This window comes from Hyperolius riggenbachi, chromosome 2 (genome assembly GCF_040937935.1).
Source record: "Hyperolius riggenbachi isolate aHypRig1 chromosome 2, aHypRig1.pri, whole genome shotgun sequence".
Taxonomy (NCBI): Eukaryota; Metazoa; Chordata; class Amphibia; order Anura; family Hyperoliidae; genus Hyperolius; species Hyperolius riggenbachi.
In genome coordinates, this window is record NC_090647.1 from 72,207,783 (window position 1) to 72,279,871 (window position 72,089).

A 72,089-nucleotide genomic window follows, 5' to 3' on the forward strand; every position below is an offset into this window, starting at 1 on the left:
ACTCCAGAGGGTCATCAGCTCAGCGGAGAGGATTATTGGGAAACCTCTTCCCCCTCTAGATCTCATCTATAACACTAGACTGCGAAATAGAGCAATGAAAATTGTGGGCGACCCCTCTCACACTGGCCACAGTTTTTTCACTCGACTCAAACTGGGCTGGAGGTTTCGGTCCATCCCTGCTAAGACTACTAGGCGTATGAACACTTTTTTCCCCACGGCCGTCAGAGTCTTGAACTCTGCCCATTCCGCTGACCGCCCCTATAGCCATCTACCGGACTAATATTTGACTTCGGCTGCGGCCGCTCTGTTTACTGCCTTGCCTAGGTCGTACTAGAATTATCTTCTGCTGCACGCTGCTGTCCCTGCTAGACCCGCAACTGACCTACTGCAATGTTATATTACTCCTGTATCTGTTGTATTGTTCTGCTGCACTCTTGTTATGTTGGTTTTATTCCTGTCTGTTTGTACAACTCTTTCTTGCCAATCAATGTGCCAAACCTAATTCCGGGCACGGTGCAACCGTACTTGGCAAAATAAACGAATTCTGATTCTGATTGATATGTCAACCTGCGTATATGCCGAGATACATACCGTTCCCTCAGAAACCAGGAAAAAGTGATTGACTCGCATATAAGCCCCTCCCCAGTATAGCCCCCTCCACAGTAGCCAGATGTGCCCCCAGTATAAGTCATCCCCCTTCCCTATAGCCAGATGTGCTCCAAGGTTGATACAGCTGTGTCTCAAGATGCCACAAGATGGCGTCATAGATATGAGATACTGATATACAGCGATTGCCACACAGGAATATTCCCAGATCATTCCACCACTGACACGTTGCTTGTAAGCTTCGTTCCACATGTCAGGGGACACAAGTAGTCTTGAGCAGCACACTCTGCTGGCAAGAGCAGGATCACTAGTGCACGATCCTTATGCTCCTCTGCTAGTAACAAAACCTGTTCCACCATCCGTTCTTCTCCGCTAACTCGCATATAAGCTGAGGGGGTAACTTTTCAGCACATTATTTTAGGCTTATACGCGAGTATATAAGGTAACTATAAACCTGTAGAGCCAGAGCTTTCTGTCATGCTGTCCCTACCCTTTGGAATGCTTTGCCACACTCAATAAAGACAGCTCCAACCCTAGAGTGTTATTTTTCGGCAAGCACACATTTCCACCAGCATCAGGCACTGGGGATCTTGCTGTATATTTCAAACTGTTGTTGAAGAGCAATTGCTGTGGCTGCACTCCTATTCAAATTAGAACTGGTTGCTCTGATGTCTTGCCCCACTGCAGACGAAACCCTGGAAGGCAGCTTAGTACGTGCCTTCATTAACTATCCTGGCGGTAACCCCGAACCTAGTACGGGGTAAGTCACGCATGAGGTTTTCTCAGGCCCTGCTGGGGCGATTTGCGCAATTTTTTTTTTTTGCTGCACGCAGCTAGCACTTTGCTAGTTGTGTGAGCACACCAATCACCACCGCCCCGCGCCGATTCGCCGCTATCCGCGTCGCTGCAGAGCCCCCCCCCCCCTAGACCCCTGCGCTGCCTGGCCTATCAGCGCCAGGCAGCGCTGAGGGGTGGATCGGGACTCCCTTAGACGTCACGACGTCCATGACGTCGGTGACGTCATCCCGCCCCGTCACCATGGCGACGGGGGAAGCCCTCCAGGAAATCCCGTTCTTTGAACGTGATTTCCTGATCGCCGATAGGCGATCGAAGAGGGTAGGGGGATGCCGCTGCACAGCGGCTATCATGTAGCGCGCCCTAGGCTCGCTACATGATTTAAAAAAAAAATTAAAAAAACGGCTGCGCTGCCCCCTGGCGGTTTTTAATAGACCGCCAGGAGGGTTAAAGAGACTCTGTAACAACAAAAACCTCCCCTGGGGGGTACTCACCTCGGGTGGGGGAAGCCTCCGGATCCTAATGAGGCTTCCCACGCCGTCCTCTGTCCCACGGGGGTCTCGCCGCAGCCCTCCGAACAGCCGGCGACTGTGCCGACTGTCAGTTCAATATTTACCTTTGCTGGCTCCAGCGGGGGCGCTGTGGCGACTTTCGGCACGGAAATAGACGGAAATACCCGATCTCCGTCGGGTCCGCTCTACTGCGCAGGCGCCGGAAACTTGCGCCTGCGCAGTAGAGCAGACCCGACGGCGATCGGGTATTTCCGCCTACTTCGGCGCCGAGAGGCATCAGAGCGCCTGCGCAGGAGCCAGGAAGGTAAATAATGACGTCACCGCTGCCCGGCCTGCACGGAGGGCTACAGCGAGACCCCCGAGGGACGCAGGACGGCGTGGGAAGCCTCATTAGGATCCTGAGGCTTCCCCCACCCGAGGTGAGTACCCCCCAGGGGCCGTTTTGGCGTTACAGTTCCTCTTTAAGGTCTGAGTCTCTGAGTTTCTCATTACTGCTTTATATAGGTAGAAAAAAACAACGTTTTGTAAAAAAAATAATACCTTTTAAAGGCTAACTGATAGAGTTAAATGATGCAAGCTTTCTGGGATCTAGTCCCCTTCTTCAGGCATATTTCCAGATGTTAGCTGAAGTAAAACACTGATGCAGATAAATGGTAAACACGAAAATGACAGTTGTGCTGGTTACTGTTTATCTGTTTACTGTTTACCATTTATCTGCATCAGTGTTTTACTTCAGCTAACATCTGGAAATATCCCTGAAGAAGGGGACTAGATCCCAGAAAGCTTGCATCATTTAACTCTATTAGTTAGCCATTAAAAGGTATTATTTTTTTTACAAAACGTTGTTTTTTTCTACCTATATAATTTGTTTGGCTAACACAGTACAGAAACTTTTTTGCTACTATCATCATTACTGCTTTGAAATGCATATATTTCATTCATCAGGTATTAGGAGTCTAAAATCCAAAATCCCAACTGTTGAATTATTTGGAAAGTAGAGAGTATTTAGCATTATGTATGAGTGGAAGATGCTAAATTACATTTATATAAAAGCAGCCTCATGTGCCTTTCTCGAAAGTTTCAAGTGAACCCGAGGTGAGAGGGATATGGAGGCTGCTGTATTTATTTCCTTTTTAACAATGCCAGTTGCCTGGCTGGTCTATTAGGCTGCAGTAGTGTCTGAATCCCACCAGAAACAAGCATGCAGCTAATCTTGTCAGATGGGACAATATTGTCAGAAACACCTGATCTGCTGCATGCTTGTTCAGGGTGTATGGCTATAAGTATTAGAGGTAGAGGATCAGTAGGACAGCCAGGCAACTGGTATTGCTTAAAAGAAAAAAATATGGCAGCCTTCATATCACTCTTACCTGGTGTTCACTTACGAGTGAATAATGTACATCTACAAATACAGATATTCATTTGATTTGTACAATTTTTTAGACCTTACAAGATTCCAATGTTTAGAATAATAATAATTCCAGTATTTATATAGCACTTTTCTCCTGGTGGACTCAAAGCACCAGAACTGCATCCACTAGACCCCACTCTATAGGCAGTAGCAATGTTAGGAAGTCTTGCCCCAGGTCTCCTTACTGAATAGGTGATGGCTCACTGAACAGGAAGAGACGATTCAAACTTAGGTCTCCTGTGTCAGAGGCAAAGCCCTTAAGGGATACCCGAAGTGACATGTGGCATGATGAGATAGACATGTGTATGTACAGTGCCTAGCACACAAATAACTATGCTGTGTTCCTTTTTTTCTTCCACTGCCTGAAAGAGTTAAATATCAGGTATGTAAGTGGCTGACTCAGTCCTGGCTCAGGCAGGAAGTGACTACGGTGTGACCCTCACTGATAAGAAATTACCCTTTTTATCTCTTTCTTGCTCTCAGAAGCCATTTTCTGCTAGGAAAGTGTTTTATAGTTGGAATTTCTTATCCGTGAGGGTCACATTGTAGTCACTTCCTGTCTGAGTCAGGACTGAGTCAGTCACTTACATACCTGATATTCAACTCTTTCAGTGTAACGATCGGTGTCAGCCAGAACAGATTTTCTGATTATTGGTGATCTGCAGTATCACCAATAATACAGATGTTATACCTGATTATGTGGTGATCTGCAGAATCACCAATAATACAAGTATAGCAAGACACACAGGATACAAAGATGTAAGATGGTGTTTGGTGCAACAGTAAATATAGATGGAGATACCCTCTGTCCAGGGGAGCTGGTGAAGGGGGTATCTCTATCAACACAGTAAACAGTATTCCAGCAAGCTGGAGACTCCGAGGAGTAATGATAGGTTCACCCGAGGAGCGGGTGATGCACAGTTAGACAATGTAGCGAGATCACTCGAGGAGCGAGTGATTCAGACTGTACTGCAACAGGTGATCCCCTGAGGGGCAGGAGACACAGACAGCATATAATGATAGCTAGTCACCTGAGGAGCAGGTGATTAAGACTGTACTGCAGCTATCAACCTGAGGAGCAGGAGATTCAGACTACACTGCAGCTATCAACCTGAGGAGCAGGTGATTCAGACTACACTGCAGCTATCTACCTGAGGAGTAGGTGATTCAGACTATACTGCAGGTATCAACCTGAGGAGCAGGTAATTCAGACTATACTACAGCTATCAACCTGAGGAGCAGGTGATACTAAACTGAGAGTCCCTCACCAGGACTAAGCTCACTGGTGAGGGCAGAAGAGTCAGACAAGCAGGTTCAGCAACACACGGACAGATACGGTACAAAGGTAGAAGACAGAATCAGAGTGAGGGATAAGCTAAGTCGGCAACTGGATCAGATAGGCAAAGGCACAGAATCACAAGACAGAAGAGTAGTCAAGGCTAGCGGAGGGTCATAACAAATAATACAATTCAATTAGTACTTTAAGCTATCAACAGAATCCAGTGCTGGTCGTAATGAAAGAATCTACGCTTACGGGCCATTACGCATAATTTTACGCTATTACGCGTTACGCAATTACGGTTACGGCGAAAGAAAGTACCCACGGAGCAGACCCGTAATTACGCCTTGTTGTTACGCAGTTACGCGTAAGGTTACCGTAATACAGTTGCTTACGTTACGGTATTACGCTTGCTGCCGTAACATTCACGCGTACGTTATGACGCATGCTTAGCATATGTACGCAATAGCTGTCACTCACTAGGGCGCCGCCTACTGCGCGTACGTTTTGACGCATGCAACGCTGATATGTACGCAGTAGGCGGCGTCTTCCGAGTGACAGCTATTGCGTACATGCGTCAAAACGTACGCGTTGGCACGCATTCCGGGCACGCTCAGCCTCAAAGCCTGTGATTGGCTAATGCGTACAGAACAACAGGAAGTTCAAAAAAAAAGGCCATACGCGTGGAAAAGACCTGGAGAGAGACACAGAGTCACAGACTTCCTCTGCAGGACTCCACAGCCAGCCAGCCTGCCAGAATGCCTCCAAAAAATTGTCCTGAATTGAAAAGGATGGTGATTGAGGTAAGTGATCTATTGAACAAAATGCATATATGTTTGGTACTGTTTCTGTGCATTTATTGATATTTGACATTAAAAAATGTATCAGGTGTTTGTGAGAGTTTTTTATTTTATTTGTCATTGTAACTTTGCTTGTACCACTACTGTTAAAGGCACTCCGAGCTACGCGTCATGACGGTGGTCGGCGTGACAGTCCTGCGCATATGCGGGTTTACTGCGCATGCGCAGGACTGTCACGCCGGCCGCCGTCATGACGCGTATCGGCCGTCATAATGACGTGCCTCTTCCTATACCAGCAAGTGTCGAGCCGACACTCGTCTGAGTGTCGCGGCTGTGTGCTCGGAGTCCCCTTATTAGTAGAGACACATTCACACTGTATTTTGCTAAATGGTAGCAATTTTTTTTTTGAGCAGTTTTCAAGCGGTTCTTTAGCGGTTTGTGTTTACCTCTTTTTGCGCGGTTTGCATTTTTTGTATGGGAGTTCCTAGCGTCTACAGCATTTTGCGATTAGTGATTAGTGTTCTGATTGGGTTGTGTTTTTTTTTTTCTGGACCAAAAATGCAATAGCATAGGGGGCGATATTGTGGCTGGGAACGCGAAAAATCACTTGCGTTCCCAGCCTGACGGACGGTGACGGCGAAACCGGAAGTAAACGCCGGCGGGGACGGGAGGATCGGAGGGACACGGCGAGGGCACCGATCAGCTGTAGGGGGCTGAGGGAAGCCCCAGGTTAGTAAAACTTTTTTTTTTCCGGCTTAACCCCTTGAGGACCACAGTCTTTATACCCCTTAAGGACCAGACCCTTTTTTTCCATTCAGACCACTGCAGCTTTCACGGTTTATTGCTCGGTCATACAACCTACCATCTAAATGAATTTTACCTCCTTTTCTTGTCACTAATACAGCTTTCTTTTGGTGCAATTTGATTTCTGCTGTGATTTTTAGTTTTTATTATATTCATCAAAAAAGACATTAAAGAGACTCTGTAACATGAAAAACATCCCCTGGGGGGTACTCACCTCGGGTGGGGGAAGCCTCCGGATCCTAATGAGGCTTCCCACGCCGTCCTCTGTCCCACGGGGGTCTCGCCGCAGCCCTCCGAACAGCCGGCGACTGTGCCGACTGTCAGTTCAATATTTACCTTTGCTGGCTCCAGCGGGGGCGCTGTGGCGGCTTTCCGGCCCGAACTACACGGAAATACCCGATCTCATTCGGGTCCGCTCTACTGCGCAGGCGCAGGAAACTTGCGCCTGCGCAGTAGAGCAGATCCGACGGCGATCGGGTATTTCCGTGTAGTTCGTAGCCGACAGCCGTCAGAGCGCCTGCGCAGGAGCCAGGAAGGTAAATATTCCGTCACCGCTGTACGGAGGGCTACAGCGAGACCCCCGAGGGACGCAGGACGGCGTGGGAAGCCTCATTAGGATCCTGAGGCTTCCCCCACCCGAGGTGAGTACCCCCCAGGGGCCGTTTTGTCGTTACAGTTCCTCTTTAATTTTGTCAAAAGAATGAATTTTTTAACTTTCTGTGCTGACATTTTTCAAATAAAATAAAATTTCAATATACATTTTTGTCCAGATTTATTATGCTACATGTCTTTGATAAAAAAAAACAACAATAAGTGTATATTTACTGGTTTGGTTAATAGTTATAGCGTTTACAAAGTATGTTGCCAAAATTGTATTTTCCCATTTTGAAGCATCGCTGACTTTACGGAGCACCTGTCAGGTTTTATGAGGTGCCAAAATTCCATGATTAAATACCCCCAAATGACCCTATTGTGGAAAGAAGACATCCCAAAGTATTCACTAGGGCCCGTTCAGATCACAAATGTGGATGGGCATGCGTGCGGAACGCGTGTGGACCACAACGCGTACGAACGCATGGCCATCCGCGTTTGTGTGCGTTGCGTGGCTGATCCCATCACTGAAAAGTGAATGGGACAGCCACGCGTTTTGTCAAAATCTGCATGCAGCATGCGTTCCCGGACCGCACAGGTCCGGAACGCATGCAGTGTGAACATCAGACAGTGCACTCTATGCACTGTCTGATGTCATGCGTGTCGGCCTCCATTCCAAAACGCGGCTGGAAACGCGTGCAGTGTGAACGGGCCCTAAGAGGCATGGTAAGTTCATAGAATTTTTTTTTGTCACAAGTTAGCGGAAATTGACACTTTGAAACAAAAATAAAACAAAAAAAAAGTTTCCATTTCTGCTAACTTGTTAAAAAAAAATAAAAAAATCTGCCACGGACTCACCATGCCCCTCTCTGAATACCTTGGGGTGTCTACTTTCCAAAATGGGGTCATTTGTGGGGTGTGTTTACTGTCCTGGCATTTTGGGGGGTGCTAAATTGTAAGCACCCCTGTAAAGCCTAAAGGTGCTCATAGGACGTTGGGCCCCTTAGCGCACCTAGGCTGCAAAAAGGGGTCACACATGTGGTATTGCCGACCGTACTCAGGAGAAGTAGAATAATGTGTTTTGGGGTTTATTTTTAAACATACCCATGCTGGGTGGGTTAAATATCTTTCTAAATGAGATTTTTTAGTTGTTTTTTTTTTTTTACACATAATTGTCCATTTACATAGAGATTTCTCCCACCCAGCATGGGCATGTGTAAAAATACACCCCAAAACACATTATACTACTTCTCCTGAGTACGGCGATACCACATGTGTAACACTTTTTTCTAGCCTAGGTGCGCTAAGGGGCCCAACGTCCTTTGAGTACCTTTATGATTTCAAAGATCATTTTCATGAATTTAGTTTCTAGACTACTCCTCATGCTTTAGGGCCCCTAAAATGCCAGGGCAGTATAGAAACCCCACAAATGACCCCATTTTAGAAAGAATACACCCCAAGGTATTCTGTTAGGAATATGGTGAGTTCATAGAAGATTTTATTTTTTGTCACAAGTTAGCGGAAATATATATATTTTTCCCCCCCAAAGTGTCATTTTCCGCTAACGTGACAAAAAATAAAATCTTCTATGAGCTCACCATACTCCTAACAGAATACCTTGGGGTGTATTCTTTCTAAAATGGGGTCATTTGTGGGGTTTCTATACTGCCCTGGCATTTTAGGGGCCCTAAAGCAAGAGGAGTAGTCTAGAAACTAGTAGTCTAGAAAAATGGATGGGTGGCAGTGAAAGGTGGTGACAGGGGATGATTGACGGGTGATTGACAGGTGATTTACAGGGGAGACTAGATGTATACAAGGGGGGTGGGGCTGAGTATGTGGGCGGGTAATTGGCTGCCCAAGGGGCACATTATGGTCTGATCTGATAGGTAGCAGTGACAGGTGGTGACAGGGGGTGATTGATGGGTGATCAGTGGGTGATTTAGAGGGGAGAACAGATGTAAACAATGCACTTTGGTGGTGATCTGACGGTGGGTCTGAGGGCAATCTGAGGGTGTTTGGGTGCCCGCAGGGGCCAGTTTAGGTTCTGATCTGATGGGTGGCAGTGAGAGGTGTGTACAGGGGGTTATTGATGGGTGATTGACAGGTGATTGATAGGTGACCATTGGGTGCTTATAGGGGAGGATAGATTTGGGGAGCAGATGGTTTTCATAGGCAGTCATATGTTGATTCCAGTGTCTCAAAATATCAGTCAGAAGTATTCATAGCTGGCTAACAATATCTGTGATAGTCATCATAGGTGGCTCCCAATATCTGGCACTAGCCATAGTTGGGCCACAACATCTTTCACTTTATGTAATTATAGATGGCAAGCAATATCTGTCAGAAGTTATAGGTGGCCACTTATATCTTCTTGTAGTCATAATTATTCCATAAGTATCTGCCCGCAGTCATAGTTGGTTGAACTTGTTTCCAAAAAATTTTTGACACTGTCATATAATTTTTATAATGTTGAAACATGATTAAAGTAAAGTTAATCCTAATTAATAAATAATTAATCCATACAATGGTCATGAATACTGTAAAATTGTTTTGCAGGAATTTACTAAAGGCCGATATGACCTGTCGGTGGGCGAGGCCAAGAAGCGGGTGGTCCGGAAGGTCCAGTTCCTGTTGAGGAATGACTTCAACAGGAACTTGAAGGTGAAGCAGGTCCAGATGATTTGGAGCGACCTGAAAAGGAGGGACAAAGAGCTCGTCAAGAGCATCCAGGAAGCCCTGTCATGTAAGTCAGCCAACTACTAGTTTATGTATGTGTATCTTGGGGTCTTTATACTGTATCTAATTATCCTATAAAAATACCATGTGCAGTGAATATTATAATAGAGTTGTGTAGTATATACAGTAAAAGTATCCGTTCAATATTCACAGCTCATCACTTTTTCCACCTTTTTTTTTTTTTCTTTTTTTTTTGGACGGATTTATTCCAAAATGGGTTACCTAAACTATTTTTTGTGCTCCTGTGTGGGCATAGTGATGATATTTGTGCAGTATTTGCTGAGTGTTAGTTTTTGATAACCACTGATGATCACCTGGTACTCTCCATGCCCTTGGCAACTGCCAAGGTTTGCCTTGTGGATGATCCGGCTCTGGTGCACAGCCATTTTAAGATCTCTCCAGAGTTATTAAATTTGATTGATGCCTATGTTCATGTTTGGCCTCTCAAGAGCATACGCAGACTTGTCTCAAAGCCACTCCTTTGATATATTTGCTGTGTGTGTAGGGTTTTATTCCTAATAAAGATGAACCATTGCCCCAGGGCCCAGTCTACGTTCAAGAGCGCTCTTTATAGCCTATCCTATTTATATTTTACTATATTTAAGAGTAATATTCTTTCATGTCCAATAAAGAAATAAAAGGTATTAGAATATAACTTTAAAGAAAAAAAAATTACTTTCAGTAAAAACGTAATACTTTTTACCAATTTCATGACATATTTTGTTCTCATTATATTATTTATTATTGTTTATTACAGCTGGATCTGCTTCTCGTCCACCGGCACCACCTGCACAGCAACGCCCAGCCCGCCGACAGGACAGGAGGACCCCCCCGTCTGCGCAGCCCCAGGACCTGCAGGAAGGAGATGCCCCAGGACCCAGCACCTCCCGGTCTTCCTCCCCAGGCCCCTCCTTTCACAGCCAGCGAGTGGCCAGGCGATCTGCCGGATGCCTCCAGACAGGTAAAAATCTTTCAGTCTATAATTAAGAGGTTTTGGATCAGGATCAGGGGTCGAGTCCTGCGTGAACGCGGATGGACGACGTCCACTTACTTTTATTGGAGACTGGACGTCGTCCATCCTTGCACCCTGGAGGGGAGCAGCGCAGTGGAGAGGAGCATTGGGCAGAGCAGTGGGGAAGGGCGGACGTTTCCCACCCCCTTCCCTCACCTTGGCTGTTAGTGGCAGCGGGCCTCAGTGTGCGGGATTTACCTCCTCCTGTTCCGGAGAGTTGACGTTGTGCGTGCAGCTAGTCTGGTCTAGTCAAGACCAGAGCAGCGACACAGCTTCAACTCGCCGGAATGAGGAGGAGGTAAGTCCCGCCCACTGATGCCCGCTGCCACTACCAGCCACCACCGCAATCGTTCTGGAGGGGAGAGCCAGAAATAGTAGCCCAAGGTGAGGGAAGGGGGGGGGGGAAACGTCCGCCCTTCCCCGCTGCTCTGCCCAATGCTCCTCTCCACTGCGCTGCTTCCCTCCAGCTGTGGGGACACCTGGCTACATATGCTGGGGCCACTATACACCTGGCTACATATACTGGGGCCACTATACACCTGCCTACATATACTGGGGCCACTATACACCTGGCTACATATACTGGGGCCACTATACACCTGGCTACATATGCTGGGGCCACTATACACCTGGCTACATATACTGGGGCCACTATACACCTGGCTACATATACTGGGGACAACTACATACATGGCTATACTGGGGCCACTATACAACTGGCTACATATACTGTGGACACCTATACACCTGGCTATACTGTGGACACCTATAGACCTGGCTACCTGTTCTGGGGACATCTATACACCTGGCCACCTATTCTGGGAATATCTATACACCTGGCCACCTATTCTGGGAATATCTATACACCTGGCCACCTATTCTGAGGACATCTATACACCTGGCTACCTATTCTGGTTACATCTCTACATCTGGCCACCTATTCTGGGGACAACTATACACATGACTACTTATACTGGGGACACCTATAGACCTGGCTAGCTATACTGGGGGTACCTATTTTGGGGGAACTGCTGTCAGCTCTGTATTTATGGGGAACCGATGATGCCAGATTACCAGGGCCGGCCCGCCCATGAGGCGGGGTGAAACTTTTGCCTCAGGCGGCACTTCTGGGGGGGGCGGCACCCACCCGTCCATGTGTGTGGGGGGCCGCCCGAGCTGGAGGGGATAGCGGGCAGGAAGGGGGTATTGGGCCTAGCGGCGGGGAGGGGGGTCGGACCCCCCCTCCCTCGCCTGGGTCCCCCGTCCTCCGCTCCCCTCCAGCTTTAAAAAGGTCCGTGCTGTGGCTGCAGCTCTTCGTAAGAGGCAACGGGCGGGGATTACTCACCTCTTTCTCGTTCCAGGCCAGCGTGCGCTCCACTGACGTCGCTTCCTGCTACGCCTCAGGAAGTGACGTCAGTGGAGCGCACGCTGGCCTGGAACGAGGAAGAGGTGAGTAATTCCCGCCCGTTGCCTCTTACGAATAGCTGCAGCCACAGCACGGACCTTTTTAAAGCTAGAGGGGAGCGGAGGACGGGGGACCCAGGCGAGGGAGGGGGGGGGGGTCCGACCCCCCTCCCCGCCGCTAGGCCCAATACCCCCTTCCTGCCCGCTATCCCCTCCAGCTCGGGCGGCCCCCAACAACAACGGCTTGGGGGGGGGGGAGGGCGGCGGCGATTTCTTTGAAAATTGCCTCAGGCGGCAAAAAGTCTAGGGCCGGGCCTGCAGATTACGTGTATTTTGGGGAACCTCTGCCAGATTTTGTATGTTCGTGAACCACTGCTGACAGATTACATGTATTTTGGGTGTTACGTGTATTTTGGGTGATCCACTGACAGGTTTTGCGTATTTTGGTGAACTGCTTCCAGATTATGTGTATGTTGGGGGAACTGCTGCTGCCAGATTGTCTATTTTGGGGTAACCACTGCCATAGTATCTGTATTTTGGAGGAACCTCTGCCAGATTATGTGTATTTTTGGTGAAATGCTGTCAGACTACATCTACTTTTTGGGGATACACTACGACAGAGCTCAAACTTCTCCTGGCAGACCTTTTATACCACTGCTAAGGACATGTATATTTGGCCCCACCCATGACCATGCCCACGCTATGCTTAACCAAACCCATTTTTTGGCGCGGCGCAGAGATTTTTAGGGTGAGTCCACTCCCCTCTTTTTCAAGGACTACACCCCTGATCAGGATGATACCATTTATTGGCTAACTTAAACGAATAGAAGCCTGCAAGCTTTACACTGTAGAGACTTCGTCGAGGTACATTTCCATTACATGCGTTACGATGCGGCACACCACGGGTGTCCTGAAACCATTGCACGGCAGTGGTATAGTTTGTATTGCGTTCAGGTTATGCGGAGCGGTGTACACTGATCCAATAATCTGCAGCATGCTTCATATTCTCGCAGGGCTGCATCTGCGTCCCATCTCCTCTAATCACTTCTGCATTGGGAGATGCGGAACTGATGCGGCGAGGTGGCCGCCTTAGCATCACTTCTATGGTGGAACAGGGCCCTAAATGTTGTTGTATAAGCTTTACATTAATTTTTTTTTTTCCTTGATACAATGATTATACATTTTACAATCAGGGTAACCGATTTTCCCTATTCTTTCCACAGTTCCACTGTCTACTCACCTAAAATTGAGGAGGGACCATAGGAGGCTGAAGGCAATGGTGAGGCGGCATCAGAGAGGAGTGCCGGTCCGGGACTTCCGTATCCTGAAGCAGCAGGTCCTGGAGCTGCGCGAAAAATCGGCCAAGCAGGACGAGCTTATTGCCAATTTAATAGGCACCGGGGGCAGGCGTGATGCCTAACTATTATTTTTTTTGTGGTTTTTTTTGTGGGGGTGGGGGGGGGGGGTATTTTTGTTGGACCATTGTAGCCCCTGACACACTCTAATGAGTTGTGGTTCACCATGAGCTTGCTGGTTAATTTGTACCTACGGTAGCTGTACTGCAGCAACTACCTACCTACCTGCCTAATCTATACTGCAGCACCTACCAACCTACCTACCTAATCTATACTGCAGTGCCTACCTACCTACCTAATCTATACTGCAGCACCTACCTATCTACCTAATCTATACTGCAGCACCTACCTATCTACCTTATCTATACTGCAGCACCTACCTACGGTAGCTGTACTGCAGCAACTACCTACCTACCTGCCTAATCTATACTGCAGCACCTACCTACCTAATCTTTACTGCAGAACCTACCTACCTAATCTACAGTAGTGTGAAAAACTATTTGCCCCCTTCCTGATTTCTTATTCTTTTGCATGTTTGTCACACTTAAATGTTTCTGCTAATTGAAAACCGTTAACTATTAGTCAAAGATAACATAATTGAACACAAAATGCAGTTTAAAATGATGGTTTTTATGATTTATTGAGAAAAAAAACTCAAAACCTACATGGCCCTGTGTGAAAAAGAAATTGCCCCCTGAACCTAATAGCTGGTTGTGCCACCCTTAGCAGCAATAACTGCAATCAAGCGTTTGCGATAACTTGCAACGAGTCTTTTACAGCGCTCTGGAGGAATTTTGGCCCACTCATCTTTGCAGAATTGTTGTAATTCAGCTTTATTTGAGGGTTTACTAGCATGAACCGCCTTTTTAGGGTCATGCCACAACATCTCAATAGGATTCAGGTCAGGACTTTGACTAGGCAACTCCAAAGTCTTCATTATGTTTTTCTTCAGCCATTCAGAGGTGGATTTGATGGTGTGTTTTGGGTCATGTCCTGCTGCAGCACCCAAGATCGCTTCAGCTTGAGTTGACAAACAGATGGCCGGACATTCTCCTTCATGATTTTTTGGTAGACAGTAGAATTCATGGTTCCATCTAGAACAGCAAGCCTTCCAGGTCCTGAAGCAGCAAAACAACCCCAGACCATCACACTACTACCACCATATTTCACTGTTGGTATGATGTTATTTTACTTAAATGCTGTGTTACTTCTACGCCAGATGTAAAGGGACACCCAGCTTCCAAAAAGTTCAACTTTTGTCTCGTCGGTCCACAAGGTATTTTCCCAAAAGTCTTGACAATCATTGAGATGTTTTTTTAGCAAAATTGAGACGAGCCCTAATGTTCTTTTTGCTTAACAGTGGTTTGCTCCTTGGATATCTGCCATGCAGGCCATTTTTGCCCAGTCTCTTTCTTATGGTGGACTCATGAACACTGACCTAATAGTTAACGGTTTTTGATGAGCAGAACCATTTAAATGTGACAAACATGCAAAATAATAAGAAATCAGGAAGGGGGCAAATAGTTTTTCACACCACTGTATACTGCAGCACCTACCTATGGTAGCTGTACTGCAGCACCTACCTACCTAATGTATACTGCTGCACCTACCTACCTAATCTATACTGCAGCTCCTACCTACCATACCCTACTCCATAGAGCCAAATTAATCCATGCCATGCACTGAGGATCAAACAATCTGAAACAGTATGTATGCATGTTGGATTATTCTGGCTCTGTACAAATTAACATGCTGACACATCATTGCATTCCAGCGGTTCTAGAGGTGTGTTTATCTCCTAAGGGTGACAATGAATAATTTGCATATATTCAGCAGTGATGCACTGGGAGACATCTCAAGCTCACTCCAACCTGAATCATCGCAAATTATTTCTGTTTTAAGAAAGCAAACTGTTGTTTTTTGTTATATAATGTTTATATACACAGCACATGTAGCTGCAAACAGCTATTTACCTTAAAAAATGTTTTTATTTTTTGAAAAAAGAAAAAAAATTTGCACCTTGCAAAACAAAAAAATAAATATTTTTTTTGATTTAAAACAGTATACGTTTCTGTTTTTTGGTTATATTATCTCTCATACTGACACAATGCGTTGGAGTGGACTAAATAATTGCAACAGAAATGCAGTGACATTGTTAGAACAATGCATTTCTGAAACATATTTTATCGCTTATTTAGGGCCCGTTCAGATTGCACGCGTTTCCAGCCGCGTTTTGGAAACACGTGCGGGAGGCCAACACGCACGACATCATACAGTGCATAGAGTTCACTGTCTGATGTTCACACTGCATGCGTTCCGGACCTGTGCGGTCCGGGAACGCATGCTGCATGCAGATTTTGTGAAAACGCGCGGCTGTCCCATTTGCTTTTCAGTGATGGGATCAGCCACGCAACGCACACAAACACGTATGGCGTGCGTTCGTACGCGTTTTGTTCCGCACGCATGGCCATCCGCATTTGTGTTCTGAACGGGCCCTTAGTTGTAGGTGTTACATTGCTTGTGATGCAATCCCAACATTTTTTTAAATCAACAATGTCCGAGACAAAGCACCAGTGTAAAAAAAATTAAAAAAAAAAACATGTATGAACAATATATGTAGCAATAATTTATTGCTCCCCCCAGTAGTTCATAGGTAGCCAGACCTCTCCCCTTCCCCCCAGAAATTCATAGGTAACCAGACCTGAACCCCTTCCACCCTCCCCCCTGAAAATCATAGGTAACCAGACCTGAACCCCTTCCACCCTCCCCCCAGAAATTCATAGGTAACCAGACCTGAACCCCTTCCACCCTCCCCCCAGAAATTCATAGGTAACCAGACCTGAACCCCTTCCACCCTCCCCCCAGAAATTCATAGGTAACCAGACCTGAACCCCTTCCACCCTCCCCCCTGTAAATCATAGGTAACCAGACCTGAACCCCTTCCACCCTCCCCCCAGAAATTCATAGGTAACCAGACCTGAACCCCTTCCACCCTCCCCCCTGTAAATCATAGGTAACCAGACCTGAACCCCTTCCACCCTCCCCCCAGAAATTCATAGGTAACCAGACCTGAACCCCTTCCACCCTCCCCCCTGTAAATCATAGTTAACCAGACCTGAACCCCTTCCACCCTCCCCCCAGAAATTCATAGGTAACCAGACCTGAACCCCTTCCACCCTCCCCCCTGTAAATCATAGGTAACCAGACCTGAACCCCTTCCACCCTCCCCCCAGAAATTCATAGGTAACCAGACCTGAACCCCTTCCACCCTCCCCCCAGAAATTCATAGGTAACCAGACCTGAACCCCTTCCACCCTCCCCCCTGAAAATCATAGGTAACCAGACCTGAACCCCTTCCACCCTCCCCCCAGAAATTCATAGGTAACCAGACCTGAACCCCTTCCACCCTCCCCCCTGTAAATCATAGGTAACCAGACCAGAACCCCTTCCACCCTCCCCCCAGAAATTCATAGGTAACTAGACCTGAACCCCTTCCACCCTCCCCCCAGAAATTCATAGGTAACCAGACCTGAACCCCTTCCACCCTCCCCCCAGTAAATCATAGGTAACCAGACCTGAACCCCTTCCACCCTCCCCCCTGTAAATCATAGGTAACCAGACCTGAACCCCTTCCACCCTCCCCCCAGAAATTCATAGGTAACCAGACCTGAACCCCTTCCACCCTCCCCCCAGAAATTCATAGGTAACCAGACCTGAACCCCTTCCACCCTCCCCCCTGTAAATCATAGGTAACCAGACCTGAACCCCTTTCACCCTCCCCCCAGAAATTCTGTTTCAGTTTATTTTATTTTTTTTGGGAGTGCTCCCTGACAGTGGGAACACTGCTATCTATAATCTAAAGAAGGTGGTAAATTCTAATAAAAAGTGTGGAGTACCCTAACGGTGGGGACACCCAAACATATTAAACAGGAACAGGTGAGTATTTTTTTTTTTTTTTTTTTGAGGAGTGCTCCCTGACAGTGGGAACACTGCTATCTATAATCAAAAGAAGGTGGTAAATTCTAATAAAAAGTGTGGAGTACCCTAACGGTGGGGACACCCAAACAAATTGAACAGGAACCGGTGATTTTTTTTTTTTTTTTTTTTTTGAGGAGTGCTCCCTGACAGTGGGAACACAGCTATCTATAATTAAAAGAAGGTGGTAAATTATTTTAAAAAGTGCGATGCACCCTAACGTTGGGGACACCAAGAAACTGAACAAGAAAAGGTGATTTTTTTTTTACATCAGCAGAAGCCATTTTGGTGGCAGGTAGTAGGCAAAGTCCTAGCTTGTGGCCCTGAGAGGAGCAGCGGCTCAGTCATATAGTAAGTTGACCATCACCCTCAGTAAGCCCAAGCCATTTTGGTGGCAGGTAGTAGGCAAAGTCCTAGCTTGTGGCCCTGAGAGGAGCAGAGGCTCAGTCATATAGTAAGTTGACCATCACCCTCAGTAAGCCCAAGCCCTTTTGGTGGCAGGTAGTAGGCAAAGTCCTAGCTTGTGGCCCTGAGAGGAGCAGTGGCTCAGTCATATAGTAAGTTGACCATCACCCTCAGTAAGCCCAAGCCCTTTTGGTGGCAGGTAGTAGGCAAAGTCCTAGCTTGTGGCCCTGAGAGGAGCAGTGGCTCAGTCATATAGTAAGTTGACCATCACCCTCAGTAAGCCCAAGACATTTTGGTGGCAGGTAGTAGGCAAAGTCCTAGCTTGTGGCCCTGAGAGGAGCAGCGGCTCAGTCATATAGTAAGTTGACCATCACCCTCAGTAAGCCCAAGACATTTTGGTGCAGGTAGTAGGCAAAGTCCTAGCTTGTGGCCCTGAGAGGAGCAGCGGCTCAGTCATATAGTAAGTTGACCATCACCCTCAGTAAGCCCAAGCCATTTTGGTGGCAGGTAGTAGGCAAAGTCCTAGCTTGTGGCCCTGAGAGGAGCAGCGGCTCAGTCATATAGTAAGTTGACCATCACCCTCAGTAAGCCCAAGCCATTTTGGTGGCAGGTAGTAGGTAAAGTCCTAGCTTGTGGCCCTGAGAGGAGCAGCGGCTCAGTCATATAGTAAGTTGACCATCACCCTCAGTAAGCCCAAGCCATTTTGGTGGCAGGTAGTAGGCAAAGTCCTAGCTTGTGGCCCTGAGAGGAGCAGCGGCTCAGTCATATAGTAAGTTGACCATCACCCTCAGTAAGCCCAAGCCATTTTGGTGGCAGGTAGTAGGCAAAGTCCTAGCTTGTGGCCCTGAGAGGAGCAGCGGCTCAGTCATATAGTAAGTTGACCATCACCCTCAGTCAGCCCAAGACATTTTGGTGGCAGGTAGTAGGCAAAGTCACCGGAAAGGTGGAAGACCAATAAACAAAACAGCAGCAACATCAGGGACAACAGTAAACATAGCAGGACATAGCAGTGCTCCATGAGGGTAGGAACACTGAAATACTTTTGCAGCAGGAGCAGAAAAAAATGAAATTGTGCAGTGCACTGTAACGGTGTGAGCAACGATATCAATAAAAGGTTTTTTTTTTTTTGGGGGGGGGGGGGGGGGGTTTTAACCATAGAGCTCCATAAAAGTGGGAAGACTGCTGTACCTTTGAATCAAATTGTGCAGTGCACAATAATGTTGGGAACACAACTGAACATTAAATATTTAATGTTATCTTATAGACACATAGGTATATCAGAGGGAGTTGAAAGCGATCTCATTCAGTTTCTGTCTCTGAGGGCAGGGGCTGAGTATTCACCATCAATCCAGGACTGATTCATTTTTAAGAAGGTCAGTCTGTTCACTGAATCTGTAGACAAACAGGATCGCTTTTCAGTAACCACCCCACCTGCCGCACTGAATGCACGCTCAGAAATGACGCTGGAAGCCGGGCATGCCAGAAGTTGAAGCGCATACTGCGCCAGCTCGGGACAGGTTTCCAGTCTGGCGGACCAAAATTCCATAGGGTCCTCTGTGCGCATACTGTCAGATGCACCAAGTGACCTCATGTAATCACTGACCATGCGGCTCACCCGCTGGTGAAAACTTCCTTCTACTGTTCTTGTTGTTATTGTTGGACGCTCAGAGAAGTAAAAGTTTCTCATTGCTCCAAAAAGGTCTCCAGGAAGAATGGGTCTGCTAGGCTCAGCTACTTGCTGGGTGCGATGAGTGGGGATAGCTGTGATCTCAGACTGTGGAAAGGCCTCCTGCACATGACGTATTAGGGCCTGCTGCAGCTCACGCATCCTCTCCTCCTGCCGGCTTGCTGGAATGAACTGACCCAGTTTCCCCTTGCATCGAGGGTCTAAAAGGGCGGCCAACCAGTAGTCATCCCTCTCCTTAATGTTTTGGATCCGGGGATCTCTGCGTAAGCATTTCAACATATGAACAGCCATAAGGAAGAGATGAGCCTGCGCCTCCAAATCATCCGGTCTGCTCAACACATCAAAATCCTCTGACTGCTGCTGCTGCTCGTCCTGCCTTCCAATGTCTACCCACCCATGAACCACAGATGCCGCACTGGCCTGCTCTCCCTCCTCACAATGGTCAGGCACCTCAAGTAAGTCCCGCGTGAAAGTAAGCTCCTCCTCCTCCTCCTCCTCCTCATGTGCCTGAGTCTGGGTGGCTTGGAGCAAGCTTTGATGTTCAAGCTCATCAAGCGCATCCTCCCCAGCTGCCATCAGGCTACTCAGACTCTCGTCCAGCATGTACACGAGAGGGATCACTTCGCTGATACAGACTTGTGCCCCACTTACGAATGTTGTAGCCTGATCGAATGGGGACAAGACACGGCAGACTTGATACATCAGCCGCCACTCTTCCTGGGTGAATCGGGCAGGTGCGCCCTGGGTGCCATGTCCTCCTCGGAGGTACTCTGCAACCGCCTTTTTCTGCTCGCACAACCTATTCAGCATGCGAAGTGTGGAGTTCCACCGTGTTGCACTGTCTGCAATGAGCCTATGGGGGGGCAGGCCATGTTTCTCCTGCAATTTAGACAGCGAATCTTTGGCATTTGAAGAATAACGTAACTTCGATACAACTCTTCTTGCATGCTGCACCACATCACTCAAACCTGGGTAGGTGCGTAAAAAGCGCTGCACCACCAGGTTGAGTATGTGGGCAAAACATGGCACATGGGGGATGTTGCCCTGATTCAGGGCGGCAATCAGATTTGCTGCGTTGTCACATACAACATGACCAGCCTGGAGTCTTCTTGGGGTCAGCCACTTCTGCACCTGTCCGTTGATAATGGCCAGGACATTTGGTGCAGTAAGTCTCTGCTGCTCAACGCTGACTAAACCCAGAACCGCCTGACAGCGTCGATGTACCACTCTGCTGTGGCCAGTCCCACGGGCACGCTTACTGGGGGCCTCAGCTGTAGCGGTTGCGACATGACTAGAGGCAAGTGTGGAACTGTTCCCCTTGACACCACGGGGCGGCGCAACCAGCTCATTGGCCGCCCCAGGACTGGAACCCTCCTGTTGACATTGGAGGGTGACCCAATGTGCCGTAAAGGACATATAACGTCCCTGGCCATGACTGCTGGTCCAGCAATCCGTCGTGAGATGTACCCTGTTGCCTACAGAATAGTCAAGGGACAGGGTCACATTATCCACAGTGTGGCGATACAGATCAGGTATTGCTGTCCTAGCAAAATAATGGCGGCTGGGGATCCGCCATTCTGGTATGCCAAACCTCAGCAGCTCGCGAATGGCTGTACCCTCCTCTACAAGACTGTAGGGCAATAACTGCTGGACCATAGCCTGTGACAGCAGCCCATTCAACCTCCGGATCCTGCTGTGATGGGAAGGCAGTGGCTTTGTCGACCTTATCGACTCAGTAATTAAGGGCTGGGTGCTGTGAGCCACTGACGAGAAACGTGCAATTGAGGTAGCTGACATGTGGCCTCTACTGCCAGACTGTGTTGCGGAGTGAAGGCAGGGGGAAGGGGTGCCGATGTCAGAACCTGAATGGGAAGAAGGATGGGGCACTGTGCGGGGTATTTTACCCATTGCTTCCTGAACAAGCTGATTTTCTCTCTTATGCTTTTTTATGTGGGAGAGTGGACCACCTGTGCCCGCTCTTGACAAGTCCTTCCCTAAACGCACTTTATGACCACAAATGTTGCATATGACAATGTGGGGATCAGATTCATCAACGGTAAAGTACTTCCAAACTGGGGCTTTCTTAGATGATTTTTTAACTGTTTTTTCAGTCTCAGGCACAACAATTTGGGAGAGGGTGCTTTCAGATGCAGGCTCAGCCTGTGGCTGCTGCCTCGTTTGAAAAAGCCTACCAGAGGAGCCACTGCTTCCACTAGGTCTCACGGTATGCTGATGCAGCCTCTGCGGCTCTGATTCATCTGAGCTGGCATCATCATGATGTTCAGGCGGGTCATAGTCCCTATCCAGATCATCGTCACTACATCCCTTATAAGAACCCAGCTCATCATCATCAGGATAATTGGGAGAAAGAAGGTTGGAAGAGCCCTCATCCTGGATGTTATGTTCTCCCATTGAGGACTGAGACTGATCGCGGGCATGGTACAAGTTGTCATCATGATCATCACCCGCCAATCCCTCATCGATAACATTCTGAGGTTCATTAAAAAAATTCTGGGCATCAGACTCTAGGTTTATGTCGGACTGCGAAAGAGCTTTGTCCACAAGGTCTGCAATATGTGCAGTATATGGAAGTGAAGGCTCATTTTGGATGTTGGTGGCAGATCTTTGAGCAGGCATGGGTGTGCTGCTGGTACTCAGGGGAGGACTGGGACCTTTTGGCCTGGGGGGACAACACAAACTAGAGGCCCGTTTCACGGCATCCCCAGCCCAAAGCCATATCTTTCTTGTGTGCAAATCTTCAAATTGTGATGACTAACAGCCCCAGCCACACACACACACACACACACACACACTATGTACCTGATGCCTAACCCCATTTCTCCGCACAATCTACCTGTCTGTGTCTGATGCCTAACCTTAAAGGAGTTATCAGGCTTTTTTTTTTTTTAATGAAAATAAGTGCTACTTACCCAGGGCTCGTCCAGCCCCAAGCTCCCAGCATGTCCCTTGCCGCAGCTCTGCAGTCAGCTGTTCACTGCCGCTGCCTCCCAGCCCCCGGCGATGACGTCAGGCCAACTGCGCCTGTGCAAGCGGCGCTGTCAATCACCGCCACATGGACCAGAGCGTACTTTGCAGACGCAGAACTACTGCGCCTGCGCAGTACACTCCGGTCCAAGTGGCGGTGATTGACAGTGCTGCTCGCACAGGCGCAGTACAGGCCGACATCCAGGTCGGACTGGTGCTATCGCCAAGGACTGGGAGGCAGCGGCAGCGAATGGCTGACTGCAGAGCTGCGGCGAGGGACATGCTGGGAGCGTGGGGCTGGAGGAAGCCCCGGGTAAGTAGCATTTATTTCATTAAAAATGCCTGATAACTCCTTTAAACAACCCCCCCCCCCCCACACACACACACACACACACACACAAACCTACCTACCTGGTGATGCCTAACCCCACTCCTGCCCACCCACCATACAAACTACTTGTCTGACACCTACTCCCCCCCCCTCCAACTACCTGTTTGACAGTGCCTAACTGCCTGCCTCCCCCCTCCCCTGCCGCCAATCACACCACAAGAAGAAAAAACATTTCCCCTCAGGCCAGGGTCAGAATGGGGATGATTATCACACAAAAAAAAACTCAGAGGGCACTGGCCTGGGCAGAGAATTGAATTTGACAGCAGTAGCAGGCAGGCAGCAAAGTGTGAGTAACTCAGTGACAAGAAGGAAGAAGAAGTACAGAAACAAAATTTATAAAAAACACCTTCTCCTCTGGCAACCTGGACCCGACCTCCTCTATCCTCCTGTCTCCTCAGTCCTACACCTCCTCCTCCTCCACAGCAGCAAGCAGCTATAGGTGGCATCTCCAACTCCCAGCCCCAAGAGTGTCCGACTCCTCCAGCCAGGACAGCCAGCCAGCCACTCGTAGCCGCAGCTCCAGGCCCCCAGCCCCCCCAGCACAGAAAGCTGAAGAGTGAGACAGCTCACTCCGACGACACCTCAGGCACAGCAGCACAGGGGAGGACTGTGTCCGACTCCTCCAGCCAGCCAGCCACTCGTAGCCACAGCTCCAGGCCCCCAGCCCCCCCAGCACAGAAAGCTGAAGAGTGAGACAGCTCACTCCGACGACACCTCAGGCACAGCAGCACAGGGAAGGACTGTGTCCGACTCCTCCAGCCAGCCACTCGTAGCCACAGCTCCAGGCCCCCAGCCCCCCCAGCCCAGAAAGCTGAAGAGTGAGACAGCTCACTCCGACGACACCTCAGGCACAGCAGCACAGGGGAGGACTGTGTCCGACTCCTCCAGCCAGCCACTCGTAGCCACAGCTCCAGGCCCCCAGCCCCCCCCAGCACAGAAAGCTGAAGAGTGAGACAGCTCACTCCGATGACAGCAGCACGTTGCGGGCGGCAATGGCTCCAGGGGGGGTGCGGAGTCAAGCAGTTTCAACCCACCTGGCCGGAGAGGACCTAAGCTATTTGTGTCCTTGTGCCGCTCACATCCACCGCAGGCGCAGCCACGCACAAGGGCACACCACGGCCGGCCGCCTCAGCCCCTTCTTTGATTGGATACTTCAACTTGCCGGGAAATATCGCGCGAGGTTGCGATCCCCACTGCGAACCTGTCACCTGTGGTATGTCTGCGGCCGCTGCGTATAGCAGCGGCCAGCCCTAATTACTTAAGATTCGGGCAGCCCGGGGGGCAATTGCCCCCCGTCCCCCTGGGCCAGTCCTCCCCTGCTGGTACTGCTGCTACTCTCCAGGGCCTGAAGATTGGGGGACTGAGAACCGCTATCTCTCGTCACAAACTCCACAATATCAGCAGCCTGGCTCTCCCTAATGGGGCGTCGTGGGCCCTTCATCATCATAGAATCGCGCGTAAGGTTGTAGACTTTTTTTGGAGTTACATCTTCACTCCTCACTGTGCCTGTTGAGGATTGGCCACTACCTCGCACTGATTGTCCACTACCAACTGACTGTCCCCTGCCAGTTTTGGACTGACCCCTGCCGGGTACAGTGCATCCCCTGCTTGGTGCAGAGCGTCCCCTTCCTGCTGTGAAATAGGGATGTACTTTTTGGGTTGCTGGTTCTTGATCACTGCCTGTCAAGGTGTCAAACAAACATCTTTTTGCAGTGGGTTCAATTCCTCGGCCACGGGCACGGCCTGCTCCACCTCTGCCAGACATTGTAGGGAATATGTTCAGCAAGTGCCAAACGTTATTGTTTTATTGAAATGTAGGGGAAAGTGACAAATGATAAACGTATAAAATAAAATAAAAATAAATCAAATTAAAATTTCAATGTAATGAGGGAGGAGAGGACTGGAGAGCTAGTCCAAATTATATATCAATTGCTTTTGGACAACGCACTTGAAATAAATCCCCCCACAAAAAAAATGAAAATAAAATTCAATCAAATCAAATAATTAAAATGATAAAAAAAAACAAAAAAAACAAATACAATTCACTCTCAGCACACGATCCCTGAATCTAACTGATTTCACTCTATTACATATCACAGGCCCTCTCTTGTCTCTACAATCTACACGCTTTCACTGTAAAATCACAAGCCCTATAATCAGTTTTCCCTGCCTCTAACACTAAACAACAGAATTCTAACCCTAAACAAAGCCCTAACTACAATAATCAACTTCCTAACACAGGCTTACAATCACACAGATCAAAGATCTAAGAAAATGCAATAGAATTGCACTTAATATGGATGTGTAAAACTGTATCACTCTCTGTCTCACTCCTTCTCCTCAGAAAGTGAAAGCAACCCACAAAGAACACAGATCATGGCTGACAGCTTATATACTGAAGGGCGGGAGAAGATACTATTGGTTGCTTAGGATGTAGCTCCCAAACAAACTTGATAACTGATTGGCTACTCTTAGAGAAGGGGAGTTGTGCCTACGAAATTACGCGTAAAATTACGCGTAATTCGCCGTAAAATTACGCATACCTACGCTATTACGGTAGGCGGCGTAATTACAATACCGCTTTACGGCTTACGCGTACATACTTACGCGTAAGACGTAAATTACGCGTAGCACTTACGCGTAAAATAACGGTAAATTACGGTGCGTAATTACGCGCACTGACAGAATCTGGCTAAGTGTGGATCCCCAGCTCCTGCTGGTTCTAGCACACTGTCGGATCTGACTATGGGTCTGAGTGCTAACACGTAGCATATGCAACAGCAGACGAGGAACAACTGACAGGCCTGTTCTATATATACTGGGAGCGCTCCTAAGCACCGCCCCAGTCACTCAGCCAATCAGGATCAGTGCTGGAGTCAGCTGACCGGCTGATCAGCTGACTCCCCTTCTGCTTGCATAAAGATCCTGTCTGTGCGCGCGCGTAGACCTCAGTCTATGTGCGACTGAAGGAGCAGGCAAAGTTCCACCATGCAACCATGCGACAAAAGCCGCTGGCTGAGACGTGGAGACAGCCGCCATGCCACTCGGCGCTGCGGCGGCTTCCTCCTCATTCCCACAATCTCAAGCATAATTCCATCATGTATCCGCGCGGCGGAAACCGCCGGCTGAGACGCGGAGATAGCCGCCATGCCACTCTCTGATGCAGCGGCATCTCCGCAATCCCTTACATTCAGACAGCGAAAGGAAAAAAGGAACACAGCATAGTTATTTGTGTGCTAGGCACTGTACATCCACATGTCTATCTCACCATGTCACATGTCACCTCGGGTATCCTTTAAAAAGGAACTTTAACCAAGAATTGAAGTTCATTCCAATCAGTAGGCTATACCCCCTTTCCCACAAGAAATATTTACCTTTTCTCGAAAATATATCATCAGGGGGGTCTGTATGGTTAATATTTTCGTGAAACCCCTTCCACAACCCCTCCCACCAAGGTCCTGAAAGTTTGCTATCTGTGAACCTTGTTGCATTGTGGGAAATAACAGCTTTTTACAGCTGCTAACCAAGCAGTATCTCCCTCCGTGCATAGAACTCTAAGTAATGAACATTTCTTACAGATCACCTGGCAGATGTCACCAGCACCAACATTTCAGAAGGTAAATCAGGGAGAGGAAAGATTTTACAATGAGCAAACACTGACTTAATAATCTATAAATAAATATTTTGAAAAAAAAAATAAGCAATTTTATTTATTATGTTATTTTCACTACAGTTCCTCTTAATCCTTTAGGGCTCATTTACACTAAGGGTGTTTTTGCCCTTTTTTCAAGCGCAGGCGATTTTCAAAATTGCTTGTGCAATGATTCCCTATGAGAGAGTTCACAGCTGAGCAATTTGTTTCCGATCCGCTCAGCAAAACGGTGCCTGTACCATTTGTGAGGCTATTTTGCCTCAATGGAAGGTATAGGAAAAACGCAAATGCTCACAAAATCGCTTTGTGCATCAATTGTGTGAGCGTTTTTAAGAATAAATACAATGGCCCTAATTCTGGTAGGGTTATCAAACAAATTACCTCATGTGAGGTAATTTACCTCATGAGGTAATGACATTTAGCAATTCTGGTAGGTTTTAGTCATGTTTTACCTCATGAGGTAAATTAGCAGGTATTTCATGAGGTAATTTACAGAAAATAGCTATTCTCATGGAAATTTGGGGGCATATTAGCACATAATTTACCGATCAGTTTAAGACCTGCCTGTACCTGAAGGTAAAGTCAATTTGTATGCATTTTTCAGTTTTTAGAGGAGTTCCTATTGCTGTTTTAGTTTCATTCCTATTCAGGCTGTGTAATAGAAAAGAATAGTAGAAATAAAACTCCAAATATTTACAGGATTTTTGTTATAAGGTATGCCTATAAATATACCTTTCATAGGTTGCTGCATAATCAAATACACCTTCCCTCAAAAAAAAAAAAAAAAAACTATCTTCCAAAGACTACCCTAACTTATGGAAGACAATTAAAGACTACTATCATTTATTTACTGCATGCTTACTGCTGAAATACCTCATGTTTTACCTCACTTTATGCAGAATTGCTAGAAAAAGAGGAAAATACCTCATGAGGTATGTTACCTACAAAAAATATTTACCTCACAGAGCTACCAGAATTGAGGCCATTGTATTTATTATTTTCCAGGTCAAAGAGCTCACTTTTTCAGGAAGTGAATTACAAAGCCGCTCTGGAAGAAAAGCGCTTTTACCAGAAATGCAGCGCGCAGTGGAGCGCCGATAGGGGAAAAAACCCATCAAAACGTTTGCATTTTCGATTTTAGGTGTGAATGAGGCCTTACACTATCCAGTTTAGCCAAATCCAGAGCTCATTTATAGTAAGTTTATAATAAAGGACATTTTAATATAAAATGCTACTATTTTTTATTTATTTATTTATTTACTTTTTTTGTAAGGAAATAAGTCTGTCATCAATGAACATTTAATGCATATAGCTTCTCTAGGGGAAATACATCACAAGCCATGCAATTATTTTGGTCTGAAAAAAAATTATTTTTACATTTATGTGATTTTCTTGTTTTCCTTTCTTTTATTTTAGCTAAACATATTTATTATGACATTTTATAAACAGGCATGTAACCACTAGAGGGCACCTCTTTGTATATATTTGTATGTACTGTAGTAGCAACCATAGTCATTGACTATGTATGGAGCGATGCCATTTGACTTTGGCTTTAGACCCCCCAAATCCCGGGGGGCAATCTGGCCGGCGCTTCCTGAAAGAGGCAGAGCTTTCAGCTGCAGCTCTGCCTCTACTGATGTCAATCGTAGCGGATCGCCGCTTCTCCCGCCCCTCTCACTTTTCCCCTCACAGAGAGGGGCGGGGGAGAGGCGGAGATCCACACGGAGGAGAGGCAGAGCTACAGCAGAAAGCTCTGCCTCTCAGGGCAGCACAATCCATGACCAAGTTGGTTGTGGATGTTTGCCCCGGGTTTTGGGGGGTCTGAAGCGCTTGTTTTGCGGCGGGAATGCGATGCCATTTGACTTTGGTGGTTATTTTTGAAGTGATATTTTGCCATCAGTTAAAGAGAGACTGAAGCAAACAAAAATTGCTACTTTTACCTGCTAGTTCGCTTCAGTACTCTCATTAGATGTAAACCGCTGCATCCTCGCCACAAAACGAGGGCTTTAGACCCCCCAAATCCCGGGGGGCAATCTGGACGGCGCTTCCTGAAAGAGGCAGAGCTTTCAGCTGCAGCTCTGCCTCTACTGATGTCAATCGCCGCGGTTTGCCGCTTCTCCCGCCCCTCTCACTTTTCCCCTCACAGAGAGGGGCGGGGGAGAGGCGGAGATCCACACGGATGAGAGGCAGAGCTACAGCAGAAAGCTCTGCCTCTCAGGGCAGCACAATCCATGACCAAGTTGGTTGTGGATGTTTGCCCCGGGATTTGGGGGGTCTGAAGCACTTGTTTTGCGGCGGGGATGCGGCGGTTTACATCTAATGAGACTTGTGAAGCAAACTAGCAGGTGAAAGTAGCAATTTTTGTTCGCTTCAGAGTCTCTTTAAAAACTTATTTGTGCCAAATAAATGTTTTGGTTCTTTTTTTTTTTTTTGCAATTGAATGTACTTAAAAAAGTACACTTTCTTTACAATCTGTAGCCAACCATACATTCAAAACACTGACTGTAAGCTGAAACTGCTTCTTTCTGTCTTCTAGACTGGAGTCTGTATCCTGTGTACAGACAGCCCAGGAATTATCTCTACCTCCATGGGTAATCACCTGAAAATAGCTGGAGGATATGGTAATTATTTTACACCTGCACTAATCAAGTGACTGATAGCAGCATGGACCCTTTCAAGTTAGCAGGCTTTGTCGGGATGGCAGTACAGCAGAGATGAATTCAGATGTAATGTGGCCCTAGGCAAGGTAGTAGATTTGGGGCCCCCTTGTGCTCTTTTTGGTAAGCTGAAGTGGAGACGTCAGACTAGAGAAGGTGGCTGCTGGGCCCCTTGTCACCCACTAGGCACAGCGCCGTTTCTTTGGCAGTGCAGGCTTGGCAACCGCCCTGGCCAAGACCAGCAAATAGAAGAAGGGGGGGCACAGGCAGAAGGACATAATCGCTAGGGAGCTAGTAACACGCGGTGCAGCCGAAAGGAAGAAGATTACCAGCACAATCACCTTCCTTCACTCCTCCTAGGTAGTGTTGGGCGAACACCTAGATGTTCGGGTTCGGGCCGAACAGGCCGAACATGGCCGCGATGTTCGGGTGTTCGAGCCGAACTCCGAACATAATGGAAGTCAATGGGGACCCGAACTTTTGTGCTTTGTAAAGCCTCCTTACATGCTACATACCCCAAATTTACAGGGTATGTGCACCTTGGGAGTGGGTACAAGAGGAAAAAATTTTTTAGCAAAAAGAGCTTATAGTTTTTGAGAAAATCGATTTTAAAGTTTCAAAGGGAAAACTGTCTTTTAAATGCGTGAAATGTCTGTTTTCTTTGCACAGGTAACATGCTTTTTGTCGGCATGCAGTCATAAATGTAATACATATAAGAGGTTCCAGGAAAAGGGACCGGTAACGCTAACCCAGCAGCAGCACACGTGATGGAACAGGAGGAGGGTGGCGCAGGAGGAGAAGGCCACGCTTTGAGACACAACAACCCAGGCCTTGCATGAGGACAAGAAGCGTGCAGATAGCAATTTGCGTTTTGTCGCCATGCAGTCATAAATGTAATACAGATGAGAGGTTCAATAAACAGGGACCGGAAACGCTAACCCATCACAGATGTTCATTGTTCATGTTACTTGGTTGGGGTCCGGGAGTGTTGCGTAGTCGTTTCCAATCCAGGATTGATTCATTTTAATTTGAGTCAGACGGTCTGCATTTTCTGTGGAGAGGCGGATACGCCGATCTGTGACGATGCCTCCGGCAGCACTAAAACAGCGTTCCGACATAACGCTGGCTGCCGGGCAAGCCAGCACCTCTATTGCGTACATTGCTAGTTTGTGCCAGGTGTCTAGCTTCGATACCCAATAGTTGAAGGGTGCAGATGGATTGTTCAACACAGCTATGCCATCTGACATGTAGTCCTTGACCATCTTCTCCAGGCGATCGGTGTTGGAGGTGGATCTGCACGCTTGCTGTTCTGTGTGCTGCTGCATGGGTGTCAGAAAATTTTCCCACTCCAAGGACACTGCCGATACCATTCCCTTTTGGGCACTAGCTGCGGCTTGTGTTGTTTGCTGCCCTCCTGGTCGTCCTGGGTTTGCGGAAGTCAGTCTGTCGGCGTACAACTGGCTAGAGGAGGGGGAGGATGTCAATCTCCTCTTTAAAGTCTCCACAAGGGCCTGCTGGTATTCTTCCATTTTGACCTGTCGGACTCTTTCTTCAAGCAGTTTTGGAACATTGTGTTTGTACCGTGGATCCAGAAGGGTATAAACCCAGTAATTGGTGTTGTCCAGAATGCGCACAATGCCTGGGTCGCGTTCAATGCAGTCCTAGGCCGAAGAGGTCATAGCCTAGGGTCACAAAAACCTGTTTATTTGGGCTATTTCAATGGTAGTGATGGTGACGTACATAAATCTCAGCCATGGCCGTTAGCAACGTCTGAATTTCACGAAATGTCTCATGCAGGTAGAAGACATATTGTTAGACTTGGATTCCAAAGATGGGGTCCCTACATCTTTGCAAACCAGAGTTACAGGGGTCCAAAATTGGTAAAATCCCCTATAGACTTTCATTGCCTCCCTATTTCACTTTCCAAAATCTCACATCTTTTCAAAGGGCAATGGCTCAGCAGTACCAAATTTTCTAGCATTGTAGGGACCCTTAGGGGGAACATGACTGGTGAGTTTCGGGCCCCTAGGCCAAAGAGGTCATAGCCTAGGGTCACAAAAACCTGTTTATTTGGGCTATTTCAATGGTAGTGATGGTGACGTACATAAATCTCAGCTATGGCCGTTAGCAACGTCTGAATTTCACGAAATGTCTCATGCAGGTAGAAGACATATTGTTAGACTTGGATTCCAAAGATGGGGTCCCTACATCTCTGCAAACTAGAGTTACAGGGGTCCAAAATTGGTAAAATCCCCTATAGACTTTCATTGCCTCCCTATTTCACTTTCCAAAATCTCACATCTTTTCAAAGGGCAATGGCTCAGCAGTACCAAATTTTCTAGCATTGTAGGGACCCTTAGGGGGAACATGACTGGTGAGTTTCGGGCCCCTAGGCCAAAGAGGTCATAGCCTAGGGTCACAAAAACCTGTTTATTTGGGCTATTTCAATGGTAGTGATGGTGACGTACATAAATCTCAGCTATGGCCGTTAGCAACGTCTGAATTTCACGAAATGTCTCATGCAGGTAGAAGACATATTGTTAGACTTGGATTCCAAAGATGGGGTCCCTACATCTCTGCAAACCAGAGTTACAGGGGTCCAAAATTGGTAAAATCCCCCATAGGCTTTCATTGGGCCTACTATTTACCGTTCCAAAATCTCACACCATTTCAAAGGGCAATGGGTCAGCAGTGGCAAAACTCACCAGTCATGATCCCCCTAAGGGTCCCTACAATGCTAGAAAATTTGGTACTGCTGAGCCATTGCCCTTTGAAAAGATGTGAGATTTTGGAAAGTGAAATAGGGAGGCAATGAAAGTCTATGGGGGATTTTACCAATTTTGGACCCCTATAACTCTGGTTTGCAGAGATGTAGGGACCCCATCTTTGGAATCCAAGTCTAACAATATGTCTTCTACCTGCATGAGACATTTCGTGAAATTCAGACGTTGCTAACGGCCATAGCTGAGATTTATGTACGTCACCATCACTACCATTGAAATAGCCCAAATAAACAGGTTTTTGTGACCCTAGGCTATGACCTCTTTGGCCTAGGGGCCCGAAACTCACCAGTCATGTTCCCCCTAAGGGTCCCTACAATGCTAGAAAATTTGGTACTGCTGAGCCATTGCCCTTTGAAAAGATGTGAGATTTTGGAAAGTGAAATAGGGAGGCAATGAAAGTCTATGGGGGATTTTACCAATGTTGGACCCCTGTAACTCTGGTTTGCAGAGATGTAGGGACCCCATCTTTGGAATCCAAGTCTAACAATATGTCTTCTACCTGCATGAGACATTTCGTGAAATTCAGACGTTGCTAACGGCCATAGCTGAGATTTATGTACGTCACCATCACTACCATTGAAATAGCCCAAATAAACAGGTTTTTGTGACCCTAGGCTATGACCTCTTTGGCCTAGGGGCCCGAAACTCACCAGTCATGTTCCCCCTAAGGGTCCCTACAATGCTAGAAAATTTGGTACTGCTGAGCCATTGCCCTTTGAAAAGATGTGAGATTTTGGAAAGTGAAATAGGGAGGCAATGAAAGTCTATGGGGGATTTTACCAATTTTGGACCCCTGTAACTCTGGTTTGCAGAGATGTAGGGACCCCATCTTTGGAATCCAAGTCTAACAATATGTCTTCTACCTGCATGAGACATTTCGTGAAATTCAGACGTTGCTAACGGCCATAGCTGAGATTTATGTACGTCACCATCACTACCATTGAAATAGCCCAAATAAACAGGTTTTTGTGACCCTAGGCTATGACCTCTTTGGCCTAGGGGCCCGAAACTCACCAGTCATGTTCCCCCTAAGGGTCCCTACAATGCTAGAAAATTTGGTACTGCTGAGCCATTGCCCTTTGAAAAGATGTGAGATTTTGGAAAGTGAAATAGGGAGGCAATGAAAGTCTATGGGGGATTTTACCAATTTTGGACCCCTGTAACTCTGGTTTGCAGAGATGTAGGGACCCCATCTTTGGAATCCAAGTCTAACAATATGTCTTCTACCTGCATGAGACATTTCGTGAAATTCAGATGTTGCTAACGGCCATAGCTGAGATTTATGTACGTCACCATCACTACCATTGAAATAGCCCAAATAAACAGGTTTTTGTGACCCTAGGCTATGACCTCTTTGGCCTAGGGGCCCGAAACTCACCAGTCATGTTCCCCCTAAGGGTCCCTACAATGCTAGAAAATTTGGTACTGCTGAGCCATTGCCCTTTGAAAAGATGTGAGATTTTGGAAAGTGAAATAGGGAGGCAATGAAAGTCTATGGGGGATTTTACCAATTTTGGACCCCTGTAACTCTGGTTTGCAGAGATGTAGGGACCCCATCTTTGGAATCCAAGTCTAACAATATGTCTTCTACCTGCATGAGACATTTCGTGAAATTCAGACGTTGCTAACGGCCATAGCTGAGATTTATGTACGTCACCATCACTACCATTGAAATAGCCCAAATAAACAGGTTTTTGTGACCCTAGGCTATGACCTCTTTGGCCTAGGGGCCCGAAACTCACCAGTCATGTTCCCCCTAAGGGTCCCTACAATGCTAGAAAATTTGGTACTGCTGAGCCATTGCCCTTTGAAAAGATGTGAGATTTTGGAAAGTGAAATAGGGAGGCAATGAAAGTCTATGGGGGATTTTACCAATTTTGGACCCCTGTAACTCTAATTTGCAGAGATGTAGTGACCCCATCTTTGGAATCCAAGTCTAACAATATGTCTTCTACCTGCATGAGACATTTCGTGAAATTCAGACGTTGCTAACGGCCATGGCTGAGATTTATGTACGTCACCATCACTACCATTGAAATAACCCAAATAAACAGGTTTTTGTGACCCTAGGCTATGACCTCTTTAGCCTAGGGGCCCGAAACTCACCAGTCATGTTCCCCCTTAAGGGTCCCTACAATGCTAGAAAATTTGCCACTGTTGATCAATTGCCCTTTGAAAAGATGTGAGATTTTGGAACTGTAAATAGGAGGCCCAATGAAAGCCTATGGGGGATTTTACCAATTTTGGACCCCTGTAACTCTGGTTTGCAGAGATGTAGGGACCCCATCTTTGGAATCCAAGTCTAACAATATGTCTTCTACCTGCATGAGACATTTCGTGAAATTCAGACGTTGCTAACGGCCATGGCTGAGATTTATGTACGTCACCATCACTACCATTGAAATAGCCCAAATAAACAGGTTTTTGTGACCCTAGGCTATGACCTCTTCGGCCTAGGACTGCATTGAACGCGACCCACGCATTGTGCGCATTCTGGACAACACCAATTACTGGGTTTATACCCTTCTGGATCCACGGTACAAACACAATGTTCCAAAACTGCTTGAAGAAAGAGTCCGACAGGTCAAAATGGAAGAATACCAGCAGGCCCTTGTGGAGACTTTAAAGAGGAGATTGACATCCTCCCCCTCCTCTAGCCAGTTGTACGCCGACAGACTGACTTCCGCAAACCCAGGACGACCAGGAGGGCAGCAAACAACACAAGCCGCAGCTAGTGCCCAAAAGGGAATGGTATCGGCAGTGTCCTTGGAGTGGGAAAATTTTCTGACACCCATGCAGCAGCACACAGAACAGCAAGCGTGCAGATCCACCTCCAACACCGATCGCCTGGAGAAGATGGTCAAGGACTACATGTCAGATGGCATAGCTGTGTTGAACAATCCATCTGCATCCTTCAACTATTGGGTATCGAAGCTAGACACCTGGCACAAACTGGCAATGTACGCAATAGAGGTGCTGGCTTGCCCGGCAGCCAGCGTTATGTCGGAACGCTGTTACAGTGCTGCCGGAGGCATTGTCACAGATCGGCGTATCCGCCTCTCCACAGAAAATGCAGACCGTCTGACTCAAATTAAAATGAATCAATCCTGGATTGGAAACGACTACGCAACACTCCCGGACCCCAACCAAGTAACATGAACAATGAACATCTGTGATGGGTTAGCGTTTCCGGTCCCTGTTTATTGAACCTCTCATCTGTATTACATTTATGACTGCATGGCGACAAAACGCAAATTGCTATCCGCACGCTTCTTGTCCTCATGCAAGGCCTGGGTTGTTGTGTCTCAAAGCGTGGCCTTCTCCTCCTGCGCCACCCTCCTCCTGTTCCATCACGTGTGCTGCTGCTGGGTTAGCGTTACCGGTCCCTTTTCCTGGAACCTCTTATATGTATTACATTTATGACTGCATGCCGACAAAAAGCATGTTACCTGTGCAAAGAAAACAGACATTTCCCGCATTTAAAAGACAGTTTTCCCTTTGAGACTTTAAAATCGATTTTCTCAAAAACTATAAGCTCTTTTTGCTAAATTTTTTTTCCTCTTGTACCCACTCCCAAGGTGCATATACCCTGTAAATTTGGGGTATGTAGCATATAAGGAGGCTTTACAAAGCACGAAAGTTCGGGTCCCCATTGACTTCCATTATGTTCGGAGTTCGGCTCGAACACCCGAACATCGCGGCCATGTTCGGCCCGAACCCGAACATCTAGATGTTCGCCCAACACTACACGTGACCCGTTCGGCCAATCACAGCGCTAGCCGAACGTTCGGGTAACGTTCGGCCATGCGCTCTTAGTTCGGCCATATGGCCGAACAGTTTGGCCGAACACCATAAGGTGTTCGGCCGAACCCGAACATCACCCGAACAGGGTGATGTTCTGCAGAACCCGAACAGTGGCGAACACTGTTCGCCCAACACTACTCCTAGGGTGCCTGCGTCAGACGTCAAGTCATCATCACGTCACCACCGTGTGATGACACCTGATGTCCTGTAGCGGTACTGCAGGCTGTCAGTGCGCCGCCCATGGAGGAGTCGACTTTCCGGGCTCTCTTTGCCTGTGTTTTCTCCTTTTCCCTGCTTCCTCCTGGATGAGCGGCTGCTAGTAAGTATGCAGATCTACTTGGGACCTATGGCTGAGTGACTGTCCCTAAAGAGTAAGGGTCCCCGAGTGCACGGGGGTGGGGGGAAGGGGTGCAATTTTTACACCCTCACCCCGGGTGCAATTTAGCCTAGGAGGGATACCCATGAAATAGCCGTTGGAGATTTGGGGGCAGGATAAAGCCGATATATGGCTCACCTTGTTCTGCACAAGTCCCGGCGGTGTTGATTACTATTCCCCCTCCAGGCCGCCATGGATAGTGGGGGAATTATACAATTCGGCTTCCAGCTATTGCTGGCGCCAAATGACAGTATTTTAAAAGTAATTTGAGCTCCGTCTTTTGACGGCGCTCAAATTACTCACTAAGCGCAGCTATAGCCGCAATTCCTATTATGACTTATGGTGGCGCCGGCTCCAAATCTTTTACTCTGTTCTAACAGCGGTCGCCCACTAGGCACCAGCCTAGGTTGCCTGGTGAATGATCAGAGGGGCTAAATGTTTGTGTGATCCGAACCAAGATATGAAATTACAAATATTGTGATATTAATCCTAGCCATTAAGTAGTTGACTGTTTATTTGAAAACAAAATGTGGAGATTTCTTTTAAAGGACAACTGTAGTGAGAGGAATATGGAGGCTGCCATGTTTATTTTCATTTAAACAATACCAGTTGCCTGACAGCCCTGGTGATCTATTTGGCTGCAGTGGTGTCTGAATCACACCAGAAACAAGCATCGGCTAATATTGTCAGATCTGACAATAATGTCAATAACACCTGATCTGCATATGCTTGCTCAGGGTCTATGACAGAGGATCAGCAGAATAGCCAGGCATCTGGTTTTGCTGAAAGCAGACCTAACTCAGAACTTCATTTCAGCTCTGAAAGATAAGCAACAGCATAATAACCTGTAAAGAAAAACATTTCTTTGCTACAGCTGATACAAATCCTGCAATAAATCTGCAGCGTGTGTACTTCTTGCTTTCATGGAAGCAGACATATTGTAAACCTGTGTTTACAAATGAGCTCTCTGCCGTGGCAGTCAGCTGACACAACGGAGTGATCAAATTACAACTTGTGCTTAGGCACAGATGAGGGGCATTAGACCGGCTAAACTCTCTAAGTACATACAGGGGGCATTTCTATATGTTTTCTTTCTGTCCTGTGCAAGAGTTCAGGTCCACTTTAAAAGGAAAGAAATATGTCAGCCTCTCTATCCCTTTCGTTACAGTTGTCCTTTAAATCCATTTATTATTATTTTGATGAAATCCCCTGATTACCGTCCTTGGGACCACCAGGGTCCATCTTATATAGCATTTAGGTCAAAAGGACAAAAAGAAAAACTGACCCAATCCAAGATGCGGACCACAGAAACAGCCAGATAAAACTGATATGCTTTTTTTTCTATATAAACTAACGAACCGGTTGGCCTAAAATGGGGCTTTAATTTGAGTGCAGTGATTTTAATTGTCTGTGTCTAACGTAACTATGCCAACATGAGATTATGAATACGGATCAAACTGTTGATGTCCACATCAAAGCTCTGGAGTTCCGTCAATGGCTTCTTTGTATGGTGCAGTGCTCTTAATTTTCGTCCCAATGTGATCTCACGGTCTCAGGGCTTCTTTTGGTCAGTTTTGTTTTTCACGTGATAGCAGAAGTTGCAGGAATAGCAGAATGATATCCCTGAAGATCAGCTTAAATTAAGCACACACATACGATAATTGTCACCAAACAGCAGACTAGTCTGCAAATGCAGCATGGGAGAAGGCAAGCCAATTGGGATACAATGTGTAGTGAGTGAAGGTACGTATTAGGAACAATGTACAAGAGATGGGTCCGCACACAGAGTTCAGGGCACAATATGTTATTTATTGTCCCAATGCACACATATACAGTATATTATCGTCCAACGACGATCATTTCAGGGCCTATAATAGGTCCCCTTTGTCAAGGCATACACAGACAAAATATATGATGCTTTGACAAAGCGGACCTATTATAGGCCCCCGAAACGACCGTCGGTTGGACGATAATATACTGTATACGTCTGCATTGGGATAATAAATAACATATTGTGTCCTGAAGTCTGTGCGTTTCATGGGACCTGCCTTGGGTCAATATAAGACAGGGTCTGAGCTATGTATCTCAATTTCAGAGCGCTCTGACAAGGAGATAGACAGCTCAGACACGGCCTGTATTGACCTGATGAAGCAGGCAAGTTCTGTGAAACGCAATGTCTTTTTATTGATGTCTAACAATAAAACTCTTACCTCTCATCATGAGGTAAGACTGTTCCTATTACGTACCTTTACTCACTACACATTGTTTCACAATCGGGGTGCCTCCTCCCATCTTGCATTGTCTCCTCCCATATTGAGTAAAATGTATCAGATAAATCCAAACTAGCTGAAAACATTTTCTCTATAAGCAGGATGACATCTAGTGTTGGGCGAACAGTGTTCGCCACTGTTCGGGTTCTGCAGAACATCACCCTGTTCGGGTGATGTTCGAGTTCGGCCGAGCACCTGATGGTGTTCGGCCAAACTGTTCGGCCACATGGCCGAACTAAGAGCGCATGGCCGAACGTTCCCCGAACGTTCGGCTAGCGCTGTGATTGGCCGAACGGGTCACGTGGTTCGGACCCGAACGCGCTCTGATTGGCCGAACTGTCACGTGGTTCGGGTAAATAAATACCCGAACCACGTCATATCTCCGCCATTTGTCTGTGGGTTTAGCTTTGGGTAGGCAGGCAGGGTAGTTCGCGCTCCAGCCACGCTAGCCAGGGTCCCCCAGTCATTGTGTGTCGCTGCTGGGAACAGTAGTACACCGCTCGCTCAGCCACACTATATAGCATTGTGTTTACTGCCACTCTGTGTACCTCGCTCAGCCACACTATATAGCATTGTGTTTACTGCCACTCTGTGGGCTCGATTCACCAACCGGCGCTAACTGTTAGCGCCGCAGCGCTAAGCGGCCGTGCACGCGAAGTTTTGCGCGCAAACTTTTGCGCGCACAAAGTTCATCGCTGATCGCGATAACTAAAGAAATCTGGTCTTCGCGCGAACTGAACACACATGACGCGGAAACTGGTCGCGGACCACATAGCGCGCGTAATACTTTATGTGCGTTAAGCATGTTCCCCTGCGCGCGATGTGCATAACGCGGTGCGCGCGCTGTGGCGCACTTGCTATACACAACTTCCAGGAAGTTACAGGAAGTTACCTATTTGCAGAGGGAACCTCATGCAAGGTGCAGCATGCAGAGATTCAGCCCTCGGGAGAGAGTCTATTTGGCCACTGTAAGTATATATCGTTTATGAGTGTATATTATATATGTGTGTGTTGTCCTGTGTGTACATGTGTTTGATTTCATACTGTATTTCAGGGTGTGTTTACAACCTGTCTGTAGCACAGAGAGTTGTTTGTTAAGATGCTGTAATGTGTTCATATTCCCTTTACTGTATAGGCCATATGATTGTCACTGTGTACATTGCAAATCTTCTTGACAGTGTGCATCCCAGCAGCATCTGCAGTTTGTATACAATACAGATGATGTTGTTCTTTAGGCTGTGATGTTGTAAATAAGTTTTTTTCCAAGCTCCTACTTATGACTACAGACATGTTATGGTCCTTTTTAAAAGAGCCAATGCAATGTAAACACTGTTTGAATTTTTTTAAGCACTTCCCCACTGAGGGGATTTTCCCTTGAAACACCAGGCATTTTTCACCTTGCAGCGCTCCTTCCATTCATTCATCTGTAACTTTATTATTACTTATCGGAATGGAATAAACTATATCTTGTTTTTTTCACCACCAATTAGGCTTTCTTTAGGTGGAACATTATGGCATTTTTTTTATATTTTACATGTTTTTTAAAGGGAACAGCGTGGAAAAAGTGGTTGACAAATCTTTTAATAGCACTTTTGCTACATTTTAGTTGTTAAATAATGCATGCTACTGTAATTGAAACCCCTGAAATGGATTTGGCCATTTGTCCTGGTTATAAAACCATGGAAATTATGTCCCTAGCAGTGGCCCGAGTGGCCGGCGGCGCGCATGAGCGTGGCCATGACCAACCAGGAGAGCCGTCAGCGGCGTGAGGTGCGGATATCGCTGTCCCTGGTGTTAACATGGTGGCAAAAAGGGATGGAGATATCCACACCTATGGGTGTAAAGTGGTTAAGCAGACTGAAGTAGCAATGTTGTAGTCCTGGTTTGGCCACTGTGAATGTGTGATTGGCACGTAATCTCATTCTGACATTCATGACATGATGACATGTGTGATGGTGGAAGGTCAGGTAGCAGGGTTGTTTTTGGCTCACAGGTGTAAGGAAGTGTAAACAGTTATTTCTGAGAATGCAACACCGTTCACAGACTAACAGAGTGGACCATGGTCTGCAGAGTTGGTGCTGAGAAGGGCTTTGACAAAAGAAAAGCCATACAGAACCCACTGCTGCTCACTTATAGCAAGCTATTTGTATGTGTAAGGTAGTGAGGGCATGAGGCCTTGTAGATGCCACTGGACCTCTATCAAAATGCTGACAATGGATTATCAAGTAAAAATTCATCTTTGTGAGTTTCGGGTTGACATGTATTAGTGATTATGATGGGCTAATTGTCACACATTTCATACTGTTTGAGCGTGATGACAGGGTTATTGTTTGTAGCTGTACATGGAAACTGAAGTATGTTTTGTTAACAAGTTGACATTTCTTGTTACAGACAATGCTGGCCTCAAATTATGATGGTCTACATGACCTTTTTGAGAAGCGGCGGGTCGTGGAGACCTTGAGGGAGGAGTTGTGGCAGCAGTTCCGGGCACGCCACTCCATCACCCAAATACAGCGGAGGTGGTCTGATATGAAGCGGAGGGACCGGAGATTTCTCCGACAAGTGAGGGATGAGCATGTGCCTAGTAAGTAATGTCCAGATCGTAAAATGTATTTAGAAATGTGTTTTTGTGGTGTGGGAGGGGGGGGGTGTGGGTGGAGGGTTTTGAAAGCTCAGTTTAATCATGATGTGTGTCACTCCTTGTGTAATTATTTAGTTCTGTATGCTTGTTCTGGGATTGTGTAGCAAATATTTGTCAAGGTAAGCAGGCACAGAGCCAGGCAGAATATTGTATTGGCAACAAATTGTTCACGTATACGTGTAAAAACACATGTATTCATTTTTCAATAGGTGGCCAACCTCTTGTACCTTACAATGTCACAAACCCCTATTGCAGGGCTGAGTTGTATTGTTTTGTCAAGATTGATACCTACAATCCCCAAGCAAGCATGCATATCTGCTTATAAAAGTGTTTGGTAAACTGATGTGCCTCTTTTTACTTTATGTTGTGTTATGTCAGTAATGCAGTATAGTCAATAGGACTGATACCTTCAGGCCTAGGACACACCATCAAGTGTGATTTAGAATTGACGGACAGATAATTGTGTTCTGTTGTTCTGTGCTGTCCCATACCCAATTTCAACAGTGCTGTTTTCATAAGCATAATTGTCACAATGTTTGTTTGGCATTAAAAAGATCTAAACAACTTCACATTACAAAATGGCCATTGTTATGCAAAAGACACAGTAATAACAACTCATGCCAACTGTTGCAGTGAGATCTTCATAATTTTATTTAAGTTGTAATATCTTTTTTAATGTAGTAAAGTACTTTCACAGTTGTGCTGTGTAAAATACCACTGTTGAGTGTGTATGTGCCTTCAAGGGGCAGGTAAGTCTGTTGCATTTCTTCACTTTTACTCACCTGGGCCTTCCAGCAGCCTCCTGCAGCTGTATTGTGGCCACATACACTAGCTCCCATGTTCCTGGCCCTGGTGGCAGGCACTTCAGCTTTTGTCAGGAAGGGAATGCAAGTGAGTATTCACATTGCCGCCCACAATAGCGCACTCTATGGTGCTATATGCCATAGCAGCATAGAGGGCGCTATTGTGGGTGTGAAAGCAAATATTTAAGTTCCCTGTATGTCGCCTCCTGTAGCCAAAACCGCAAGTGGATGCCAGCGGGGCCAGGAGTGGCCATGACCACAATAAACGGTGATGGAGTCGCCACAAGACAGCTGCGGGGGGCTGCTGGAAGGGCTAGGTGAGTTAAATGTTTATGGGGAAATAGAGTTAAGTGCCCCTTTAACATCATGTTTGAATTTCTCCATAGATGCCAATATGCCACCCCAGCGACACCGGGGTGGACCAAGGCAGGAGCCATCCCAGTCGGAGGAGTCTCCGGATCAACCACCTCCATTGGATTTGGGTGATCAGGCAAACCAGGCTCAGGAGGAGGGTGCCGGACCACCAGACTTGGTCCCTGAGGCCCCAGATGCTCAACAGCAGCAGGTCCCCCAGCCAGCACAAGCTGCTGCACCTCCTCGACCAAGACCCAACAGTAAGTGGGGACATTATTTCTACTTCAATACACACTTGCATGCTTAGCATTTTTGGAACATCAGTGGCTTCATTTTTTGTTTGTGTTTTACAGGACGTGCGGAAGTGCAGGGCTTGCTGCGCCAGCTCGGCCAAATTGTGGGGTCTCTTCAAGAGGCACTACAACATCCTGATGCGTTGGCATAATTTTTGTGTGTGTCTGTTGACGCTTTTTCTTTGTTGGCCAGTGGCCATATGTTTCATATTTTTGTTTTAAAAAAACCAAAAAAAAAAAAAAATACAAATGTTATAACTTTTTATTTGTCTCATGATTGTGTATTTTCTTTGAAGTTATAGTTTTACAAATGTGTGGTGGATTGAGTAAAGTTAATTGTGTTGTGTTGGTCATGTTACTGCCACTATTGACTTTATTCAATCCACTAAAGTTAGCATAAGAAACATATAATGCTGCAAGTACAGCTTAGGAAATTTCTTTGAGGCCTAGCAAGTGACCATGCAGACCATTTGATTAGTAAAACTGGGTATGTCACCAGGAACATAGTTACAGTCTACACATATGCTTGCATGTGAGCCTTCTTTATACACAGAAGTGCTTAATTTTCTTGTCAGCATGCATCACTTTGTTGGTTATATTGATGTAAAACTTTACACTATGGAAAGGACTCGTAATGCATAGGAGATACCATCCAACAGTAATGTACTGTTTGGTGTATATTTGAAAATTAGCTCAATTATGAACACTATTAATAAGGCTCAGTAAAGAAAGCAATATGAAGTCTATAAGGATGTGAAACAAAATTATTTATTAAGTAATTGCTGAAGTAAATCGTTTTGCAATTCTGCAGCATCGGCCAATCTGCCGTTAATTAAATTGTTGCGCTCTTGCGCATCAGCCAAACGGCCTAATGCCACATTTTGGCCTTCGGCCACACGAGCCAATCGGCTTAATATATTATTTTGCCGGTCTTGCACTGCGGTCAATCGGAGCACAGCAGCTCGGTGCCCTTCCCCCACTTGTCTTAGTGTCGAAACCAGTTCCCGGGAATGGGCATTGCCTTCAGCCAGGTCCTCATGCACGTTTCTCAGGTGGTCGTCCATGAGCCTCCTATAGTCAGATTGTGCCTGGAGGAAGTGGCGTGAGTGCCACCGATCTGAATTGTATTGTTCCCGGGATTCATCTTCTTCAGCTGATATTGAGGAAGGGCCAGAAGGAACATTTTGCCCTGCAAATTGTTCATAACTTATGGGTCTGGGCGAGGATATCCGCTCTGTGCTGTGTGACGTCTCAGACATGTGCTGCACAAACTCTGGAGCTTCACATTCATGTTGCTCCTCCCGAGTAGTCCCCACAGCTATGAAAGTAATGGAGAAGATGGTAAGTTCATGTTCTCACTAAAAACAAGGTCATGGGTAAACATTTCCACACTCACCAGATACTTCTTGGTCAGTTATGGGCTCCAAAAAAATCACCACTTCCTGGTCTTCATCAATGTTACCTATGAAAAACATGTGCGTTTAGGGCCTGTATTACATTAATATAGAGTGCATTCAGATTTAGAACCTTAAAGTGGAAGTGGCATTAATTTTACTATACTCTGTTTCTCTTACCTGGGGCTTGTGTAAGGCCCCTGCAGGAGTCCGTTAACGCACCACAACTGCTGAAGCCTCCGCTCTCCTGCTCTGTAGCTCAACTTGAAAGTTAAGGCCAACGCCGCACTGGCAAGGGTATCTATTCTTGTGTTCCACATCGGCAATAGCGGGGAACACAAAAAAAGGATACGCCTGGACAGAGCCACGCAAAGCCAGTGGTGCGCGGGCAAATTAGCAAAATAGCTGGTGGTGGCAAAACTAATGCTCGTTGAGAACAAGTGCACGCCCGGCAGCTGGAGGCTTGTTGAAGCCACATGTACTACTCAAACTTTCTAGAGATATGTTTTCCAGTTCCACTTTGTACAAAGGCACCGGAAATTTATTGAACAACATCGACAGCATACGATGTTTGTTGGCATTAAAAGCAATTCATTGATTATACTCAACATGGCCGATGGGGATTTCATTTGATGTATTTAGGCATTGCACAATAATGTCAATGATTGTAAACCAAAGACCCAACGGACATGTTGTATTGAGTATACTCAATTACTTATTCATTTTTTTAAAAAATACAATACAAAATACCAAAAACATTCTATGCTCTACATGTTGGATAACTAATTTCTGCATGTGTAGTACATTTTTCGGAATGATTCCAGGCCCATCTACAGGAGCTACATATTTGCTCATGTTTGACAACATTTTTGGATTGTAACCCATGTCTGTTCAGAATTGGATTAAACTCCATTTAACAGTGCTTTGAATAATCTACCCTTAAAGGGACTCCGAGCAGTGGAGAAAATATGCAAAGAAGCATACCATTTAGAAGCTCTTTTTTTCCTCTTTACAAGGATATGTAAACCTCCACCCTACGCCTTTTACTCTTCCCTATTTTTGACAACAAATGGCATCACAAACTATTTACATAGCTAAAAACACGTTCAAAAAAAGGCGTATGGCGGTGTTTTATATATATTGTTTGAAAAAGGATAAAGCTTGACAATTGGTATGCATCTTTCCCTAGTTTCGGCACTGCGAGGAGTCCCTTGAAAAAGGAAGTGTTTGTAAAATTGTACGATGTGCAACTAAAACAAACTATAATGAGTAACAAATGAATAATCCCAAAGCTGTAACATAGTGGCGGACAAAACTAGGAATGAAAAATGTTACATTACCAACAGATTTGTGAGGTCTCCCTGTCTACATAGGGGATTCTGAGCATGGCCTTTAGTCTTTACAAACAAATTGGGGTTAAAAATAGTGTGAAAGGAGGCTGCCCTGACTCGCTAGAGCGGAACTTTGCCGTTGGATGGAGCAAAGGGAATTGACTAAGCCATTTTACAAATAAAGGCAACCCTGAGAACCCCCCTATTAGAACATGGGATGATGCACAATAATGTGCTAATCACACATTTAGAGTAATTAGTGTAAGGAACAGCAATGTAACACCACATTCATTTTTACCACTTGGACTCATGAAGCAATGCACTTCTTCTTGTAAATGGTACTATTTTCACAACATTTCCACGTTAAATATCACACGCACATCTGGTTAAAGAGACACTGAAGCAAAATACAAAAAAAATGATGTAATGAATTGGTTGTGTACTATGAATAATTACTAGAAGATTAGCAGCAAAGAAAATATTCTCATACTTTTATTTTCAGGTATATAGTGTTTCTTCTAACATTGCATCATTCTATAATATGTGCAGATTACACAACACTCAGCATTAAAAATGAGTATTTCTGAGCAGTCTGTGAAGTAATGACCTCTCCTCTAGAAGAGGAAAAGTAAACCGTTCACTTACAGTTTAGATAATAAAAGTCAAATAACAGGCCTTTCCACGACTAACTTATTGGGAGAGCTTAATGGCTTGGTTGCATACAGATAACAACTGGAGTTTCTCTACTCTTCCTGTAGTGTAAATAATTTTACACTGATGTATCTGATCTTAAGGTTTGTTTTCTGAGCTGTACTACACATACAAATCATACTATCCTCATTTTTATTTCGCTTCAGAGTCTCTTTAACTGCAATGGTTTTAAAAAACAGGAAATATGCCATCCAGCATCTCAGGAGCACTTCAGCTCCGTACCTGTTACATATGAACCTCAAGTACAACACTCACCAGTATCTTGTGCTGCACCTTCATGGATGACTTCTTGAGCTTGAAGGTCTTCAGCCGCAGAATCCCCTGCACTCTGGCCTACAAGAATGTATAATATGAAAGAAGGTCAATATGCCATTCAGTATATCATTATCACGTCAGCTCCGTATATGTTACATATGAACCTCAAGGACAACACTCACCAGTATATTGTGCAGCACCTTCATGGATGACCTCTTGGGCTTGAAGGTCTTCAGCCGCAGAATCCCCTGCACTCTGGCCTACAAGAATGTATAATATGAAAGAAGGTCAATATGCCATTCAGTATATCATTATCACGTCAGCTCCGTATATGTTACATATGAACCTCAAGGACAACACTCACCAGTATATTGTGCAGCACCTTCATGGATGACCTCTTGGGCTTGAAGGTCTTCAGCCGCAGAATCCCCTGCACTCTGGCCTACAAGAATGTATAATATGAAAGAAGGTCAATATGCCATTCAGTATATCATTATCACGTCAGCTCCGTATATGTTACATATGAACCTCAAGGACAACACTCACCAGTATATTGTGCAGCACCTTCATGGATGACCTCTTGGGCTTGAAGGTCTTCAGCCGCAGAATCCCCTGCACTCTGGCCTACAAGAATGTATAATATGAAAGAAGGTCAATATGCCATCCAGAGCATCACACACACACACTTCAATTTCACTAGGTGCAAATGTCCTCACTTCCACCAACATAAAACCAAAAAAAAAAAAAACCTGTAGTTGCCGTCACATCAGAAGCAGCCTCCGCTAACGGGGTGGTGGCATGCCTGTGTCCAACAAAGGCCCCCATCGACCCAGACGCACCCTCACCTACAGAAATATACAAGAAGAGTGGAAATTCATAATTGAAAACTAGTCTTCACATAAGAACCATAGTAAAAGGCATGTTACAGTTCTTTGGACATTACAACTACAACAGCTTCATCAATTACCGCCTTCCGAAGCTGATGAGGTGTTAGGCCTGTCCGCATCATAGCCCCCACGATTGCCATGAAGGGCGGCGGTCCGAAGGAAGGGCTCCAGCAACTCCTCATAGTCGCACAAATTGAGAGATGCAGGTGGCCCACCACCTGTACCAGTGCTAGGACAAATAATGCAACATACAATTACACATACATTCTAACATTACCACACCAAAAAACCTTTATTGCAAGTCAAAAAAAAAAAAACCCCCGTTGTCTCACTGTCATACTCATCCAATCTCAAACCTACAACACACAAGTAAAATGGTGGCTTCATTTTCATTGTAACTTCAGTGGCAAATTGATCTTTGTCAACATGGGGAATTATGTAGCTACCCATCTATCTGCCTATCAATTCAGCATTGTTGAACTAACCACAACAGATCCAGAAGACAATGCACCACAGATAATGAACACTCTGTACCAGTACTTTACAGACAATAATATTATGAACACACATCTAATGCCGGCCATACACGGTGTCGAGGGAGGATCATCAATTGAGCATGATGGCTCAATTGATAATCTGCGACATGTGGCATACCCTGCCGGATTCATTCTGCTCTCAATACCAGCAAGGAGGACAATGGGGAGACACAAGTGCCTCATTGGCCACTCCCACGGGGAAAAGCGGCAATTGATCCAGACGCACTAGTGGCAGGGTTGCCAAGTCATCCTTTTAAATACTGACACATCTAAGTTATACAGGTTCTGGGGCTTCTCACACATAATCAGTGCCTAAACTGCATCTAACTAGACTCAAGACATGTATAATTCATAAGTGTCCGTATTTAAAGGGATGAGTTGGCAACACTGAGTAGTGGGGATGGCGCATCATCGAGCGGCGCCCTCAATTCACCACATAAAATGTGCCGTGTATGGGCAACATAACAGAGAATGTAAAAAAAATGTCAGGGCAATTTGTATGTTGTGTACTAGGCATTACACATTTAAATCCACTGGGCAGGAGCACACTTAAAAAATCAGGTGTTTGCACTAAAGACACAATATTAAGAGCATGCAGATTTTTGGTGTGTGATTCAGACAATACTGCAGTCTTAAACTTCTGCAGAAATCATCAAAATGGTATTGTTGAAATACAGTTGTGGTTCCTTTACAACAGAAACAAGCATGTTTATGTGTGTCCACTTGGCTGATGCAACAATCAGTTTGTAAAGATGTTGGTCATGCATTTTTGATGTTGGACTATGGGTAAAGGCATTACACACATTACACCATGATAGTCAAGCAATTGGTATTTTTTTAACACCAAGAAATATGGCCACATGCATAAGCCTCTTGCTTCGTTTGACCTTTACAAGGCAACATCTATATCACTGTCAGTGTATGTTTGCAATCCATGTAAAAGTGAACTGAAGTGAGAGTGATATTGTGGCTGACATTTATATATTTGGCAAAAATGCAAGTGGAGTGGGTATTCTTCTGAACTTTGGGCCTGCAGTACTATCTGAATCACACCAGGAGTAAACATGCAGCCACTCAACACAGGAAAGCATTAACAAAGGAAAAACAAATTAAAAATGATGCTTGTTCAGGGTTTAAAGCAACAAGCATACAAGCCATAGGATCAGAAGGACTGCCTGGCAACTAGCATTAAGTAATAAATTAAAAAAAATAAACCTACAAAACAAATGTGATTGCAGAGACAGTTGTGGCCTAATATGAGTAGCCACATCACTCCAACTTCAGTTGTGCATTATAATACATTTGCTCATGCATATGTGAATACAATTACATTATGTAATAAAAATATACACACTTACGCATATTGTCGCAAACGGCTGAGCTTCTGCCGCAGCCTTCTTTTGATGTCAGCAAAGCGCTTACGGCATTGCTCTGCTGATCGTTGCTCATGGGCCACATCCCGCACAGAATCGCGAATGATCCCCCAGAGCGCTTTCTTGGTCTTAATATCCGTCTTCCCAGAACGCTCACCATACAGCTCTGCATAATGGGGCAGCACCTCCTGCACAAGCACCAGATTCTCCCCCTCTGAGAACCTTAGGGCCCTTACCCGGGATTGTCTGGTGCTTGGCCGCTGCGATGTCCTGTGGCTGCCGGAAGTATGAGGCTGAGGGCTGAGCCTGTGCTGGCGCTGAGGGGCAGCTGCAGGATTCCAGCTGGGCCTGCGGCCTCGGGGACTCCGACTCCGGACACCGCCACGAGCCTGGCCAGCGGACTGAGTGCGGCCACCACTCTGAGCCTGGCCAGCGGACTGAGTGCGGCCACCACTCTGAGCCTGGCCAGCGGACTGAGTGCGGCCACCACTCTGAGCCTGGCCAGCGGACTGAGTGCGGCCACCACTCTGAGCCTGGCCAGCGGACTGAGTGCGGCCACCACTCTGAGCCTGGGCAGCAGGCTGAGTGCGGCCACCATGCCCATGTGCAGGGGGACTCGGGGTCACTGACCGAGTGGCAAGCACTCTCCCACTCCTCCGCAATTCCTTGCTCCTGTCTTTCTCCATCTCTACCCACAACCCCCCCCCCCCTTTAAACTAACCTTTTATACTCACATTAAACAAAACAATTGGAAACACCAGCTAAATTCACTACACCTGCGCGCGTAATGATTTTCGCGCGCAAACTAGGAACACAGCAAGTTAACTGTCACATTCTATTTACTTACTGCGCGAAGCGCCGTATTTACCGTGCAACGCGCGCACTGCGCGCGAAGCGTGTCGCTGTGTGCGCGGTGCACGCGAAGCACAGCGTTCGCGGGCGCGTTGCAAAGCGTTTTGCGCGCGACACACTTTGCGCGCAATACGATCGCGCAGGTCTGCTTATCGCGCGACTTTGCGCGCGCAAACACCTAGCGCGGGATAACTGCATTAGCGCCGGTTGGTGAATCAAGCCCGGTGTCTGCTGGGAACAGTATTACACCGCTCGCTCAGCCACACTATATAGCATTGTGTTTACTGCCACTCTGTGTACCTCGCTCAGCCACACTATATAGCATTGTGTTTACTGCCACTCTGTGTCTGCTGGGAACAGTAGTACACTGCTCGCTCAGCCACACTATATAGCATTGTGTTTACTGCCACTCTGTGTACCTCGCTCAGCCACACTATATAGCATTGTGTTTACTGCCACTCTGTGTCTGCTGGGAACAGTAGTACACTGCTCGCTCAGCCACACTATATAGCACACTATATGCTGCTGGGTTAGCTTTGCCGGTCCCTGTTTATTGAACCTCTCATCTTTATTACATTTATGACTGCGTGGCGGCAAAAAGCATTGCTATATCCGCACGCTATTTGTCCTCATGCAAGGCCTGGGATGTTGTGTCTCAAAAAGCGTGGCCTTCTCCTCCTGCGCCTCCTCCTGTTCCATCACGTGTGCTGCTGCTGGGTTAGCGTTTCCAGTCCCTGTTTATTGAACCTCTCATCTTTATTACATTTATGACTGCATGGCGGCAAAAAGCATTGCTATATCCGCACGCTTTTTGTCCTCATGCAAGGCCTGGGTTGCGTCTCAAAAAGCGTGGCCTTCTCCTCCTGCGCCTCCTCCTGTTCCATCACATGTGCTGCTGCTGCTGCTGCTGGGTTAGCGTTGCCGGTCCCTGTTTATTGAACCTCTCATCTTTATTACATTTATGACTGCATGGCGGCAAAAAGCATTGCTATATCCGCACGCTATTTGTCCTCATGCAAGGCCTGGGATGTTGTGTCTCAAAAAGCGTGGCCTTCTCCTCCTGCGCCTCCTCCTGTTCCATCACGTGTTCTGCTGCTTGTGCTGGGTTAGCATTACCGGTCCCTTTTCCTGGAACCTCTTCTCTGTATTACATTTATGACTGCATGCCGACAAAAAGCATGTTACCTGTGCAAAGAAACATGACATTTTCCACATTTAAAAGACAGTTTTTCCTTTGAAACTTTACAATCAATTTTCTCAAAAACTATAAGGTCTTTTTCAAATATTTTTTTTCCTCTTGTACCCACTCCCAAGGTGCACATACCCTGCAAATTTGGGGTATGTAGCATGTAAGGAAGCTTTACAAAGCACGAAAGTTCGGGTCCCCATTGACTTCCATTATGTTCGGAGTTCGGCGCGAACACCCGAACATCGCGGCGATGTTCGGCGAACGTTCGCGAACCCGAACATCTAGGTGTTCGCCCAACACTAATGACATCCACCCTTTCCTTAACAAGCTGCAAAGAAAGAGAACTAGACTTCTCCTGCCGGGCAATTGCCCATAAGGTCCCCAATTAACAGAAACCTATACAGTTTGTGGAAATCACTTGGGACATCGGAGTTGGGGGACAGCAACAGGGCCTGCTGTACATTGAGAGAAACCGGGAAAGGAAAAATAAAAGCCAGCATGTCCTTCCAGTCCGTCCAAAATTGTTGTGTAACCCTGCATGACCAGAAAATGTGGGACAAAGTCCTTTCCTCTCCCCTAAAGCATTCAGTGGGGGTTGAGGGGAACATCTTGTGCAGCCGGGAGCCAGGAAAAGATCCTCCAGCACCCAAGGCTGAGGCACCAAAGTGCACCCCTACATCCCTCCCACCCCAGCCGTCACACACTGATTGCTATTAGGCTAAGAGGCGCCTCAGGGCCCCCAACCGCCCCAGCACCTCAGTCTCTAGTTATCTGGCTTGCAGCCGCTGCCATGTATCCCCTTTTCTTATTTCTCTTTGCTTCAAACACAATTGGGGAATGATAGCTGAGTGAGTTGTGCGCCCCCTCCTACACTGCGTTCTGAGGCTAGAGCCTCTCTTGCCTCGGCCCAGCCCTGGTACCACCTCATCATTAATTTGACAGAAGTATAGTCACTGCACCCACATTCCTTCATATGGCAGAATCTCTTTACATTTCCTATTTCCCAGAAATATCACACTATTGGCGCTCCTGGTGCTCTTTTTGTCTCCTTTTCTTACCGGTACCTGGTTTTCCAAACCTGAGATTCATCTACCGGACCTCCCAGAATAGTCTGCAAATGATCAAACTATTAGATGGACTGGTCAGCTTCACACAAGTCTGCAGTTATTTTGGCTTATGCTGGATCTGTCTGCTTTAGAAATGTATGGTTTGCTTTAGAGAACTCTGTAGGACTGGACATGGGTGGGTGTCTCTATGGAGCAATGTATGAGTGTCCGGCCATTATGTGCAGTAGGAGTTCCGCTGCTTTTCCTTGGTTTTATGGGTTGTAGTCACCTTTTTTAATCAATAACGTTTATTGTACAAACAGTACACTTTATACCAAGCTAGTTTTAATTGTTTTCACATAAGATAATCGTCACCTGTTACTAGGAAAGCTCACTTGGATTCCGAGGAATTTAAATTTCCACATTTCCGATTGGAAATCGGAATTCTGCGGATATCCGATATACCGCAACTCTGTAATTTTAGAAATCACAGAACTCGGAAGCATTGGACCAATCAGAAAATGCTATTTTTTTTCCACAAAAATCGACTTACCGCGGTAATTTTAGACCAATCACAAGACTGATTTTCAGTTTTTCCGATTCTCTGATTTCCGGGTTTTAAGATAATAAAATACTCTTCGGAAAATAGGAAAACCGTAACAAAAAAATCGGAAATCGGTCTTGTGACGCCACATTTGCCACCTGGCCACCTCCACCACTGTAAATTCTTTCCTCTCTCTGATCTACTTTCTGAAACTTATCACAGGCAGCAGCATCAATACTGGCGGGTGATCTCTGCAGAATGTTCATTTAGGGCTGGTGCACACCGAGCGGCTTTTTAGGCGTTTTCAGATCCGCTTGCGGCTGCGGATCTGCTTGGTCAATGTATCTCAATGGGGTGGTGCACACCAGAGCGGCAGGCGTTTTGCAGAAACGAAAAATGCCTGGGTGAGGCATTTTTTGGATTGCGGGTGCGTTTCTGCCTCAATGTTAAGTATAGGAAAAACGCAAACCGCTCTGAAAAACGGCACTTCAGAGCGGTTTTGCAGGCGTTTTTGTTACAGAAGCTGTTCAGTAACAGCTTTACTGTAACAATATATGAAATCTACTATACTGAAAACCGCAGCAGCAATCCGCAAAACGCTAGCAAAACGCCTCATAAAAATAAAAAAAAGCGTTTAAAAATCTGCTAGCATTTTGCGGATCTGCTAGCGGGTTTTGGTGTGCACCAGCCCTAACTGAGTGTTCTAAATCCAGTAGAAAAGATCTCTGGTCTCCCAGAAGTGGGTTGGAAGAATTCTGCATAATAAACAGCCTAGGCTAAGCCTCAGTGGGAGGGAGCTACATACCAATATACAGCAATATAAAGCTGTAGGAGATTTTTCTGATGCTGAATCCAGGTTATTTAATCGGAAAAGTGGGTATCCTGAATAAATTACAGCATTCTACTATATGACGTTTTGGTTCCTCTTTAACCACTTGAGGACCCACCCTTTACCCCCCCTCAAGGACCAGCGCTGTTTAATGGGATCTGTGCTGGGTGGGCTCTGCAGCCCCCAGCACAGATCAGAGGGCACACAGAGCGATCAGATCGCCCCCCCTTTTTCCCCCCTATGGGGATGATGTGCAGGGGGGGTCTGATCGCTCCTGCCTGCAGGCATTTAGCGGGGGGGGGGGGGCACCTCAAAGCCCCCCTCCGCGGCGAAATTCCCCCCTCCCTCTCCTACCTGTCCCCTCCCCGGTGATCCGGGCTGCACAGGACGCTATCCGTCCTGTGCAGCCAGTGACAGGACGTCCCCTGTCACATGGCGGCGATCCCCGGCCGCTGATTGGCCGGGGATCGCCGATCTGCCTTACGGCGCTGCTGCGCAGCAGCGCCGTACAATGTAAACAAAGCGGATTATTTCCGCTTGTGTTTACATTTAGCCTGCGAGCCGCCATCGGCGGCCCGCAGGCTATTCACGGAGCCCCCCGCCGTGAATTGACAGGAAGCAGCCGCTCGCGCGAGCGGCTGCTTCCTGATTAATCAGCCTGCAGCTGCTGGTCCTGCAGCTGCCACTTTGCCGACGCACGGTATAAGCGTGCGGTCGGCAAGTGGTTAAAGAGTAACTTTAACCCAAGGTTGAATGTCATCACAATCAATAGCTGATACCCCCTTTCCTACAGAAAATCTATACCTTTTCTCACACAGATCATCAGAGGGGTCTGTGTTGCTGATATTGTGGTGAAACCCCTCCCACAGTGTGATGTCATGACCACGGTCCTGGCAGTTTGCTGTCTCTGAAGCTCATTGCATTGTGGGAAATAACAACTGTTTCTAACGGCCAAGCAAGCAACGTCTCCCTCTGTACATAGAACTCTCAGTAACGAACATCACCTGGCAGAACTAAAGATGTCACAACCAGTGATAAATGGCAGAATGTAAATCAGGGAGAGGAAGGATTTTACAGTCCAACAAAGATCTAAAAGCAGTTTAGCAGCAAACTTTGTGAAAACTCATATTTTTGACAGTCTCAAAACTTTTGGCCAGAACTGTACAATGGGCAAACACTGACTAAATACGGTAATCTATAAATAAACATTGTAAAAAAAAAAAAAAGCAATTTTATTCATTATGTTATTTTCCTCTTTAAAGGATACCCGAAGTGACATGTGACATAATGAGATAGACATGCGTATGTACAGTGCCTAGCACACAAAAACTATGCTGTGTTCCTTTTTTTTTCTCTACCTGAAATATTAGATATTAAATATCAGGTATGTAAGTGGCTGACTCAGTCCTGACTCAGACAGGAAGTTACTACAGTGTGTAGTGTACTACAGTGTGACCCTGACTGATAAGAAATTCCAACTATAAAACACTTTCCTAGCAGAAAATGGCTTCTGAGAGCAAGAAAGAGGTAAAAAGGGGAATTTCTTATCAGTGGGGGTCACACTGTAGTCACTTCCTGTCAGGACTGAGTCAGCCACTTACATACCTGATATTTAACTCTTTTAGGCAGAGAAAGAAAAAAAGGAACACAGCCTAGTTATTTGTGTGCTAGGCACTGTACATACCCATGTCTATCTCCTCATTCGGAGAGCAGGAAAGAGATAAAGGGTCAATAGTTCATAGATTTTAGCTCTGGCATACTTCAATGAATGTGTCATTGAGCAAAAACAATTAAAAAAAAGTTAAAACTTAAAAGTAGATTTAAACATAAAATAAAACTGTGGACTATAAACAAGTCATTTTTAGGAAAAGGAAGATAGATACAATCATTTATTTCATTAGTTTATTTTCGCCTCGGGTGTCCTTTAAGGCTGGATGTAGGTCAAGCTGCACAGTAGCAACATTGGAGGATTCGTCTTTCTTAAAGTTCATATATTTCAACATCTATCTATTACCAGGGAACATAATACATGCTATACAAACGGATGCATTGTTGAGACAGCCTCTAGGTTTGGCTTAACGGCAATGATTTCTGCACTTCAATGGAATAACATGGCACTGTTTATCCGTTGCCATTGACAACAGTTTATTCACGTGTAATGTGAGAATATTTGCAATTAAATGAGCCTAAGGGGGTATTAGCAAATATGTATTATATCTCTATAAAGTTTCCACGACACATAACTGGTTTACAAAGCACCTATAATTTTTGGAAAAGAAAATGTTTTATACATAGACACAGAACATTTATATTGCGCTTTTCTCCTGGGGGACTCAAAGTGCCAGAGCTGTAGCCACTAGGACGCGCTCTATAGGCAGTAGCAGTGTGAGGGAGTCTTGCCCAAGGTTTCCTTACTGAATAGGTGGCGGCCTACTGAACAGGAAGAGCCAAGATTCAGCCCCAGTCTTCTATGTCAGAGGCTCTTAATCAGAACACTATTCAGCACATTGAGCCTGATTTACACCCAATTCCAGGGGTGAAGTATATTAAAGATTGGAGAAAAAAGTTGAGCTAGAAAATAGATCTGGATTCATTATAAATTGTCTGCTTTTAGGTATAGGTAGAAAACGCCATGTCATATTTGGTGAGTAATGCTTGTATCATATGGTAAGAATTACTGTTGTCGTATTTGACCTTGGTCATCTTCGAGACCCCCGATCCAGTGCTGGGACCCTCTTGAAGTTTGCAGCAGCAGTCCCGTCCATGAACAAGCACGGCCGCACTGCACAGGCGCAGGACACCTCGTCCTAGGCAGTCGCATAGAGCTGTTCAGGCTCGGCGGCAAGAGCAGAGCCTGAACGGCTTTGTGTTATGGTGCGGTCACAGGATGTTCTGAGCATGCGCAGTGTGGCTGCGCTTTTTCACAGACGGGAGGACGGCCGCGCACCTCTCAACAAGCCCTTATCATGGAGGTTCGGAGGAGGTACCTTGCTGGATTGGTGGAGGCGATGGGACAGGGAGGCCTCTGGATTCTCCAGAAGCTTCCCTCTACTAAGAGAAGTATCTAAATAGGCCACCTTTTCCCTAGGGGTACACTTTATGGTGCCCATACATGGTACCATTTTTTCATTATTTTTTTTTTATTAGATAAATTTGTTTGATTATCCCGTTAGATCAAAAAAATCGCACAGTTGTTTTGAGGTACCATACACAAACATTCAATTAGGCTGAAAATCCGTGGAAAATGATCCAATGTCCCGAAAATTCAAATTGAGAAAAAAGATTGAGAGAAAAAATAAAGAATTCTATCGAATGGTTTATTCGATCAGAAGTGACGTTTTTTTCCTCAGCTCGAGTCGAGCTGTACTTTACCTCATGTTTTTACCTTGTGTTGGCACACCCAACATTAACAGTAATGAAAAATATGTTTTCCTTCAGTACAAACATGCCTGTACTCTATCCATCTTCTACATCTTCTTCACGACATACAACATGGCACCTGTAGAAATAGATAATATATCGTACATTGCAACATGCAGCAGACAAACTTAACAGAAATTGTTACAATCATTCACAAAAGTATGTACACCACTCTGGCAGAAGGGTGCCATAGAGGCCACATAGAAAGACTGAACAGGCACAGAGACATTCCAAAAGGAAAATAAGTGAGCACAAAGGAAACATAAGCTGTGTCACAGAGAGAGAGAGAGAGAGAGAGAGAGAGAGAGAGAGAGAGAGAGAGAGAGAGAGAGAGAGAGATACAAACTGCACACAAACAAAGAAACACAGTTCGTCACAAACAGATATACCGGGCGTACAGAAAGGTAAACGAAGTAGTGTAAAAGGGGCCTTAAACAGACCCGGTAACAAAAACAAAAAGCCCTCTGGGGGATACTTACCTCGGGAGGGGGAAGCCTCAGGGTCCCAATGGGCTTCCCTGTCCTCTGTAGCTTGGGGGAATCCAGCGCTGGCTCCTCCGAAACCTCCTCGACAAAGCTGAAAAAGCGACAGGCAATAGTTACTTTCCGCAATCGTGGCTCTCCATTCGGGCTAAGGCGGAAATAGCCGAGCCCGATCCATCTGCTCCACTGCGCAGGCACAAAGGACTTGTGCCTGTGCAGTAGAGCAGATACGATCAGGCTTGGCTATTTCTGGATTGCGGTAGGTAAATACTTACCTCGCCGCTGTTTGGGGGGTCGCAGTGCTGGTTTGCTGGGACCGAGGAGGACGGGGGGAAGCCTCGTTAGGATCCATAGCCTTCCCCCTCCTGTGGTAAGTACCCCCCAGGGGACATTTTTTTAAAGTTACAGGGGTTGATTCACTAAACCGTGCTATGACAAATAGCACGCCTTATCAGAGATAGCACGCCTTATCAGAGATAGCACGCCTTATCAAAGATAACACGCCTTATCAAATATAACACGACTTATCAGAGTAGCATAGCAAGCACTACAAACTTCTGCCTGCTAATTGGCAAGGGCACTCGTCCTGCCCTGAGCCCCTGCGGGCTCGTAGCGCTCGCTATACTACTCTGATAAGGTGTGTTAAGTTTGATATGGCATGTTATCTTTGATAAGGCGTGCTATCTCTGATAAGGTGTGCTATTTGTCATAGCACGGTTTAGTGAATCAACCCCACAGGTTTTCTTTAGCATGACAGTGTACATTTGTGTGTGGGGGGGAAACTAAATAAAAACAATGTGAGGGGTTCTCTTTTACAGTATATTCCAGCTATAATAAATAGGCATTAGGAGATTACAAAGATCTGGAAAATAATCTTGACAACAAGTTTTTTTCACTGATTGTGTCTATACTGAATATACTTTTAGCCATTTGTGGGAATGGGTAAGGGACAATAATGTATTCTATTCCCTAGAGAGCACAGCCTTGTTATTTGGGGGCTATTCAGGGGCAAACGCAGGATTTTTAAGGGGGGGGGGTTCCTGAAAGGTCCAGAAGCACGTATGTCCCCGAGTGCTTCCGAATACAGGTGGCTCCATACTGTCCATGTACAAAAGTGCGCTGCCGTATTACGGAGCTGCCTATCTTTGGAAGTACTCAAGGACACGAGTGTTTCTGAGGGCTTCTGGTAGCAGCAAATTTGAACGGGGTACAGCGCTGGAACAACTCCCCGAGAGAGGAACAGGAGATTTAGTTTGGACAATTCAGTGGAATATGCTACATAGTGTCACATAGCGCAAGCGATACGCATATGATGCAGTGATATATGCATCTGCGGAAGATGGCGGCGCTATAGAAATACTAAATAATATTATTTTGCCTCACCAGGATTGCACTTTTATTTAGCTTTCCTGTATGACAAGAACACACAGCCAGCACTAGGGGAAGAGGGAAACAAAGGTGAATGAGGGAGGGCTGCTGCACACCAAGAGGGCTTCTGAGCGTTTTTCAAATCAACAGTGATTTGAAAAGCGATTGGCTAATGTTACCCTATGTGGGTGTTCCCACAGCAGCGTTGTGATTTTTTCAAAATCGCAGGTATACTGCATGTAGCATGTTTTTGAGCAATTCATTCAAAAATCGCTCTGAAAATCACTTCACAAAATCACACTCACAAATTGCTAGCGATTGCTATTGTCATTTTGGCGTTGCACTAGCCCAGAGAGAGGAGTGGAGAAATTGAGAATAGCCTGAGATGGAGCAGAGAACTTATCTGTATTGCAGTCCCACATCACACAGGCTACTTGCCTGTAATCGGACTCCTGTCCCTGTCAGTCTCTCACACAAGTCAGAAAGAAGCCCTCCTGGAGTCTAGGGACTGTCAAAAACTTTTCAGCTTGTTAAACACCTTACCCACACATGCAGTCATTATAACAATGGGGAGAGACCAGACAGATGTTTGCCCACAGACCCTGAGTCCAGGCAAGCTCTGCATCATGCTGTGCATATTTACCAGCTTGCCTGCACTCTAATTTCATCATGTCTGACACTTCTGTGCTGTGGAGAGTCCAGGACTCCATAATCAACATTCTCTCACTGCAGGCTGCATCTTCTTGTGAGGGAAGCTGGGCTGCCTCTCCCATTCTATTAGCTGGAGGGAGGCACCAGAAGTAAGAAGGGAGGGAGAATGAGGCTGTTTATATTATGCGGGCTTCCCTGGCTGAATACACAGCTCAGTGCAGGGGGGAGGTTCCAGACACCCGGAATAGCCCCCTCAGTTCGCCAGTGCTATTTGTGGGGACTGTCTGCATAATTGTATTATTTGGAGACATGCCTACTTAATTGCGTTATTTTATTTGGGGAACATTCCTTTTTAATTAGGTTATATTATTTGAAGAACATGTCTGCTTAATTAAAACGTAATAACAAACAGAGGCGCCAGCAGGATAAATTAAATGTTCTTTGCATTTTCTGATTACAGTGGTTGTGTTTTGAATATTGGGGAGGCAGGTCCACCCTTGCTCCCCCGTGCTTTTATTGTTTTTATATATGGTTCTCCTTTTATCCTGCTGGCGCCTCTGTTTGTTATCACATATTGTTATCCACCTGGTGGATGGGTGTGGACACCCTCTTTCTTCCTACTACAGAGAGCGACTTCTTAACCTGAGAGGGGACAGGTCAATATCCCCATATGCGCTTATAGTGGTTGCCTGATCCTTGGCAACCCGTGTTTGTGAGTATATCTCTCATTACTTACTATATCATCTCGTATTATCAATAATACACTATTGGGGGCTCCCGTCTCTATTTTTGTCTCCTTACATGCTTAATTAAAACGTACGATTTGTATAAAATGGAAAAGAATGCATTCGCTCTGTACACTGTTCATTTTATTATATCTCATATTAGCTATTAGTAGTTAGGGTTTTCTTTTTCATTCGCCAGAGAGAGCAGGGGGATAGAAATAGCCATAGCAGCCATAGCAAATGCTATGAGGCCTTTGAGCAGAGGGAGCCCAAGTGGTAATTGATGTGTTCAGGGCCGGCCCGCCCATGAGGCGGGGTGAAACTTTTGCCTCAGGCGGCACTTCTGGGGGGGGGGCGACACCCGCCCGTCCGTGGGTGTGGGGGGCCGCCCGAGCTGGAGGGGATAGCGGGCAGGAAGGGGGTATTGGGCCTAGCGGCGGGGAGGGGGGTCGGACCCCCCCCCCCTCCCTCGCCTGGGTCCCCCGTCCTCCGCTCCCCTCCAGCTTTAAAAAGTTCCGTGCTGGCTGCAGCTATGTGTAAGAGGCAACGGACGGGGATCACTCACCTCTTCCTCGTTCCAGCGTGCGCTCCACTGACATCACTTCCTGCGGCGTAGCAGGAAGTGACGTCAGTGGAGCGCAGGCTGGCCTGGAACAAGGAAGAGGTGAGTGATCCCCGCCCGTTGCCTCTTACACATAGCTGCAGCCAGCACGGAACTTTTTAAGGCTGGAGGGGAGCGGAGGACGGGGGACCAGTGTTGCCATCTCATCCCTTTAATTACTTGATTTATACAGGTTTTGTGGCTAGGTAGATGTTTAAGGCACTGATTATGTGCAAGTAGCCCCAGAACCTGTATAACTTAGATGTGTCAGTAATTAAAGGGATGAGTTGGCAACACTGCGGGGGACCCAGGCGAGGGAGGGGGGGTCCTGCCCCCCTCCCCGCCGCTAGGCCCAATACCCCCTTCCTGCCCGCTATCCCCTCCAGCTCGGGCAGCCCCCCACACCCACGGCTTGGGGGGGGCGATTTCTTTGAAAATTGCCTCAGGCGGCAGAAAGTCTAGGGCCGGGCCTGGATGTGTTCAATGTTAATTTTCCTGTGTATCTCCACCCTCTGACTTTATTTCCATGCCTATAGACTGTTTGCAGAATACTTGCATAGAAACGTACTTCGTCCAGTCAACTCATATCCAATAGGATGTTGGTAGGTCAGGTGACATTCCTCAACATGGGTGGGACTGATTTGGATGAACCCATCAAAATTCTGCTATGGGGCCCTATAATATCTAGCTATGACTCTGAGCTACGCCTTATAAGTTTTGCTGGGGTGGGGGTACTCATTTCTAGTTATGCCTCTAGTAAGTTAAAGAGGAACTTTACTGAATGCAACATAATAACTAAATATGCTTATAGTTTACATTAATTATTTATAAATTATTATAAAATCTTTCCTCTCCCTGATCTACATTCTAAAAATTATCACAGCTGGCGACATCTTTATTGCAGGCAAGGAGCATCAATGCAGAATGTTTGTCTGTTGTGTGTTCCGAAGTGAGCAGAAATAACACCTGGTCTCCCAGCATGCTCTGGGGCAGAAGGCTTCTCTCTGATCAGATTATGATCTGAGAGGGATTTGTCTATTGGCCACACCCAGTAGTGTATGGCCAGCTTTAGGGACAGCACTATAGGAGAAAAGTAATTTATATTGCATTTTACTCTGGGACAAGTATACATTTCACACATATATATAAACATGTATTTTAAATTCTACAATTCTTCATGATTGTGGTCTTTTAAGAGCAGTTAAATGGTATGTTAAGCATGAAAAAAATATGTCCAGTTTAACCTACCTAGGGTTTCTTTTAGTCCCCTGTAGTCGTTCTGGTCCATCATCATCATTCCATGCTGCTCCCTTCAGCCACTGTGCCCATCTGAAAGTTGTCCGACTGGGCCAGTCACGGGCTACTGCGTACGCGCAGCCCATACTGCGCGTCGAAACAAGGTCCTTCAGCACCCAAGGTGAGACACCAAAGTGCGCCCCTCCATCCCTCCCACCCCAGCCGTCACACACTGATTGCTATTTGACTAAGAGGCGCCCCAGGGCCCCAACCCCCCCAACACCTTAATCTGTAGTTATCTGGCTTGTAGTCACTGCCATGTAACCTCTTTTCTTATTTCTCTCTGCTTCATACACAATAGGGTAATGATAGCTGAGTGAGTTGTGCGCCCCCTCCTACACTGCGCTCTAAGGCTGGAGCCTCTCTTGCCTCTGCCTTGGCCCAGCCCTGCTGTGCGCCTCCTCCATCTCGCTCACGGACCCAGGAGCATTCAGAGCATGTGCAGATACAATTTTAACAAACTGTGCAAGTGCAGAGCGCTACCGGCAATGGGAATGCAATTGAGGCGGAGTGCAGGCCAAGGCATGCAGCTTTGGACGAGCGCAACAAAGGGTGCAGTACGGCATGATGGCGTTGGACCACAAGGACTAAAGGGTGCTAGAAGAAGCCCCAGGTAAATAATACTGGACAATTTTTTACACTTTAAATTCCCTTTAAAACAATGACTGGTTATTGCTTGCTCTTCTTACAAGTCCTTTTTCAGAATGCTCATTTGTCTAACTGAATAGGTTTCAGCGGGTCTGCAATCAGCACTGTACACACAAATCCTTGATATAAATTTTAAAGGTCAGACTCCCGGTTGAGTAACTTTCTCTGCTGGCCTAAAACCTTCAACTGTCTTTCAAATGATGTCTGAGTGCCAATACATAAGGCCAGCATCAGAAGCCTCTGTTTGAATGTTGCCTAAGACTGAGCAGAGACATAACAGCTTAGGCGATTGATCAGCGGACAACAAAAGAGAAGAACAACGTTCAGAGAACTCCAGCAAAGGAACTCAACTAGATGCTGCTGTCCCGGAAAAGCTTCCAGACATGGCCTCATGAGCATTTCTTGACGCCGTTCCACAAAATAAGGCTGTTTTCGTTTTACACAATTGTTCCGCCTCTCATTCCGTTCCATGAGGTGGAAATCAGTGGCAGTTTCCATCAATGTACTTCGTCAAAAGACCCTTGCCAAGCAAAGTATGGGTCCTTCCAAGATCACGTTAGTATCTGACTTGGAAGGAAAGTTACTGCTTAGACTTCGATGTGGATTTAGTGCTTCTCAAGCTAATTACATTTACCATTCCCAATCATATGACAAGCATGTAAATTAGGCCACATTTGTTCCACTCACGCCGAACATTTCTATCCATTCTCCTCGCCTTCTGGCAGAGTCTGGCTGTGGGACTGTCATGAATAGAAAATTATCACTTGTGATGCTGATTAAAATCTCCTGACCCGCTCAGGCCGTTATCTGCCAGGAAGACGCATTCAATGGGTGGTATATTGTCGCTTATTTTAGTTAGGAAAGGAAAATACAGAGACGTAGGTTTTTTAATTTGAACAATAATAATGAGTTTCATTGTGTTATTGGTGTTATTTTGTGAACACGCCAGAGCAATCTAGTGGATGGATGGTGTAATGGTTAAAGAGAGTAAAACCTAATAAAATACTTTTTTTTTTACCTGCTACTTATGTTAAGCAATATCAGCAGTGCTGAAACGTCGCATTCCCGTGGCAGAACGAGGGCTTATACCCACCAAATTCCCAGGGCGAAAATCGGGGAGCGCTTCCTGTAAGAGGCACAGCTTTGCGCTGTAGCTCTGATCTCCACTGATCACCGCCTTTCCCAGTCCTTCTCAATCTTCTTTCACTGAGAGGGGCGGGGAGAAGCGGAGATCCGCACAGAGATTGACTCCAGTAGAGGCAGAGCTACAGCACAAAGCTCTGCCTCCTCGGGCAGCAAAATCCATGACATGGAAAGTCGTGGAACTTTGCCCCGGGGATTTGGAGGGTATAAAGCCCTCGTTCTGCCACGGGAATGCGGCACTTCAGCACTGCTGATATTGCTTAACCACTTCAGGACCACAGTCTTTTCGCCCCTTAAGGACCAGAGCCTTTTTCTCCATTCAGACCACTGCAGCTTTCACGGTTTATTGCTCGGTCATACAACCTACCACCTAAATGAATTTTACCTCCTTTTCTTGTCACTAATACAGCTTTCTTTTGCTGCTATTTGTTTGCTGCTGCGAGTTTTAGTTTTTATTATATTCATCAAAAAAGACATGAATTTTGGCAAAAAAATGACTTTTTTAACTTGCTGTGCTGACATTTTTCAAATAAAGTAAAATTTCCTATACATTTGAGCGCGAAAGTTATTCTGCTACATGTCTTTGATTAAAAAAAAACCATTCAGTGTATATTTATTGGATTGGGTAAAAGTTATAGCGTTTACAAACTATGGTGCCAAAAGTGAATTTTCCCATTTTCAAGCATCTCTGACTTTTCTGCGCACCTGTCAGGTTTCATGAGGGGCTAAAATTCCAGGATAGTACAAATACCCCCCAAATGACCCCATTTTGGAAAGAAGACATCCCAAAGTATTCAGTGAGAGGCATGGTGAGTTCATAGAAGATTTTATTTTTTGTCACAAGTTAGCGGAAAATGACACTTTCTGACAAAAAAAAGAAAAAAAAAAAGTTTCCATTTCTTCTAACTTGCGACAAAAAAAAATGAAATCTGCCACAGACTCACTATGCTCCTCTCTGAATACCTTGAAGTGTCTACTTTCCAAAATGGGGTCATTTGTGGGGTGTGTTCACTGTCCTGGCATTTTGGGGGGGTGCCTAATTGTAAGCACCCCTGTAAAGCCTAAAGATGCTCATTGGACTTTTGGCCCCTTAGCGCAGTTAGGCTGTAAAAAAGTGCCACACATGTGGTATTGCCATACTCAGGAGAAGTAGTATAATGTGTTTTGGGGTGTATTTTTACACATACCCATGCTGGGTGGGAGAAATATCTCCGTAAATGACAATTGTTTAATTTTTTTTACACACAATTGTCTATTTATAGAGATATTTCTCCCACTCAGCATGGGTATGTGTAAAAATACACCCCAAAACACATTATACTACTTCTCCTGAGTACGGCGATACCACATGTGTGGCACTTTTTTGCACCCTAACTGCGCTAAGGGGCCCAAAGTTCAATGAGTACCTTTAGGATTTCACAGGTCATTTTGAGAAATTTCGTTTCAAGACTACTCCTCACGGTTTAGGGCCCCTAAAATGCCAGGACAGTATAGGAACCCCACAAATTACCCCATTTTAGAAAGAAGACACCCCAAGGTATTCCGTTAGGAGGATGGTGAGTTCATAGAAGATTTTTTTTTTTTGTCACAAGTTAGCGGAAATTGATTTTAATTGTTTTTTTTCACAAAGTGTCATTTTCCGCTAACTTGTGACAAAAAATAAAATCTTCTATGAACTCACCATACTCCTAACGGAATACCTTGGGGTGTCTTCTTTCTAAAATGGGGTCATTTGTGGGGTTCCTATACTGCCCTGGCATTTTAGGGGCCCTAAACCGTGAGGAGTAGTCTTGAAACCAAATGTCGCAAAATGACCTGTGAAATCCTAAAGGTACTCATTGGACTTTGGGCCTCTTAGCGCACTTAGGGTGCAAAAAAGTGCCACACATGTGGTACCGCCGTACTCAGGAGAAGTAGTATAATGTGTTTTGGGGTGTATTTTTACACATACCCATGCTGGGTGGGAGAAATATCTCTGTAAATGACAATTGTTTGATTTTTTTTTACACACAATTGTCCATTTACAGAGAGATTTCTCCCACCCAGCATGGGTATGTGTAAAAATACACCCCAAAACACAATATACTACTTCTTCTGAGTACGGCGATACCACATGTGTGACACTTTTTTGCAACCTAGGTGCGCTAAGGGGCCTAACGTCCTATTCACAGGTCATTTTGAGGCATTTGGATTCTAGACTACTGCTCACGGTTTAGGGCCCCTAAAATGCCAGGGCAGTATAGGAACCCCACAAGTGACCCAATTTTAGAAAGAAGACACCCCAAGGTATTCTGTTAGGAGTATGGTGAGTTCATAGAAGATTTTTTTTTTTGTCACAAGTTAGCGGAAAATGACACTTTGTGAAAAAAAAAACAATACATATCAATTTCCGCTAACTTGTGACAAAAAATAAAATCTTCTATGAACTTATCATACACCTAACAGAATACCTTGGGTGTCTTCTTTCTAAAATGGGGTCACTTGTGGGGTTCCTATACTGCCCTGGCATTTTAGGGGCCCTAAACCGTGAGGAGTAGTCTTGAACCCAAATGTCTCAAAATGACCTGTGAAATCCTAAAGGTACTCATTGGACTTTGGGCCCCTTAGCACAGTTAGGCTGCAAAAAAGTGTCACACATGTGGTATCGCCGTACTCAGAAGAAGTAGTATAATGTGTTTTGTGGTGTATTTTTACATATAACCATGCTGGGTGGGAGAAATATCTCTGTAAATGACACATTTTTGATTTTTTTTACACACAATTGTCCATTTACAGAGAGATTTCTCCCACCCAGCATGGATATGTGTAAAAATACACCACAAAACACATTATACTACTTCTCCTGAGTATGGCGATACCACATGTGTGACACTTTTTTGCAGCCTAGGTGCGCTAAGGGGCCCAACGTCCTATTCACAGGTCATTTTGAGGCATTTGTTTTCTAGACTACTCCTCACGGTTTAGGGCCCCTAAAATGCCAGGGCAGTATAGGAACCCCACAAGTGACCCCATTTTAGAAAGAAGACACCCCAAGGTATTCCGTTAGGGGTATGGTGAGTTCATAGAAGATTTTATTTTTTGTCACAAGTTAGTGAAAAATGACACTTTGTGAAAAAAACAATAAAAATCCAATTTCCGCTAACTTTTGACAAAAAATAAAATCTTCTATGAACTCATCATACACCTAACAGAATACCTTGGGGTGTCTTCTTTCTAAAATGGGGTCACTTGTGGGGTTCCTATACTGCCCTGGCATTTTACGGGCCCAAAACTGTGAGTAGTCTGGAAACCAAATTTCTCAAAATGACTGTTCAGGGGTATAAGCATCTGCAAATTTTGATGACAGGTGGTCTATGAGGGGGCAAATTTTGTGGAACCTTTCATAAGCAGGGTGGCCTCTTAGATGACAGGATGTTTTGGGCCTGATCTGATGGACAGGAGTGCTAGGGGGGTGACAGGAGGTGATTGATGGGTGTCTCAGGGGGCGGTTAGAGGGGAAAATAGATGCAATCAATGCACTGGGGAGGTGATCGGAAGGGGGTCTGAGGGGGATCTGAGGGTTTGGCCGAGTGATCAGGAGCCCACACAGGGCAAATTAGGGCCTGATCTGATGGGTAGGTGTGCTAGGGGGTGACAGGAGGTGATTGATGGGTTTCTCAAGGTGTGATTAGAGGGGGGAAATAGATGCAAGCAATGCACTAGCGAGGTGATCAGGGCTGGGGTCTGAGGACGTTCTGAGGTGTGGGCGGGTGATTGGGTGCCCGCAAGGGGCAGATTAGGGTCTAATCTGATGGGTAACCGTGACAGGTGGTGATAGGGGGTGATTGATGGGTAATTAGTGGGTGTTTAGAGGAGAGAAGAAATGTAAACACTGCACTTGGGAGGTGATCTGATGTCGGATCTGCGGGCGATCTATTGGTGTGGGTGGGTGATCAGATTGCCCGCAAGGGGCAGGTTAGGGGCTGATTGATGGGTGGCAGTGACAGGGGGTGATTGATGGGTGGCAGTGACAGGGGGTGATTGATGGGTGGCAGTGACAGGGGGTGATTGATAGGTGATTGACAGGTGATCAGTGGGTTATTACAGGGAATAACAGATGTAAATATTGCACTGGCGAATTGATAAGGGGGGGTCTGAGGGCAATCTGAGCGTGTGGGCGGGTGATTGGGTGCCCGCAAGGGGCAGATTAGGGTCTAATCTGATGGGTAACAGTGACAGGTGGTGATAGGGGGTGATTGATGGGTAATTAGTGGGTGTTTAGAGGAGAGAAGAGATGTATACACTGCACTTGGGAGGTGATCTGATGTCGGATCTGCGGGCGATCTATTGGTGTGGGTGGGTGATCAGATTGCCCGCAAGGGGCAGGTTAGGGGCTGATTGATGGGTGGCAGTGACAGGGGGTGATTGATGGGTGGCAGTGACAGGGGGTGATTGATAGGTGATTGACAGGTGATCAGTGGGTTATTACAGGGAATAACAGATGTAAATATTGCACTGGCGAATTGATAAGGGGGGGTCTGAGGGCAATCTGAGCGTGTGGGCGGGTGATTGGGTGCCCGCAAGGGGTAGATTAGGGTCTAATCTGATGGGTAACAGTGACAGGTGGTGATAGGGGGTGATTGATGGGTGATTGATGGGTAATTAGTGGGTGTTTAGAGGAGAGAATAGATGTAAACAATGGATTTGGGAGGTGATCTGATGTCGGATCTGCGGGCGATCTATTGGTGTGGGGGGGTGATCAGATTGCCCGCAAGGGGCAGGTTAGGGGCTGATTGATGGGTGGCAGTGACAGGGGGTGATTGACGGGTGATTGACAGGTGATTGACAGGTGATTGACAGGTGATCAGGGGGGATAGATGCATATAGTACACGGGGGGGGGGGGGGGGGGGGGTCTGGGGGGGGGGTCTGGGGAGAATCTGAGGGGTGGGGGGTGATCAGGAGGGGGCAGTGGGCAGGGGGGGGGGGGATAAAAAAAAAATAGCGTTGACAGATAGTGACAGGGAGTGATTGATGGGTGATTAGGGGGGTGACTGGGTGCAAACAGTGGTCTGGGGGGTGGGCAGGGGGGGGTCTGAGGGGTGCTGTGGGCGATCAGGGGGCAGGGGGGGGGAAATCAGTGTGCTTGGGTGCAGACTAGGGTGGCTGCAGCCTGCCCTGGTGGTCCCTCGGACACTGGGACCACCAGGGCAGGAGGCAGCCAGTATAATAGGCTTTGTATACATTACAAAGCCTATTATACATATGTGCAGCGGCGATCCGGGTGGTAGTAACCCGCCGGCGCTTCCGAACGGCCGGCGGGTTACTACGAGCGGTGGGCGGAGCCAGTCCCCGGCGGCTGATCGCGTCACGAATGACGCGATCGCCGCATAGCCACTCCCGCAGCCGCCCCCGCCGATGGGCGTATTGCGGTCGTTTGGGCCCGGACTTTGCCGCCGCCCATCGGCTGGGGGCGGTCCTCAAGTGGTTAACATAAGTAGAAGGTAAAAATAAGTATTTTATTAGGCTTCAAACTCTCTTTAAGGGCTCTGTCTCTGACACAGGAGACCAGGGTTTGAATCTCTGCTCTTCCTGCTCAGTAAACGAACAGTAACTATTCAGTAGGAGACCTTGGGCAAGACTCTCTAACACTGCTGCTTCCTATAGAGCGGGCCCTAGTGGTTGCAGCTCTGGTGCTTAGAGTCTGTCAGGAGAAAAGTGCAATATGAATGTTGTTTGTCTTGTCAAGTGAGCTGCAAATTACAGATGTTACCTTGTGTTTAAATATGGCTCAGCAGTGAGAATTTACATAGGATATTGGGTTCAAATATCATTAGGGACCAGGACCAGATATACTAATAGGTACACTAGTAGTGTTATTGGGGATGCAGAGGTTGCAACCCTGGACCAGAGGCACCCCCTAGGGTCCTCCTTCCTCCATCTTCTTAGTTTGCATTTGTGCTATGCTTAGACTGTTTCTAGGGGTGGGCAGCCCGGGTTCCCGCCCGGGGCACAGTGAGGGAGGAGGGGCGTAGTGAAGGAGAGGGAGCAGCAGGACGCTGGGACTAAGCCACGAAGAGGGCATCCTGACTCCTTCCTCTCTCTCCTCAGGTCCACCTCTGTGCTCCCCCCTCCATTGCTGAAATGTATGAGCGGCGGGAAGCAGTAAGTGGAAACTCACCTTCTGGGCTCCAAGCAGAGAAAACATACCACCGCGCTCCTCTCTCTCTCTCTAGTGCCTCTAGAGCTGGCTCAGGGCCCTGCTGAGAAATATTGCCATTAACAAAGGGGCTCCTAATGCTGCTTTAGGGAAGGAGGGTTCAGGTCTTTCAGGGAGGGGATCTGTTGTAGAGACCCCAGATCTGTCAGTGGGCCCTGGTTGTCAGTAATCTTGCTTGTGAAGTGAGCAGTATGCACAATTTCATACCTCACAACTTTTTGAGATATAAAGAAGGATATTTAAGCCACGCCTCTGCCACACCCTAATCACATCCCCTGACACACCCCTAGTCACACATACTATAAAGATTTCATAAGAATTTTTTTTTAATAATCCAAAACACACTGGTCCTTTCTATCCTGGTTCATTATCCTTCATATCATTATTTAAAAATAAGAAATATATCAATTTAAAGGATGGAAATACAGTTTAGATTTAATTAAACACATTTTCATTAGATAAAATACATATATTTACATAGATCTGTACATCAGTCCTGAAAGAGGGACAATTGAGGAAGAAAGAGGGACAGAGGGACTGGGCTGGGTTCCCAAAGAGGGACTGTCCCTCCAAAAGAGAGGCAGTTGGGAGCTATGCACAATTTGGAAACTAGTCCTGTAAATTCGATGTCTGCAGATTGGCTGTTTTCAGTCCGGAATGCAAGCTATTATATTGTGCTTAGTGTAGGGATACATGGAATGTCTCCATACGCTGCCGTGATTTGCCATAAATACATGACACATCTCTGATCTGGAGAATATCCAGCTTGGATTCAGGTTCTTGGCCAGTAACAGCACTACAGTAGGCCACTGGGCAGTATAAACAGCTCAGCAGCTCCAGTGCAAGTCGTGGGGTAATAAAACATGTAGAGTCTATTGGCAAAGCAAAGAGCTGCTTTTTTGTGTTTTGTTTTGTTTTTATTTCAGCTTTTAACTCCATACTGCTGGCCATCAACAGCTGCATATTTACTGCCATTTAGTATGTTTCCTTCTAGTTGTCTGTCTACATCAGGGGTGTCAAACTCAGTCGGTTCAGGGGCCAAAATCTGAAACATAGTCTAAGTCGCGGGTCAAATTCAAGTATAATATAATGAATTGTATGTGTAGTACAGATAATTCACAGAACATTAGTAGCATAGAAAAGTGTCTTATATTTTTAATTTCAGTTATATAGCTTTTTTTTTTTTTTTTTTTTTTTTTTTAATAACATTGCATCGTTCTCTAATATTTGTAGATTACAGACTACACTCTGCATTTTAAACTATGATACAGAGCAGGAAAGTTCAAAGGATCATTAGCTCTGCGGTAAAACCTTAAACAAACAAGAAACAGTGAGAGAATGTATAAATACTATTTTACCACTTAATAAAACACTTTGAAGACAGGTTTAGATAAGTGCTTCAGAACAGAGCACTGCTCTCTGACTAAATTAATCAGAGAGCTCAGAGAAGCTCTTTTGCATAGATAACAACGGATGTTTCTTAACTCTTCCTGTACTGGAAACAATATTAGACTTATATCTTTGCTACTAATGTTAAGTGTACCAGAGACGACAGACACTTACCTTTTTATACATACCTGGGGCTTCCTCCAGCCCCATGGGCACGGATTGCTCCCTCGCCGCCGTCCTCCGCTGCCTGCAGCTCCGATACCAGGTCCCGTAACTTCCTCCAATCTGCCCAGTCTTAGCAGAGCGTCAGCAGGCGGGGGCGTAACTACAGGGAAGTAGCCCTTGCTACCGCAGGGTAGCCCAGAACTGTGAGGGGGCCGCAACTACTAACCTTCCCTTCCTTCAGGCCTCATTTGCATTGCGTTCTGTTTACTTTAGCATACGCGTTTTTTTTTCTCCTCCCGGCGCTAGGGTTGGCACTGCGGTTTTTGTAAAGCGCTTCAATAAACACTTTTCAGAGGGATTGCGTTTTTTCACTCCCTGACTTAAGTCAAGAAGTGAACACTTTGACCCGGAAAAGAATAAATACAATGTATTTACTCTTAAAAACGAGAACGCAATCGCTGCACAAATCGATTTTGTGAACGTTTTGCATTTCTCTTATACCTTCCATTGAGCGGAATCGCCTCAAAAATGGTCCACACGCCGCTTTGCTGCCCGCACAGCGAAACTACCTTGCTGATATGAACATTCATTGCACAAGCATTTGGCAGGCGATTTTTAGAATCGCCTGCATGTGAAAAAAGGCCGAAAACGCCTCCAGTGTGAACAAGCCCTCAAT

The 72,089-nt window shown here is 46.2% G+C and overlaps 1 protein-coding gene across 1 annotated transcript; it reads left to right on the forward strand.

Annotated features, from left to right (window-relative positions):
- The first annotated feature begins 13,226 nt into the window (after window positions 1–13,226).
- LOC137547474 (uncharacterized) lies at window positions 13,227–42,533 on the forward strand. Its single transcript, XM_068271072.1, has 5 exons — window positions 13,227–13,359; window positions 38,116–38,243; window positions 40,682–40,874; window positions 42,121–42,348; window positions 42,442–42,533. The coding sequence occupies exons 1-5, from the start codon at window positions 13,227–13,229 to the stop codon at window positions 42,531–42,533; spliced, it is 774 nt and encodes a 257-aa protein (XP_068127173.1).
- The last annotated feature ends 29,556 nt before the right edge of the window (window positions 42,534–72,089 follow it).

Coding starts and splice junctions, on each gene's coding strand:
- LOC137547474 (XM_068271072.1), top strand. CDS start 13,227: ATGGTGAGGCGGCATCAGAGAGGAGTGCCGGTCCGGGACTTCCGTATC. Junction 38,244..40,681: donor CTCTTACCTCTCATCATGAG/GTAAGACTGTTC, acceptor TTCTTGTTACAG/ACAATGCTGGCCTCAAATTA. Junction 42,349..42,441: donor TCCTCGACCAAGACCCAACA/GTAAGTGGGGAC, acceptor TGTGTTTTACAG/GACGTGCGGAAGTGCAGGGC.